Genomic DNA, 72,089 nt, shown 5'->3' on the forward strand with positions numbered 1-72,089 from the left:
AGTGAAAGGTTTATAACTATAACAAGCAGATAGCTAGCTAGTTAGAATAGTAGGTAGGTAGGTAGGTAGGTAGGTAGGTAGGTAGGTAGGTAGATAGGTAGGTAAGTAGGTAGGTAAATAAACAGATTGACAGTGAAATAAATGTTGACTGGAATTGAGTTTAACATAGTTGTAACATAGTTGAGTTTAACATAATGGTAGTGATAGTGGTGGTGGTAGTGGTAGTGGTAGTAGTAGAAGCAGCAGCAGCAGCAACAACAGCTGTAGTAGTAGTAGTGAAGTGGTGGTGGTAGTTGTCGTTCCTGGTCCTGGTACTGTTGTATCTTTCCTTCTACCACTGTCGCCATTGCTGTTATTGTTATTGTGGTGTAATTATTAAATTTATCTTTTATATTACTGAAATGGTGTCAGTGTTTGTCAGATGTTTACGGTCCAGTGACACGACGTTCTCAAGTCTCAGCACCTGGTACATAGAAGCAACTAAGTGGAACGGCGGTGGAAGAGAGATAAGACGGTGGAGGGTATCATAGTAATGTTGCCGGTGAGTTGGTAAGATTGGTGGCGATGGTATAGAAGGTGAGATTCTAATTAACTGTAATAGTGCTTGTGTTGGTGGGTATTACTGTTGTGGTGGTAATGAATGTTGTAATTGTGGTTGTGGAGATGGTGAGAGGTATTGTGGGGGACGTATATAATAGAGTATAGTATAACACGGTGTATGGTGTATACACATACACACACTCACTCTGTCTCTGTCTCTCTTTCTCTCTTTCTCTCTCTGCCTCACACACACACACATATGTCGGGAGTTGTGAATCGACTTTAGCACAGTATGTGGTTTGCAGAAGAGACACAGAAATAAATTAACGTTGGAATGCAATAAAGAATCAGTGGGAATAAGCGGAGTGTTGCTGTAGTGAAGGTAAAACATGTAGGTCACGTCTGGAAAGAGGTTAAAGATTTTCAGTAAATACTATCTAAGAAACTGCTATATGAATATCGCTCAAGTAGCTAAAGGTCGTAAAAGTACAATACCATCCTGGAACTGCTGTCTATAGGAAGTGCGGCGTGCAGTTTGAGTTCGTCCATGTATTTGTTATTCCATTTCATGGTAAAAATTTGTAGGAGGTTAAGAACAGACAAGTAAATTAACCCAATTCGTGGCTGGCATCGATTATATTGATTCAGAAAAGATTTGAACTCAAAACATCAAGAGATGTAAGTAAAAACATTTGTATCGTGGGCAAGATATATGCTGCTGCCTTCACCAGGTATGCGGGCATTTCACAAGGTATGCAAGTATTTTAAAAATACCTCACGGTGTGATGACCATACCCTACATAGTTACGGGCTGCCCTTTGACAAGGAATAACACCCGTTCAATTATCCCGCTAGGGATACGGCGAAGTCATGGGGCAGCAAGATGGCGGATTCTGAGGAGTTAGCGAAAGAGCTCAACTGAGCACTTATGTTGAGTGGAGGAATTCTAGAAGAACAGCTGTCAGGACCACCGACCTCTATCAAGAGAGTAACTGCAATGCGTCCGTAGGGGTGGCGTCCATGGTTGTGTAATCTGCAAATGAAAGATTGACTATGACACAAACTCCCAATTCAAATTCATAATAATGAAATTGGGTGGCGACAGAGAATCATGGGAATCTGCAGAAGCAGTGAAAAGAATATAGCTAGTGAGTTGGATTGTTGTAGTTTAGAGCGTAGTAATGAGGCAGTTTATGTGAAAAGCAATTCCAGGCGACAAATGAAACTTGCTTCTGAAGAACTAGGACATTTTATCCAACAATTTTCCTCACAGTTTCATTTAGGTTTTATTGGGATTATGGCAGAAGACATTTTTCCAAGGTGCCATACACTGGGGTAATCGAATCAGAAACCATGTAGGTCTGCTCTAGAGTCGCTTGGATATTGCTGATAGCACAGAAACGCAAAGAAACATCAGCACTGAACCTGAAGCAGGCATTTCAATACATTTGTTTGCAAGGCTGTCCCGTCTCTACACAGTAAGTAGAAATCTTTAGCGACTGAAGAGAGTTTAATGCTACTAGTTCTCATTAGTTCCCAACATAAACTCATTGAAAAAATAAATTCTGACAAATGTCAATAAATAACAAACGATGCAGAATATTCAAGAAACAGTTGAAATGACGAACTAATGATAGGGTTTATACATGGTCGCTAGACTTGTTAGAAAAAGTTGCTCAAGTTCCTTCAAACATATTGTAGTAGAAAGAAAAGAAGGTCATAAAATGTTCTAGTCTCATATGCACAATACCCGAAAACAATAAAAGATGCGATATTCACGGCTAGGAATATCTTTGATTACAGAACTGCTGAATTATGGACTGACCTGTGCTAAACAGCAGCGGCAGCAGCAGCAACAACAAGAGATAAAGTGTGCATGTATCCATAGAGTGTTTCGAGAAAAGCCAGTATTAAATATCCACACAAAGCGTATGAGAACATCTTGGTAGATGAAATTGTATAAGGGCTTCCGGATTCCTACTTTAGATAAGGCTGTAATTCAACACCTCAAGGTTAGGGAAACAAATAGTTTGCTCCTGTTTTTTTAATAATTCTTCATTAGAAGGAAGTCGGCCAGCCAAAGTCGTTAAAAACCCATTTATCATGTTTCTTACCTAAGTGGTGGAGCACCTAAGTGTACAAGATCAAGTCATACTCATTTGCTAGAATGTGAATTTCAGTCTGACGTCCCACTGATTTAACAACATACATCCTTCCAACCGATAAAATAAGATTAGCCAGCCCAATACTGTTATATCACCTTGCACAAAATCAGGAATCTCACTGTCTAGGCGATCACCTCGATGAAAATACATACATGCAGACTCTCCCTGTCTCTCGCTCACACACACACACATACACACATATGCACACACATACACACATACACACATGCGACCGTGCGCAACATTCAGCAGCATTTTGCTCATATAACTTTTGCTTCCTCCTATGCCTCGTTTCTGTATATTTGTCACCCCACTTTATCCTCTGTGATCCCTCCATGGTTTGACTGATTTAATTGCTGTCACTCTCTTCTTTCTATCCCTCTTTCTATTTACCAATTCCCCCTTCCTCTTCTACTCTGGTGCTGCAACAGTCAATCTCCTCTCCAGAAAACTACATCGATTTTTCCTTCGAATTCTGTCTTTCTTTGACTGTTCACTTCTTTGCGTATTTTCTATCTTTGTTATTCCTGGCGATGCTCGACCACACATTGTATTTTTTGCTTTAAATACTGTCTATATTCCATTTTTGTGTTATGTTTTGTAACTTTTTTCTTTAATCGTGATGCTCTTTTGTTTCCTTGCAGTCAGAATTTTCCCATTAATGAATGTTCTGTTTTGGAATTTTCATGCTTACACGTGGAATATGAAACGCTGTCGGAAGGTGTCGAAATTACACTGATAACCAGGTAAACAACCACGTCGATTTTGGTGACTGAATAACTCGCCTCACAAAATACTTCACTAGCTTCAGTATATCTCACATTCTGTTCCTTAATAATCTATTCATTTTTACTTCGAATCACACAAACATTTGTATTTTTCATTCGCTGGCTCTTAGACACATTAATTCTTTTCAATGCCACTTTTACAGCTATTATAACAGTCTTTAGACCTCCGAAAAAACAACTGTATGTACTTTATCTGCCGTATATCATTCATTAATACTAAAAATAACACAATATTTTATAACTTTTGTTTCCCCTTATAAGTATCTCTATGTAAGATTGCTGAATTAAACAGGTGTAAAATAAAATAAAAAACACACACATATATAAATTATTTTGTATGCAGAACGCCATCCTTGATGAAATTCAAATTCAGCTATTTTCTTATTTTGGGGTGTGAAAATTTCATTCTACAAAGAAGACCGTTAAGACTTACTTTGAAACCTGATTGAAGAAATTAGCATTACATAATTAGCATTTTCACTTACAATATTGTACTACAAACAATAAGCATGTATCACTTTAGTTGTAAAGAAATGTTTTAGAAATTGCATAACTATTTGTGATTGTATATATCTTGTTAGTGACCAGGTGGCTGAAGTGCGAGTAATTGTTACAGTTTCAGCACACGGTGTTAATTCAAATCACTTGTCAAACAAGTACATCTAAAACAAATAGAATAAGAACACACGCGCGCGCGCGCACACACACAGGGGAAAATAGAGAAATATAAATAGACATAGCTAAATAGATAGATAACTAGAAAGATAGACAGACGGCCAAACTGACTGATGCATAACGAGACTGACTGTTGCATAAACAGAAGATATATAGACAGACAGATAACTAAACAAACACACAGAAATATTGAAAGATATATAAACAAAAAGACTGCGAGAAATTCTTCTAGACACTGTTTATGCCTCAGCTGAGGCTTAAACGGCCACTAGACTGACGCTATTAATTTCGCTACTTTTCACTCCAGTACCACTACAGTCCAGTCATGCCACCTAGATTCGGAGAAATCTTCTTTCTTGTACCTTCAGATCCAGATATTTTCAAAACAACATTGCCACACTGCTTGATCCATGGCCGATAAAAAAATTCTGTACCTTGTTGTTCTTGGGAAAGAGCGTGTGTGCGTGCCAGAAACCAATGACCTTGCTTCTCAGTGGATTTCAGGTAACCGAATCTAAGTAATGACATATTAGGTTGACAATATGTAGACACCTTGGTAATCCGGCTTTTGAATTTCCTCAAAAGTCCCTAATGGGTTGAATAGAACGTTTTGACTTCAGAAATCACCGCGTCATGAGAAAACTTACTGAGACTGAAAGACTTTCGTAAATGTCTATTATATTCCACCGTGAGCCTTGTTCATGTTACTTTTGAGAGGAATTAGTCGGTGTCTCCCTCTGTTTTTGCTATTTTGATCTACATACCCCATCAACTGAGTGTTGTTTTTCGGAAACTGAAGTTTTCGGTGACACCTTGGGTGTGGTTGACTGCTTTTCATTTTACTGTTGTTGCTCTTATTGTTGTTTATGTTCACTTTGATGTTTCTTTGTTAGATTTGCAGGTTGGCTTGTTTTTGTTGGTGTTAATATTGTTGTTGTGGTAGTGGCGATGAGAAGTTACTTTGGGAAAGGCTGGCATCCACTTAACGAGAAATAAGTAGAGGAGAAAGATCGTAGAGGCTGACTGATTCATACGTATGTATTTATTTTGGGGTTGTTGTAAGGCGGGTGTTCATGTAAAACATCCCTTTTTGATGACGGAGTCCTCCATTTCGATATCTTGACTGTAGTTTTGATTTTGCTGTTGTCGCTGTTGCTGTTACTCTTAACGTCATGATTGCGGTATTAGCAGCAAGGAGTGTGATACTCTGGTTCATGTTAGGAAGTCTTCTTGTGGTTGCACCTGGCTCTTCTGCTCTCTATCAGATCTCTTATCCGATCCTCACTCTTCAAGTGAATTGCCTTGGGTATCTTTAGAATGTTCTCAGGCTGGAGCAGTATCTACATCTCTATTTTGAATTCTGACTTGTTCCTGTGGGGCTAATCACGAGTTGGCACCTTTTTCATACTTCAATATAAAATAATTGATATCTAATCTCAGTTGATCTATCGTTGACTGTGTGATGGCTATTCATCGTCCCATATTGGACGGCATTAATAAATACATCGGAGGCGAATGTTTACCTGGTTATTTTCCTGGCCTCTTCTCTTTCGAGGCATAAAGTCACCTGGTTCTATAGTATCCGCCTTTCTTCACATCTTGCTTATAGAGGCAATGACGAGGTGGTGCAGGGTTGCTGCTGTTGTTGCTGTTGACATTATTGCTGAACTTATTGTTCGTGTTGATATTAAGATCAAGGTGGTGGTTAAATCGAGTTGCTAATATGCATATTTTTGTTTTCAGTTTTTATATTAGAAAGAGGGATGCACTCAATCACAAAACCGATGAGTTTCTCCTCTATAGCGCCACCTCCCTATCATTTCTTCTTCATTACATGATGCAATTTTAATTTTTAAATTTAAGGATAATTTATCAGCATTGCTTTTATTTATGTGAGTTCGGTCCTCATATGGAGGTTGTGCAAGAAAACAATGACACAACTCTTTAACAAATATGTAAAATTCCTATTTGGGAACACTAATGACAATTGTAACGATAATTTTTGAGTGGCTAAAGTATTATTAACATACTTTGCAGTAGTAGCAATAATAACAACAAAAAGCAATAACAACAACAGCGGCAGCAGTAGCAACAACAACAACAGCAGCAGCAACAATGATGATGCTGATTCTTTATCTAATACAAGAATATCAAATGATGGAGTGTGATAAGGAATGAAAATACAAATGTGTGTATTTATATAGTATGAAACATAGGAGAAAAAAAAAAGATTTCTCTGAATATCAAGGGCTTTCTCTCAGCTTAGAGACATACTGCGGGCAAGCTCGCCTCAGGACCTGGTCTCCAATGTCACTTTTCTTTCAGCCAATTTACAAGGTGATGGTGGTATTTTCCTTTCCACTTACCCCTTCATCTACGAGCAAAATTGGTCGAAAAGAAAGTGTCTATTCTTTTACCTTTGAATCTTGCCCACCATATAATCCGATTCGCAGTAACTACCGGACACAGAAAAACTAAATAATATCTTCGATCGAAGGAAGGTGACCAGATGATCGTCACAATGAACTAAGTTGATAGCTGGATCTATTTTACGTGTGCCAACAGCTGTTGCACATAACTCCAAAAGATAGTAATGTACGGATACAGAACTGGTAGATGCAGAAATGTTTTGTTTCCCAAGATTAGGCATTTAGGACAAGCTTGGCTGAGGTTACCACCGGGTCTATAGAGTATATTCCTACTGGTAACGTCACCTAGTAGCGCTAGCAGCACAACAAAGATTTCTGGAAGTTGTAAATACTTCCCAGGCTGAAAATCCTCTGAGATGGAAGAGGCAGAAGAACAAGGGGAAGGAGGAACACAAGAATGAAGATTGATTTATGATTTTGTAAGATTTAATGGGGAATAAATGAGCAGAACCTGCAATAACAAAAACAAAAATGAAAGAAAACTGATAAGACACAATCACAATTTTCATGGTACTCTGATTCTTTTCATATCTGATGTAAATATATAACGCCACGAGTAGAATATTCCATCGTCAAAAATGGATTAACCGACATTTCCGTAAGATTACGTCAACTCTCGTGGGATTCTGTTAAACAGTGTCATGGCATGACTCACTTAACATGTGTGATAGTTGGTAATGTGACCTATAGTGTTATCTTATGAGGGGTTACATGTGTTATATCTCACCACTTAAAGTCATTGGGAAATGGAAATGTATAAATATATAATACATGGGTAGACATTCGAAAATGGGTATATATACATAAGCAAATGTATGTTAGTATATATATATATATGTGTGTGTGTGTGTGTGTGTGTATGTGTGTGTGTGTTAGTATATATATATATATATATATATATATATAACAATTAAGGAACGGCCATAATAGGCCATTCACCCACTAGAAATAACAGCCAAAGCTTCTACCGCAAATAAAGATTAATTCCGTAAACAGGAGAAAATTAAAAAAACATTTACCCTGTAATTACAGGGTAAATGTTTTTTTAATTTTTTTTAATTTTTTTAATTTTTTTAATTTTCTCCTGTTTACGGAATTAATCTTTATTTGCGGTAGAAGCTTTGGCTGTTATTTCTAGTGGGTGAATGGCCTATTATGGCCGTTCCTTAATTGTTAATGTTGAACTTAAAAATGGTCTTTGACTATTTAATTTTTTTCCCGCTGGGCCGCTGGTGGCAATAAAATTCTACAAAATTTTCCTTGCCACCCTATATTGATTAAATATATATATATATATATATGTTAGTATATATATATATAACGAGTGGCTTACTTCCCAACCACATAGTTCTGCATTTAGTCCCACTGCGTGGAACCTTGGGCAAGTGTCTTCTACTATAGTCTCGGGCTTACCAAACCCTTGAGAGTGAATTTGGTAGATGGAAACTGAAAGAAGCCCGTCGTATATATACACACACACATACATATATATATTTCCCACCCTTTCCCTATTCTTCTCCTCTCCCCTTTACCGTTCCCTCTCTCTCACTCTTCCTTCTTGACTCTCTCGTCCCTCACACGTGACCAACGGTTATCTATCTATCTGCCACTTCCTTCCTAAATGCTTTTGTCTGTCTCTTCTCAAAGCTTGTTTTTCCAGCGTTCACCAATTCATCTCGTGATAGCTTAACAACACTGACCATTTGTTTTTACTGTTTTGTTCTCACTGTCCTGTTTTTGTTACCACTTTAACCCTCCGAAAAAAGATCCCAAATTTAATTTAATTTGCTTTGCGCGAAGGACTGTTTTAATGAAGTCGCGTCTTCTCTCTACCTTCGAAACACGGAGTATATAAAACAGGGGTCAACTGATGAAGGGAATGTTCTTTATGTTGTCTATCTCGTTTCTCTATTTGTTTCTTTCGTTGTTCGAAAAAAAAATTCGTTTTCTATGTTTTAGTTTTTTATGTGACCCTTTCTCATTTTGTTCACGTTTTTTGACGTCCTGTACTCAAATATACATATATATGTAGGTATGTACATATATGTATGTATATATGCATATATTTATATATTAATTATATTATTTTATATATATATATGTATATACCAGGTCATCCCATAAGTAATGTCCGGTCTTCTATATCTTTAATTTCTAAACTTTTTAATAATATTTTAGAATGTCTAATAGCATCAAGTAAGATTTATATGTATTTGGACATATTCAAACTCACTAGATTTCATTTTAAAGGATAATCTAATTGAAGTTTCACGAATTATAGCTCTTCAAACATGGAAGTGTCTAAGGAGCATTTGAGGTACATAATGCTTTATGAGTTTAAAAAAGGGAACTCTGCAGCTGAAGTGACTCGAAATATTGACTCAGCTTATGGAGAAGAATGCCTGGATGAAAGAACTTGCAGAAGATGGTTTGTAAAATTCAGAAGTGATTTCAGCCTTGAAGATAAGGCCGGAACAGGACGTCCAATTGAGTTTGATGATAAGCTCTTTTTGATAGAACTTGAAAAAGATCATGGAGTTTCAGTTGGAGAATTGGCAAGCAAGCTTCGTTCAAGTCATACAACTATTCATCACCATGTTCAACAGCTTGGAAAGGTCCCAAAACTCGAAAAATAAGCTCCTCGTGATTTGTCTGAAATCAACTGCAGATCCCAGCTGGACATCTGCTCTTATCTTCGTTCTCGTGAACTCATCTCGACCTCTTAAGACAGACTGGTAACCGGTGATAAAAAACGGGTCACTTACCAAAATGTTAAGCGTTGTAGACATTTTACCACAACCGTAAAGGAAACTCCATGCGAAGAAGGTTCTTCTCTCTGTTTGGTGAGATTGCAATGGAGTCATCCATTTTGAGTTGCTACTAACTAACGCAACAATCAATGTTCAAGTCTACTATCAGCAATTATAGCATTTGAACGCTGCTTTGAAGGAAAAAAGGGCCTTCTCTAGTGATTCAAAAGGGACTGGTGCTCCATCAGAACAATGCAAGACCCCACACTGCTAAGATCACATTACAGAAAATCGAGGAACTTGGCTGGGAGAAAATTGCTCGTCTGCCTTATTCCCCAGACCTTGCTCCTTCAGATGACCCGTAGTTTACAGAATCATTTGGATGGATTAACTCTCGAAACAACTGAGGAATTTAAAACTGACCTTTCAGAGTTCTTCTCTTCGAAGTTGAAAGAGTTTTTCACTAATGGAATTAGAATGGTTATGAGTAGATGGAAAGATGTCATAGTTAATCATGGAAACTATATTGACAATTAAATTTCATTAAAATGTAAGATTTGATCACTTGTTTCCCTCACTTAAAATCCGGACATTATTTATGGGATGACCTAATATATATATATATATATATAATATATATATATATATATATATATATATATATATATGTGTGTGTGTGTTGTTTGTGTGTGTGTGTGTTGTGTGTGTGTGTGTGTGTGTGTTTGTGTGTATGTGTTTGTGTGTGTTATGCATGTACAGGGTGGGGCAGAGAGGACGGACGTTTTTGAAAAATACACAAAATCATTAATTGACATCAATGTGTTTGTTTTGTCAAAAACAAATATGGAAAAGAACATCCATCATGTGGCGTCCGTTTTCACTGATGCATTTCTGAAGGCATTCTTGGAAGTTGGCCTCAACTCTCTCCAACATTGCTCTGTCGACTTAGGTGACTTCCACGCGAATAGCTTCCTTCAAATCGTCTGAGCAGAGCGATTCGGACTCGTATCAAAGTTTGTCGCGTTCCACGTTTTCCGGGGTCCGTACCGTACGTGCCCCCCCCCCAGTCTCCTATTCATTAATGTACCTCGTGTACGAAGTGCATTCACCTGATGTAAGACTGTGTTACGGATAGAAACAGCTTGGTTTCGGTGAACGTTGAAGTGGCGCCGAAACTTGCTGAACTACTGTGACAAACTCGTTATTCTTCATGTAACTGGCGTAGGCAAACATGCGATGCTCTATTGTACACAGCTAGTAGGGAGTCATAGTAGTAAAGGGGGAAGGTGGGAGGAAGAGGAAAGGGTGGTTTAGGTAGTATGTGAATGGTAACCTTTGTGTTAGTTTGTATGAAAACTATAGAATTAAAGGCTGAGATAATGAAAATGGGAATGGCCATTCTTTGAAGGAAATAAGTTGACTGGCTCAGTAGCTGAGGGAGATTAGTATGGTATGTAGAGATGTATGGGTGAAGATAAACGGAGATAGAGTGGGGGTCAAAATAGTAGTTATTAGTGGGGTAAATGAACTGGGTTGGTATTGGAGGGGTGTTATGGTATGGAGAGGTATATGAAATTGAATACAGGGATTTGAATAGAGAGGGGGTAGAGATAGATTGGTTAGTTTTCAAAAGAGTGGGGTAGTGTTAAGTACTTTTGAAGGTAGGGAGGGTGGGGAGGCTGAGTGGGAAGTTGGAAGTAGTGGATTAGAAGAATTTGGAAATGTGTATACGAGAATGAATAAGAGGCGGGGAGTATTTTTTAAGTGATAGGTTGCTAGCCTGGCTTTGTGTTAATTTAAGGTTATTTTGGGTGCGTGAAAGATGAAAAGTACCTTCGTTTACAGGAATAAGTTACATCAGAGAATCTGTTTAGTAATTAGGAGTTGTGAAGGCGAATAATGGTTAATGATTCTTTTAGACATAACTTGGCATATCCCATGTGAGAGCTGAGAATATTTTGCTCAATGAACTTGGATGACGAAGGTTTCTGCTCGGTGGTGCCACGTCTTCTGACACGTGACCGAAAGCGCACCAGGCTGACCATGTTACAGGAAAATGTGATATTAATAACCCCTAACCCTGAAATTTATTTTCTCCTCTCACTATTCTCTATCTAAATACCTCCAAATTCCTCCTAATACACTCAGTTCTCCACAAAATCATTCCATCTTTAATCTCCTTTCTGTCAGCCCCTCAAATGTAGAACTTCTTCCCTGAAGACGGAGGTTGGTATTATCTGGTGCTAGAATCAATTTAGAATCATTATTTTGGATCACTAACTCTCAAGAAACAGCTGTTGGACTCGTAAAACTCTTATTCAACCCCTTTAATTCCTGATATCATTTCTATTCTGTGTTAGTCGGACCTCTCTATATGTAAACATATCTATATTTTTTGTATATCGATTTGCCTAACTTACTTATCCTTACGTTTACTCCTATATATATATATATATATATACAATATATGTTAGTGGTCAAGGAAGTTCTTGCAGTTTTTAACCTTTAAATTCAGATACACATATCTCGGCTGAAACATAAATTTATTAATTGAAAAAAACACCATCAGAATGAACTCACTTTTGCCAACGCGAAACAAGTTTGTTTATGCCAGTAGCGTAAAAATCCTGCGTTCTTGTGGCGATGAAGTCATTGAAAGTGTGTTTGGCATCGTCTTGATTTTTGAAGCATTTCTCACGCTGGAAGTTGTCGAGATGCTTGAAAAAGTGGTAGTCGGTAGGCGAGAGGCCTGGTGAGTATGGCAGATGTGGCAGAGTTTCGTAGCCCAATTCGCTCAACTTCTGTAGGGTCAGTTGTGCGACGTGCGGCCGAGCGTTGTCATGGAGAATTGGTTCTTTTCTATTGACCGATGCTGGCTGTTGTTGTCGGAGTTTCTTATGCATTTCATCCATTTGTTGACAGTACTTCTCCGCCGTAATGGTTTCGCCTGGATCCAAAAAACTGTGATGGATGAGACCGGCCAAAGACCACCAAACAGTCCCCATGACCTTCTTTTGGTGCAACTTTAGCTTCGGGAAGTGCCGTGGAGCTTCGTCGGCGTCCAACCACTAAGCTGAGCGTCGCCGGTTGTCGTAAAGAATCCACTTTTCATCGCAAATCACAATCCGGTCGAGAAGCAGGTCGCTCTTGTTAGGTAAAAGAAGGGAAGACGACACTTCAAAACGGCATTTTTTTTTGGTTGTCGTTCAATTCGTGCGGCACCTCAAGTATTTTTGTTTTTCCAATCTCTTTCAAGTGGTTGGAAATTGTCGTATACGTTTCGTCTAACTCGGAAGCAAGCTCTCGAACAGTTGTGCGTGACCTGGCTTCGACTAAGGCTCTTATTTGATCGTTGTCAACATCCGATAGCCGACCACTACGCTTATCATTTTCAAGACTCTCGTCACCGCTACGAAATTTCTTGAACCACCATTGTGCTGTACGTTCATTAGTGGTTCCCGGGCCAAACACATCGTTGATATTGCAAGCTGTTTCAGCAGCTTTTCGACCTAGCTTGAACTGGAATAAGAAAATTGTGCGAATCTGCTTTTTGTCCATGTTGTATTCAATGTTCCGGAAAAAATGGCCTAATTATTCAAAAAGAAAATGTAACGCGAATAGATAGAGAGGGTTTTAAAACAATATATAAAGTAACAGTAATTTAACGAAAATTTATTTGAAAATACATCACTTAAAACCAAAATTGAAAATTCCGCAAGAACTATATGTATATATATATATATATATATATATATATATATATATATGTGTGTGTGTGTGTGTGTGTGTGGTGTGTGTGTGTGTTGTGTGTGTGTGTGTGTGTGTGTGTGTGTGTGTGTGTGTTTGTGTGTGCGTGAATACATACATAGGAGTGGCTGTGTGGTAAGTAGCTTGCTTACCCGCGCATGCACATTGAACAAGGGGGACATGAGCTAGTACGCTCCGTCCTAAAACTGAAAATTAAGAAGTCGGTCAAGGTAGGTGATTTCGTTTGTTTTGAGTTGGGCGTGATTTATTGTTTTGAAATTTTTTTCAATAAATTTCGCCCAGATCTGGGACAATTTCACCTGCTCTCGGCGGCTATTGTGATTTTTGTATGTTGAAAAAATGTTGGGGGCGTATCCCCGCACAAAAATTGAAGTTGGTTCCAGTCATTAAAAATTTTTGTGGCCCATTGTGGCGAAGATTCGTCTTCTGTGGATTTAAAATTCCAGCTCGGAGTACCAGCCGAAGAAGAGCGCCAGGAGTACCTGTGGCCGGAATTGTGTAGTTGCCATTTGGAACCATATTTTTATTTCTTCGAGAGGTGAGGAAGAGACTCTGGACAAAGCAGAAGAGCCCCACTCTCCTGAAATCAGGAAGAAAAGAAAGAAGAACGGGTCATTGCAGGTGGGAGATGATGTGCCGTCTGCATGTCCCGAAGTTGTGTCACCCACGGGGGAAGAAACGACCCCACCCTTAAAGATGATGAATTAATTATCTTTTTCTACAAGGGCGGGGAGGTGGAAAAATAGTAGAACATAAAGAGACAGTAGATATGCCCTTCACACAGGATGTGGAGGTCATAAGGTTTCCCTCGTGGGAAAGGCTTAAATGATTTGGGGAGGAGTGTCGCATATGGCCGGGTGGCCCTTACACGATTTACATGTCTTACATGAGTGAGGCATGGGAAATGGTGGGATACTGGAACTCAAGCGTTATTGAAGATAATGACGGATATATTGATGGATATATCGATGAGCAGGAGGTGAAAAAGCCTCGTTAGAGGGTTTGAAACCTCATCTTAATGTATTATTTGTAGTGGTTTATAACCTAAATTGTTTGTTTTGAAAAAACCATGTTCAGTAAGAGGTTTTAGTGCCTCCTTCTTGTAAGAGGTTTGAAACCTCATATTGATCTTTAAAAAAAGAAAACTGTTTTCGAGAAAAATCCAATCGGTGGGTGTTGGGTTTCGTCTCTCATTTATTCATTTTATTTCATTTCATTTTCATTCATTAATGTGTTTGTCCAGCCCGCAAAGCTACCCAATCTTTGTACTGTCTATATGACAAATTTAATGAAATAAAGTAATTTTCTTACCAAACACATGGTTCCGGGTTCAGTCCCACTGCATGGCACTTTGGGCAAGTGTCTCCTACTATAGCCTCGGGCCAACCAAAGCCTTGTGAGTGGATTTGGTTGACGGAAACTGAAAGAAGCCCATCGTATATATATACATGCATATATATATATGTGTGTGTGTTTGTGTGTCTGTGTTTGTCCCCCCAACATCACTTGACAACTGATGCTGGTGTGTTTACGTACCCGTAAATTAGCGGTTCGGCAAAAAAGGCCGATAGAATAAGTACTAGGCTTACAAAGAATAAGTCCTGGGGTAGATTTGCTCGACTAAAGGCGGTGCTCCAGCATGGCTGCAGTCAAATGACTGAAACAAGTAAAGAGTGTATATATATATATATACACATATATATATATATATATATGTATATATGTATATATTATGATATATGTACACACACACTAACACATACATGCAAACACACACACAGACATGCACACACACACAGACATGCACACACACACATGCGGGTCGGCTGAAAAGTTCACAGGCTAACCAAGATACTCCATGGACTATGACCAAATGAGGTCCACACCCTTCTTCCATCGATGTTGCAAAGCTTGTATCCCATTGGTGAATGAGCTTTCATCCAATTGCTCAAAGAAGTCATAACAGCAGGTATCTAGTCATCATCACTGCGATACCGGTGAAGTGCTTTTTTTCGTGTTGGAGAACAGATAATAGTCAGATGGGGCCAAATCAGAGGAATAAGGAGGGTAATCAACCATTTTAAAGCCACAGTCACGCACAGAAGCCATTAAAACCAATGACTTGTGTTCCGGAGCATTGTTCTTACGTCAGTTTTCCAAAGAATTTGGTCTTGATAGCCTTTCATAACTGCCTCAGCAACTTGGCGTAGTACTCTCCAATAAACACAATGCCTTTTGCATCACCCAAAACTGAGGCCATCCCCTTCCTTGCAGATGAAACGACCTTGGCCTGAATTGGAGCAGATAAGGAGGGGTAGATCCACTGCATGGACTGTCTCTTTGTCTCTGGTCCAAAGTGATGAACCCGACATTCATCCTGGCTTAGGAAACTTTTAAGGAAACCAGCTGGATCTGTTGGAAGCAATGTCACAGTTTCCTGTAATGCGGTCAGCCTGGTGCGCCTTCGGTCACGTGTCAGAAGACGTGGAACCACCGAGCAGTAACCTTCATCATCCAAGTTCATTGAGCAAAATATTATCAGCTCTCACATGAGATATGCCAATAGCATTGGCTGTTTGATCACTATGTGGTGGGTACGATCAATGTCTTCCTCGGTGTTGGCAGTTGCAGGACGTCTAGACCTCCAAGACTATCCGTTCCCATTCAAAATACATCTGCCCACGTTTGCACTGTTGATAAAGCTGGAGCAACCAGGTCAACATGAATGCTTTGGGGGCTAAACCCTTTTTCTGCAGTTACTTGATAAAACCACGATGCCCAATTCTGCCGATGTTCAAGGAGAAGTTGTTACTAGTTACTTCTGAAGTATCCTTTGAACAGTTAGATATTAGTTTTGGAAAGAAACAAAGTAATTATTCATAAGAAGAAATGAAATTAATGCATGCAAAATTTCACAGCCCTAGCATCACTTCGAAGTTAGTCTATGAAATTTTCAGCCTACTCCCGTGTGTGTGTGTGTGTGTGTGTGTGTGTGTGTGTGTGTGTGTATTTTGATTTCAGTTATTTGTTATTTCACTGCGAATATCTTTTAATAAAAACATATTGTTTTATTTTCCATTAGAATACAAATATAGAAGCAAAATAACATTTAGTTAACTAAGACTTATATATTACTTTCTATATTGTCAAACTATGTCATTGGTAAAGCATTTCATTGTTCTGAAAACGATGTAACATTATAGCAATCCTATTCAATTTTGTAGGCATACACAGTTCAAATGCTGTCTGATCAAAGTGGTTAGCTGTATCAGCGGCAAAACACTGGGCCAGCTGTCTTAGAATTCATGGACCGCGCAATCAACGGAGGTTTTCATGTATGCGAAGAGGATGTGAGTGAAGTCTGTGGTGAGGAGGTGGGAGGAATAGAAAGATCGGTGAGGTTTCCACTGATCTCGGTTATTGTCCGATTTATATTAATGTTAAAGGGACCTCCGAATCAGATAATGCAATCTTTTATTTCTTCCGGTCATTGCACTACTGCCATACTGGGGTATCGCCTTGAAGGGCTTTGGTCGAACTAAACGACCCCAATACTTATGAATCGCTAATTTAAGGGTAAGTAAACAAACTAATATCGATTGCCAAGAGGTGGCCGTGACAGTAACAAGCACAGTCACAAAGTCACACACATATGCATACGTGGGGCTTCCACACAGTTTCCCTCCACCAAAATCACTCACAGAGCATCGTTGGCTAGGAGATCTGGGAACTGTTCCTAATGCCATTCAGTAACAACTCTAGCTGTCTGAATTGGTGCATTATCATCCTGAATAATTGCGTTTCCCTCCGGAAACAGTTCCGCAACCTTAGGATAAATTTGATCAGATGAAAGCTTTAAATAGTCTTGACTATTAATTCTGCCATTAAGAGTAACCATTGGGCCGGCGGATATCCAAGACATAGCACCCCACCCTCAAATTATCACAGATCCTCCTCTATGTTTAACAGTTGGAAGAAGGCAGTCTGGGCCAAATGCTTCTTTTGGTTGTCTCCACACGTATACTCGGCCGGTGGTCGGAAATAAGGTAAAGGATGACTAGCCCGAGAAATAACCAATTCTGTAAGTTTTTTCTCTAAACACTTTGCGACGTTTGTTTTTAAAAGTAGTGGTTTTATGATTGCAGCCCTCCCGTGAAATCCATCCGGCTTTGTGCAGCTCCCGGCGAACAGTTTTTCTGGAAACTGGGTTCTCGAGGTGGTCATTAAGCTCTGCAGTAATTTTGGGAGCTGTACTTTTGTGATCCTTTCTAACAATTCGCGTATATATACATACGCACATAATATATATGCATACATATATACATACATACATACATGCACACATACATATATGCATACATACACACATACATACATACATACATACATACATACATACATACATACATACATACATACATACATATGCCCACACATGTATGTATTTACTACCGAAACTTGAGTGAAAGCCAATATATTTATATACATAGAGGAAATCTAGCATAAATGTTCCACAGCCGTTTTCTGGACACAAATTTCATTTTTCTTTATAAAACAACATTAACACCATCATTATCACCCTCCACAACAACAGCAACAACAATTTTTGTGCTTGCATTACAATACTAGTGTTTCATATAAAAAGCAGATCCCACCATTTTCCCATTTCTTCATCGCTTTGTGTGACCCATTAGGTCGTTTCTGTTCTTGTGGTTATTGTTGATGTTTTCTTTTGATTTGTTTTGTTGATCTTGTTTGTTTCTTTTTATTCCCTTTCGGTGTTTCGTTTCTCGTTATTTGGTCGGCTATTTTTATTTTATTCATTCATTTATTTTATTGTTTTTGTACCCCTTCGAAAGGGCGTTGTCGGTTTTAGCAGTGAAGCATGATGCTGTTCTAGGAAGTTTATGAAGAGAGGGAGAGAGAGAGAGAGAGAGAGAGAGAGGGGAGGGGGTTATATGTCGTAATCAACCAACATTTATATAATATCTGTTTATGGAAACATTCAATTACACACACATTTAGAGACGTACACACAAAGCTTTTACATCCATACACGCACATAAACAGAGACCTACATACAAAACTTGTCTACGTACACAAGCACTCACATTCATTCTTTTCCGTATTAGTTTCTATGCACGGACATTCTCCTCTTCAGATGCCGACTGGAAATCTCAAGGAATTTGGTACATTCCAAAAGTATTTTACTCTTCAGCGCTACCAAGTAGCCCTGGTGCTACTGAAGCATTTTCTAGTCCTTTTAGGTCACATAGTTTCGCACGTTTCCTCTCTATTTCTCGTCCATGTAGTCTTTATCCCTCGCAAACTAGGGGCAGTTGCAACCACTCCAACTATACAATAGGTATTTCATTTTACTATTTGTTCAGGAATTGTCCTTTACTCTACCATCATTGTCGTCGTCGTCGTCGTCCGTCATCATCATCATCATCATCATCATTTGCGGATAGGTTTTAAGTGCTTCGTTACCATATTCGTTTTGAAATACATAACCTTTGTCTCAATTAATTTTTTAAATGCTGAAGAAATTAGTAAAATAACAGAATCATTATTAGAATGGTTTTTGGAATTCCAATACGAAATTTTAATGAAAGGTTCTAATTTGGATCACTTTAAATCAGGACGCTGGTATAGTAGAATCAGGGGTGATCTGAGGTGAGTGGGTATCAAAAGGGGTAAGTTACCTCATTTAACCCACATCACCCCTGTCTTTCTTTGCTTTTATATATGTATATATGTGTGTATGCATAAATATATGTGTATATGTATGCATATACATACTTACATACATATATATATGTATGTGTATACACGCATGCATTTGCACACACTCTCACGCATACACACACAGACATGAAATAGAAGTGTACAGTGTTATATATCCATCACGGTTGATCTTAGCAATCGGTTTCGCGCTAGGGGCAACAATCCGATTATATAACCATATATATATATATATATAACGTATGTTCTGGTATATTAGATGTACCCTTTTTACCCCATATTTCCCCACAAAAGTCACCATGCTCCTTATATGCTGAAGAATCAGACTTTGGGTATATTTTGTTAGTGTTATTAACGATGGACCATAGAGGTGACGGTGGAGATCAGTGTTGATATTTGTTAGTGTTAAGGTAGTTATTGTAACTTAGTTTAACATAATAGCTTACCAAAGGCGCCAGTTTAAATTTTCATGGTTCCTATACATGAAAATGTGTGAGATATTCAGTTTGAGACTTGCGGGGTTAGCTTTCTATTTTCTCGCAAATTAGGTCTGCCAAAATTGGGGTACGCCTTATTTGCCCGAAAATACGGAATATGTACATATATGTGTATATATACACGTATGTGTGTGTGTCTATGCATATATACACACACATATAGATATATATGTACATACACATACATATGTATATATATATATATATATATATATTATATATATATATATATATATATATATTATATATATATATATGTATATCTTTATATATATAAAACTGAGAATGTGTGTCTCTGTCTGTCTGTTTGTGTGTTTCCCTAAAACTTGAGAACTACACAACCAATTTCATTCAAATTTTACATATGCCTTACTTAGGGTCCATGTAGTTTCATGGGCAAAAACAAATGTTCAACTTCTTGCCTAGAGCGAGCCATATCAATATCATATCTTCTCCACTATTTCAGTAATACGTGTTAAAAGTGAAACAAAAATATTTCTCTATTTTATGTCAGATGCTTTCGCTTTAACAATAAAAATAATAATAACAATTGAATTATATGTAGTAAGTAATAATTAAAATCAAGCTAAAGTATAATATAAGTAAAAATAGCAATTGGTATAAAATTGCATCAGTGATTTGAACTTGAATAAGTGGTTTCACATGAATGGGAATTAAATTAAAAATAAAATTAGCGTGCAGAAATGGAATAGTCCAGATGGATAATAAAAATTTAAATTAAAGAAAAGACTATTTTCTATAAAGTATACAATCTAGAGAAAAAAGAAGAGCTAACAATTGCAGAGGAAAGAAATATGGTACGGTGGAGGTGAGATGCGCAACAAAAGGAGTTGCGCCCTCGTTAGCTTCCACGGTACTGAAAGCTGAAAACTTCACCATGTGGCCAACATATAAAGGACGAAGAGGGGTTCGGATAAAGATCCCAAAGGTGCCCCCAGAAATAAAAACAGAAATGCTGGTAACAGCTATTCTAGGGTCAGCAAAGGACGAAATAGAAATAGGCTCGATCAAGGAGACCAATGTTGTAAACTGGAAGGGATTCGGAGTGGAGATGTGGCTGATGGCCACAAAAGAAGACACAGAAAGGTTTCCCTTCCAAATTGAACTTGAAAATGAGAGAACAATGAGCGTAATTGTAGAGGGGAGAAAGCCGAACTGCTACTTGTGTGGGTCAAGAGGACACATAAGAAAGGAATGTCCGCTATATGAATTTACAGCAGAGAAGGAAATGGAGAAAAAAGAGACACAAAGTGGAAAGAACAAAAAAGAGAAGGAAAAAGAACACGAAGGAAAGATAAGCGAAAGCAAGGAAAAGGAAATAACGGTGAAACAACAAGAGAAAGGAAATAACAACGCACTGAAGGAAAATGAAATCAAAGGGAAGAAATTAATAGAAAAGGAACAAAATTCACAGGGTAAAGAAGTAATAGAGAAAGAACCAAAACAGAATCAAGAGAAAGAAAAGGAAAGTACACTAAAGGAAAGAGAAAAGACAGGGAAAAAACAAGAGAAGGAACAGAAGCAAGATAAAGGAAAATACGGTACACGAAAAGAAAAAGAAACAACAGGAAAGGAACATAAGGCACTGTGTAGAGAGACGACAGACAAAGAGCCAAAAAGACAAGAGAAGGAAAAAGAATGAAGAGAAAACAAAAAGAGAGAAAGAGAGAAACAAAGAGAGGAGAACACGGAAGAAATAAGCCCGAAAAGGAAGATAAAGGAAAACGCAGGACGGATACAAGATTACTATTACTATAAGTTAGTAACCTATCATTTCTGCCCTGAAATGAGTGAATTAACAAGTAAAACGGAGGGACATATATGGGTCAACAGGATGACCGACCGGTGGGAGGAGACTGCTCTAATCCCCGAGGAAGGTGCCGCTGAGTTCTTCAGAGCTGCCGGAGAGAGTGTAATATTTTACACGAAGGTTCGAGTGAGAGAGCGGCTACCTGAGGACTCAGTGATGGACTTCAGAGAAGTGGAAACAATTATAGAATATGTATAGAATTGTGAGAGGAAAAAAAAAGAGAAAAAAGAAAATTTTGTGAAATATATGTGACGAAAATGTAACCTCTTGATTCCGGGGATCGAGTGGACATTTACATCTCATTGTAAATATTCTTTCATATGTAATTATTACTTTTATTTTTTCCTTTTCTTGTCATTCGCTTTCTTATTTTAAGTTCCCCGATTGTATTGTCCCCTCTATGTTCGCCCCTTGTGGGTGGTAATAAAATCATTGCAGTCTTCATTGAGTGTGTGTTGTTAGTTGTGACCAGACGGTGAATTTTTTCTGTGTAAATTGATTTGATATCGCGCGAGGCGTTTGCCTCCACGTGTGGAAACCTTCCGAAGAAGGTGAATTGACCCTCTAATCATGGCGACTTACGCGGGTGTCACCGGAAAAAATAGCGATTCGTCGCTAATTGTAAGGGAGGTGTTCCTTGAGAAGGAGAAACTCAAAGAATATGAAAAGCTTTTCAAAAGGGAGGGTGATAGCGTGAAGCTAATCCCCCCCGCGAAATCAAAAGAGGATAAAGAAAGCAAGACGGTGACATATAGAACCCAAGACAAGGATACGAAGAAACTGGCAAGAGTGGAGATAGACGAAATTGAGAAATGTCTGGGAGACATAATGGGGAAAATAACTTACGTGAGTAGAGGCAAGAAATTTGGTACGGTGGAGGTGAGATGTGCAACGGAGGAAATTGTGACCTCACTGGCTACCACCGTACTAAGAGCCGAAAAATTCACAATGTGGCCCTCATACAAGGGAAGAAGAGGGGTCCGGGTTAAAATCCCGAATATATCCCCAGAAGTGAAAATAGAATGGCTGGCAACATCTATTCTAGGAGCAGCAGAAGAGAAAGTAGAGGTAGAATCAATTAAGGAGTCCAACGCGATAAATTGGAGAGGATATGGGGTAGAATTGTGGCTGATGGCCACAAAAGAGGATATTGAAAGGTTTCCCCACAGAATTGAAATTGAAGAGGAAAAAACCCTCAGCGTAATTGTAGAGGGGAGAAAACCAAACTGTTACTTGTGTGGGACAAGGGGGCACATTAAAAAAGAGTGCCCGTTATATGAATTCGTAGCGGAGTGCGAGCAGGAACTTGAAGAAAAGAAGAATACTGTAAATGAGAAAGAAAGCATAGAAAAGGAAACAAAACAACAAGAGAAAGGAAATAATAAGTCAATGAAGGAAAAAGAAATAAAAGAAAAGAAAGAAATAGAACCAAAACAGAGTCAGGGAAAAAAAAGGAAAAGGAAACAATAGGAAAAAAAACAAGAGAGGGATCAGAATCAAACGAAAAGAAAGGACGGCACACAAAAGGAAAAAGAAAATACAGGAAAGGAACAGAAAGCAAGAGAGAAAACAGACAAAGAGCCAAAAAGACAAGAGAAGGAAGGAGAAAGAAAAGAAGGCAAAAAGAGAGAAAGAGAGAAACAAAGAGAGGAGAACAAGGAAGAAATAAGCCCGAAAAGGAAGATGAGGGAAAACGCAGGACGGAAACAAGATTACTATTACTACAAGTTAGTAACCTACCATTTCTGCCCTGTAATGAATGACTTAACAAGTAAAACGGAGGGACATGTATGGGTCAACAGGATGACCGACCGGTGGCAGGAGACTGCCCTAATCCCCGAGGAAGTAGTCGCTGAGTTCTTCAGAGCTGCCGGGGAAAATGTAATATTTTACACGAAGGTTCGAGTGAGAGAGCGGCTGCCTGAGGATTCAGTGATGGACTTCAGAGAAGTAGAAAAAATCATCGAATATGTGTAAAATTGTGAGAGGAAAAAAAAAAAAAGAAAAAATTTTGTGAAATATTTGTGATAAAACTGACGAAAATGTAACCTCTTGATTCCGGGGATCGAGTGGACATTTACATCTCATTGTAAATATTCTTTCATATGTCATTATTACTTTTATTTTTTCCTTTTCTTGTCATTCGGTTTCTTATTTTAAGTTCCCCGATTGTATTGTCCCCTCTATGCTCGCCCCTTGTGGGTGGTAATAAAATCATTGCAGTCTGTTAATTGCGTAGTGAGTTATTATATTTTCCTCTGTTATATTCTACTGTGTTTTTGAAGTACTGTTGACTTTGTCTGTATTGTCTGTTGTTGTACAATTATTGTAATCATCCTTCGTGTGAGGGCTTCGTGTTGGTGTTCCCCCCTCCGTGGGGGAAAAACTATTATTATTGCTGCATTTGAGGCTTGCAAAACCAAAAACTTTTTGTCGCGGTTGTGCTAAAGGCTTGTTAAGTCAGTGTTAGGAGATGGACACCCCCATCTCCTATTCACATGTGACAAGTGATGCAAGATCACCGACGGTGTCGCCGAAAAAAAAAAGAAACCCCAGCACCAGCTAGAAAATTTTCTGAAGTAGCTGGAAAGAAAATTAAAAAAATTAACACTGCAAAACCTGCAGAAATACGCAGACTGTTTGATAAAAGAGGGCACAGAATTAACGGTGGTTACTAATGCCCAAAAGCAAGAAGAGATTGATAAAAAAAGAATAATATATAAGACATTCAACATCACAAGTAAGTCTATTCAAAAAATAGAGGAGAAAAAGATAGAAAACTGCCTGAAGCCGATATGGGATAAGATTACGTACATCAATCGCGGGAAAAAATACGGCACAGTGGAGGTGAGATTTGCAACAGAGGAAGTAGCCAAAAAGCTATCCATGGAACCCATGAAAGCGGAGAATATTGTTCTCCTCCCCTTGTATAGAGGCAAAAGAACCTCAAGGATAACAATGAACAATATTCCGCCAGAAGCGGACGCCACATGTCTGGTGGCAGCAGTTATGGTAGGCCTGGAGGAAAAAATAAACATCCTCCAGGCCACAGTAGAGGAGGAAGAAAATTGGAAAGGGCAGCGTATAACGATAGCCATCCAGGCAGAGATACAAACACTGGAAGAGATTCCGGAGACACTGAAAATCAGTGAGGAGGAAAGAGTCACAGTCTTTGTAGAGGGCAGAAAGCCGAGGTGCTTCGGCTGCGGTAAGAAAGGGCATGTAAGGGCAGAATGCCAACCCAAACCGCAGGAAGCAGCCCAGCCAGGTGGAAGAACAGAAGAGGTGTCACCAGAAGCAGCGCCGGGCGGCCCAGAAGGGACGGCTGAAGGTGTGGAAGTGACAGAGGCAGCAGAACCGGCGGCGAAGGTAGCGGCGGAAACAAAGAGCGAGGAAACGAAAAATGAGGAGGGGTGGTCAAAAATCACTAGGAAAAAAAGAAAAACTGAAACCACCCCTCCGAAAGTAAACCAAAAGAAAAAAAGAGAGTCTTTGAACTCATTTATGGCCATTAAGGCCTCAAATAATAGACTCGGTAATGTGTTGGCAGCTATGGCCAAGGTAGAAAAAATTGGAAGAAAAAATGATTACATATTGTACAGAATAAGCCGGAAGGATTACGGACGAATAAAGTCCGAATTTTTTCATGACGTGGGCCCCCTCAGAATGGATATATCATCACCATATATATTCGAGGGCCTGCGTAAGACTCCCACACGAGGCCCAGAAAAAGAGGAAAAAAATGAAGAAGAGAAAGGAAAAGTCGAACCACTGATATAAGGTAAGTCATGGATTACATTTATGTTGGTTGTTTAAATGTGCGCGGCCTGGGATCAAGCTGGAAGCAAGGTCGCTTCCTTAATGATATCAGGTCGCGTAATTTGGATGTTATTGTTGCTACAGAAACCCGGTTAGAGGGGCCAAGAGGTCTACTCCCGCTGTTTGACGGCTACGAGAGTTTTTTGGCTCCGGCCAGTCCTACAGGCGGGGGTGGGGTGTTGGTCCTATTAAAAAGAAACCGGGTTTTTGAGAAAAAGATAATTTTTTCAGACCCAGAAGGAAGGCTGGTCGTCATGGATTTGACGTTCAGTAACGGTAAAGTTATCAGACTGGTTGCGATTTACGCACCCAACCAAAAAGGGCAAAGTGATTATTTTCGAGAACTGGAAAACTTTCTTGGTACTTCGCATTCATTAGTTGTGCTAGGAGACTTTAACACAATTTGCAAAGCGGATGTAGATTGTGTTGGCTTGCGTCCAGATAGAAAAGGTAACATTGGCTTCCTGGAACTGCTAAGCCGCTTTGAGCTAGCAGATCCTTATAGGTTGGAATTTCCGAACGCTCCATTGTGGACATGGTTAAACAGCGACGGATCTTCCAGGTCATACATAGATAGGATACTAATTAGAAAAGTAGACAGAAAAATAGCTAAGTGTCCACAGTTTTACCTGATCAGCTACAGTGATCATAAAATGGTCACCTGTAAGCTTGACATTGGAAGCTCCGGTTATTGGAAACTTAATAATTTTGGCGATTAAGGAGTACAGAGACCGGATTAGGACTATAATTCAGAGGACGCTATCTGGTGCCATCATTAATAACAAATGGTGGTATGCCCTCAAGCGAGCCATCAAATTCGAGATATAGCTTGACATAGATAAGGTTAAAAATAGAGGCTCCGGTTATTGGAAACTTAATAATTTTGGCGATTAAGGAGTACAGAGACCGGATTAGGACTATAATTCAGAGGACGCTATCTGGTGCCATCATTAATAACAAATGGTGGTATGCCCTCAAGCGAGCCATCAAATTCGAGATATAGCATAGGATTAGTGGCTAGAGAGGCTAGGAGGGAATCTACTCTAGTTAAGGAATTAGAGGAAGCCTTGAAAACTGGCTCTGCGGCTCAGGTGACGGCCAAGAGACTGGCGTTAAACCAGCACCTCGAGGCCAAACACATGGGCTGCATTGTCAGGGCTAGGATCCGCGCAATGGGTTGTGAAGGAATCAACGCCGTGAGATGGGCCCGAGTGGTGGAAGCTCAGCGTGGTAACAACGCCACGATTCGATCTATGACGAACCAACAAGGTGAGTTGATAAACGAGCCCGAGGAGATGTGTGAGGCCTTTCAGGAGCACTTCGCTCAGCTTTTCGGTGAGGGCGGCGGACTGGATAGGAGGAGGGCCTTTACGGACCTCCTCGACGGGCTTCCGCGCTTATCGGGGCGAGATGTGGAGGGCTGTGAAGGGCCAATCACGCCTGGGGAGGTAGTTGAGGCGATGGCGGACTGCGGCGCGGGCAAGGCGCCGGGTTTAAATGGTCTACCCTATGAGTTATATAAGAGTATGCCAGACTTTGAAGATTTTTGCCAAAGTGTTATCGAAAAGATTGGCGCGTGTCGTGGATGGTCTGATCGGGGAGGCACAGACATGTGCCGTTCCCGGCAGAACCATTCAGGATAATCTCCATCTTATGCGGTACGCTATAGAGTGGTTTAATAGTGATTCTGGCAAGGGTGGGGCACTGGTCCATTTAGACTAATCTAAAGCATTCGATAGGGTCGACCATCGCTACCTGGTATCTGCCCTGGCACAGTTCGGGCTGGGCCTTGGCTTCCTCAGGTGGATTATCCAAATTTACGACAACATCGACTCGGTAGTTCGGGTGAACGGCTTCTTGTCGAAGCCGTTCAACATTAAGCGCTCGGTTCGTCAAGGGTGTCCGCTCTCCCCGCTTTTGTACGTGGTAGCTCTTGAGCCATTACTGCGAAAACTGAGCGGCATCCCGAGACAGCCAGGTTGTGGAAAATCGGTGTCAGCGTACGCGGATGACATCACCATCATCGTAACCGAAATGGATCACCTACAGAGGGTAGGCAAGGCCATAGAGGTTTTCGAGACGGTGACAGGAGCAAAAGTTAATCGTGAAAAGTCAGTCGGCTTGCAACTCGGCACTTGGAGAGGCAAGTCGATGCCTCCTGACAGCGCTGAGGTTAAGACATCTGTGGCTCTACCTGGATGGTGAACGGGTGTGGTCTCTGCTAGCAAACTGATGTTTCCCAAGTTCACTAGTTTCGGTGGATGGGAAACCTGGCTGAATCGTAGATCGAAACTGGGCACATGGTACACGGAGTGTCGCAAGGCTCTCCTGCTATTCCGTTGCTCGGGCAACACCTTCGGTGGGGGTTCCACCACATTCTTCTATAGAGGGTTGGTAGAGGCGGAATGTGAAGATACCTTGGGGGAAACCCTAGGTCTCGACGATAATCAGCTGGTCAGTCTGTTCCGACGTACGTTCGAGCCGAAGACACTGGACAACTTCCAGAAGTCTCTGGCATGGCAATGCTACAGAGGAGCTCTACCTGTTCGGGATAAACTCGCAAGGCACGGTGGCCAAGACAGTCCGATATGTCCAAGATGCGAGCGGGATAGGGAAACCGTCCCGCACGCTATTGTTCATTGTTCGGTCGTGTCTGAGGTGTAGGTTTATGCCGAACAGCTGTTGTCAAGCACACGAAGAGTACAGCTGTCGACTGAGTCTATTACAAAAATTGACCCACCAGATTTCCTCGCGAAAGAAGGTAAGAATTGTTTTCTCGTTGTAGTAGCAATTGCGAAAGAGGTGATATGAAAGACGAGAATGAAAGGTTTACGGTCAGGCAAGTTCATCTCCGGCCCTGGTTTGATGAATTACTTCATCTTTCACCTGAAAAGGAAGATAGGGCTGGAGAGAAAATGCCTGACTAAGAGAGTGTACGAAGAACGATGGAAAGATGTAGCACGAAAGTTGCGAGTGGATGATACCACATAAATGTAAAACTAGACGAAACCAAAGTATCAGTGGGGAGGCGGGGCTCGTGGGGTCCGAGCTAAACCCGCTCCCACTCCATCCGTAATGTCTTCCGGTTTGTTCTTCATTCGATTTTTTTGCTATTTTGTCATTTTTGTAAATTTTAAAATTCACCTTTTTTGTAATCCCATCCGTTAATCTGACCCCACATCAGGTTGTATTGTCCCCTCTATGTTCGCCCCTTGTGGGTAATAATAAAACAATTCCAGTCTGTTATATATTTTGAGTATTGTTATCATTAGCGATATCAAGATATAACTTTGTATTTTGCATTTTATGTGTAGATGTATATATATATAGATGTACATGTAATATGTACACATATATATACACATATATACATGCACTAGCACTATGACCCAGCAACGGCGGGTCTTTAATGCTAGTGTGTATATATATATATATATATATATATATATATATATATGCATACACATATATATGTATGTATATATACGCAATTGTTAAGTATGAGTTTGCGTGTGCGTGTGTGTTCCCTTTCTTCCCTCTACATCCCTTACACACGTCACACAACCTATATCCGTAAGTAGATGTGAAATACATATAAAAGAAATCAAAGCAAGTTTCACTACAACGTCTGGTGGAAGTTCTCTATTGTCGCCATTGGGTAGACATCTACTCATCCCTGCAACACCTATAGAATCATTAAAGCGAGCAAAGTGGCATCTTCGTTTTATTTAGTTTCTTTAAAAACAGTTCAACCGTCGACATGCACTCCTCAGTGACACAGTAGTGTTTCTCGTCATATAGCGGTGATGAAAGCAATGTTGTGGTCGTTGGCATCAGCAAAGTGGCCAACCACATGTAAATCTCCCAACAAAGTTACCTATTTAGGGTGGGTTCTATTCGTCTTTCATCTTTTGATTGAAGATACTCTATTAGATAGCTGACAGAGATCTTCCTGATCTATATTCTAAGCACCATATTTTATCTTCTACATTCTTTCTTTTGAACATTGATAAAACAATATGTGTTATTTCTAAACCTCAATTGACTTCACAAAGGCAAAAGAACGACGGAGAGTTTATAGTATTCACCCCATCTATCAAATCTCTCGCTAAATTTTTTGCTAATAAATTACGTTATACAAGAGTTTAGTGGCAAGTGTCCCATTCTTCCACTCTTCACGGCGATTGGCACCTACAATCTCCCATATGTACAACAAAGGTTAAGAGGTAAATTTCGAGGTGTTAAGTGCTGGGTCGTGCAAAAAAAAAAAAAAAAAGATAAAAATTGGGAAATGTTTAAAAATTCTTGACTTCCGACCTCTAAATATCAGAATATCTGATATTTCCATCGTAATAAAGATTGGTCAGCGGAGAAAACAACTCAGAAGACCTGTTACTTTTCAGGGCCTCTACGACAAAAGACAGGAAGTTAACCTCAGATGAGAAACATGACGCAAATGCTTGCAACAGATTCGGCCCACAAGCACCATGTTGAAATCAGGTAAAGTCTCCACCCAACAGCAAGACTGGTCCCTCTGACAAGGCTTCCACATAGTTTCTGTCCACAAAATTTCACTTACAATGCTTTGGTGTTACCGAGGCTTATTCAATGAGATGGAGTATGAAATCACGTTATTGTAAAATGAACTACTTCGTAAACATGCAGTCAAGATTCAGTTGCATTCTGTATTACACGACTGTTTTTTCTTAGTTGAACTGGACGAAATTAACAGCAACAACAACGACAATAATATAAACAACTGAAACCATAACATCTAGAACAATAGCAGCTACAGGAATAACTATGATAAAATTACTAGCAATTATAACAGCAACAAGAGCAACATCAGTTACTACAACGACAACAGTACAAAATATCAACAATAACAGCAACAACCACAACAAAACCAATAACACGAATAATAGTTACAACAACAATCACAGAAACTACGACAATAATAAGTTGGAACTGTTAACTGAAAAGCTACTAGTGTTATGCAAAAGGAGTTTTTCAGATTCTAAATTCCCGAGAGATAGAGATAGAGAGAGAGAGAGGGAGGGAGGGAGAGGGGGAGAGGAGAGAGGGAGTGAAAGAGACGGGTAGGGCTGACATAGATTGATAGAGAAAGATGGTAAGATAGGTAGATAGGTAGAGAAAGGGAAAGTGAGATACATACATTGATTCATACACATGGAGGGAGAGAAAAAAACAGAGGGAAAGAAATATATTTTAAATATATATATATTTTTCTCTTTTTCTTTCTTCCTCTCACTCTCTCTCTGTCTGCCCCTCCCTCCCTATATATAAATAAATATATATATATATATATATATATAGCGAGAGAGAGAGAGAGAGAGAGAGAGTGAGGAGGAGGAGGAACAGAACTAAAAAGAAATACAGAGAATCAAATTTCCATTCACTCGATTTTTCCTCCTTCTTTCTCGTATTCTATTTCTGTCACACTCTTACATACACACAAACATACACACGCGTACACACACACACGCACGTATGTGTGTGTGTATATATATATATAATGTATATACATTCTCTCTCTTTGCTTCACTCTCTCCCTCCCTCCCTCTAAATATGTGTGTGTGTGCGCGCGCGCTTGTCTGTGAGTTTGTGTGCGTATACACAAATGATAATGAAATATATATATACGGACGTACATACATTCATACATATGCATACATACATATATGCTTGTGTGTGTGTATGTTGCATGTATGTATACGTAAATATGTATGCATGAATGGCTTTATGAATGGATGTACCTAGGTATATATAATATATTTCATTACCATTTAGTAAATGATAAATATACCACATCTGTTACCAAGTAGCAAGAGTTTAGTGTCAGAGAATCACTGATTCTACATATGATGCTATGGAAATGTTAATGGTAATTCTGTCTCTCGCCGAACATTCCAGATTTTTTATTCCTTTTTTATTGATTTCAATGGGAAATATTTGGTCTTTTCTTGGAGATGGAGATATCTGTTGCAGATGATAGGGAGAGGCTGGCAGAAGATCAATAGAACTAGCTTTCAACTCTTTCTTTATTTCCTGTGAGGAATATGCGGACACACGTCGTTATCTATGTATGAATATACGCACATATGCACCTACATATACATATTACATATACACGTACATTAATACACACACACGCGCAAACATATATACACACATACATAGATACGTACATACGTACATACATAGATACGTACATACAAACATACATACGTGCATACATACATGCATACGTACATACATGCTCGTACATATTGTTTGAGTATATTTATACATTATAAACAATTGCCTCACGATGGATATCAATTTTATGCAGTTACACATCTGAGTATATATCAATACATGTGCATGATTTTTAACAGTTCGTATATATGCTCATATATACAGTAATACGCCAACGCTCATGCGTATATAATAGCTTGTGTATTCGCATATATGTATATATATATATGTCTGTATACACATTTAAATGTATTTATACTTATATGTGAATTCATTCATATATCTGTCTCTGTCTGTCTGTCTCTCCCCTCTCTCTATATCTATCTATCTTTTGATCAGTATGTCACTCTGCTTGAATTCATGTTTGCCTGCCTATCAGCTTGCACATAGCTCTATACTTATTCACACACACAAATATACAAGCACACACTCTCTCACACATGCACACACACACACTCATAAGATTGTATATAAAGTATTATAATAATGTATATGTATGTATGTATGTGTGTGTGTGTGTGTGTGTGCGCGTGTGTGTGTGTGTGTGTTAATGTTAATACTGTATTTGCCTAGTTAAAAACGTTTTACAAAATATTAGTTACTCATACATAGAGAAGGGGAGAGAGATTAACAATAGAATTAGACAATGTAGATATAATGGATAAGATACAAGCTACTAATAAATAAAAGTACATTCTAAGGTGACAAGATAATTCTAATTATAAGGCAATGATGCCATTAAATATATGAAGAAATAATCGAAAAAATAACAATGCTTCGCATGATCAAAGCTTTCTTCGTATTTATAACAGATTCACCTCTTTTGATTATCTCTTTAAACGTGTTTCTTAAATATTTGTGCACGTGCTTACATACATACATACATACATACATTCAGATATATATATATATATGCACATATGCGCATGTGGGTTTATGTATTGTGCATGTGAACTGCGAATTCAAACGGCTTCTGGAGGAATGTTGCATGTCCGGAAATATAATATATAAAATAAGATAATATAATACGTACACGCATGCATACATATACATATATATATGTATGCATATGATTATTTTGATACATATGTCATGATTTTTTTCTTGTTGTGAATGACTGACTTTTATTACAGCGTTGAAATATATAGAAATAGGAAAGAAGAGAGATAAGAAAAGAGAATAAAGAAAAGGTAGAAAGAAGGTGGGTGGGTGGGATAAAGCAGCGGAAGAGGGGCGAGGGGATGATGAGCCACATATCCCAGATCAAATGGTGTGCTCCTACATACACCATCTCGTGATGAATGCAGTCTATAGGGCACTCCAATAGATTTCAACTTCAAGATGAATTCCTAATATAATTTGAGACATGTAATAAAACTATATTTGTTGAAACACTTTCTTAAAAATTATTCTTTTGATAGTCATGGAATATTTGAACTCAGATGTTTCAACTGAATTTTGAAACCACCTGGCTTACTGCTATTGTATATTAATCTGTGTCACTCAAAATTTTTATTTATTTCTCACTGTTGTCTTGTTATAGTTATATCTCTACATGTGTAACTAGTTTCCAGGATCACAAGGGTGTCCCGATATATTTTATTTTAATATGCCTTTCATTATTTCATTGCATTCATATGTATCTTTCTGCAACCTCAAGTTGCATAAGGCTCTTATGAAATCTCGTTAGAAATTCATAGTTAGTCATTTAGTCTTTTTTTTTTTCTACATTCAGCTCGATGCCAGTGCTTCGATACCCGCCCGGGAGCTTCTTGAAAGTTTTGGAATTTGAATTCAGAATGCAAAGAGCCGGAACAGATACTACAACATTCTTATAAGACGCTCAAAAATCCGCAGCCCTAAATTAGCGACACCGAGAGGTTGAATAGTAAAGTTGACCTCAATGGGACAAAGGTGCAGAGAAATGAAAGAGATACTGCTGAATTCAGTCAGCTGCGGTATATTTCGACAAAGAAGTACTCAATCAATTAGAATGCGTGTGAGTGGGATTGTGTGTGTGTTTGTGTGTGTGTATATTTTGTGTGTATGTGTGTATGTGTGTTTACAAAAGTCTGTAATTTCGTTTGGCTACTTAGAGTTTCATAATTGCTTCTAGATTGTAAATCAATCTTTAGACAAGTGGAAAACACCAACTGACTCTAATTAGTGAATTCTGTGTCTTATGAAGATTGTTTTTTTTAATTCAACGCCGGATATTATGAAACTCTAAGTAACCCAATCGATAAATAGCTTTAAATAGTTTTTATACGCACACGCGCGCACACACACACACACACACACACACACACACACACACACACACACACACACACACACACACACACACACACACACACACACACACACACACACACAACACACACACATACACAACACACACACACACACGCACACACTCACGCACGCATGCACACACACACACACACACACACACACACACACACACACACACACACACAATATGAATGAGTCAGCTCTAAAATTTCTTGTCCTACTTCTCAGAATTTTACCGTATTTAGTGTTTGTCACACTTCATTGCACACGCTCACGTTAAATACTATTTATTGAATATATAAGCATAATGAAAGATTATAGAAAATTACTATTTGTAAATTTCTGAACAAGAGATATTCAGCAACAATACTCTAGAGTAAAGATTATTTGCCAACATAACATGGCAGTCCTGATTTAGGACGAATGTTGCTGTAATTTAGCCCCAGGAGACATCGGGGTCATTTCTCTTCCGCGGCAATCGCGATATACAGATATTGTTTTGAGCGGAGTGGGGGTGTTAAATGCCCTTGTTCGAAAATATAAGGGCGCAAATCGTGTCGTATAGCCAGCTGGAGACGATGTCTCCTGGGGCTAAATTACAACAACATTCGTCCTAAACCAGGACTGCCATGTTATGTTGGCAAATAGTCTTTTCTCTAGATGAAAGATTATTTCAATATGTTTTTCAGAGAATTGTAATGAAGTGGGGTAAGAAATTTTAGTAACGATTCACTATTATATTGTATGCGTGTATATACATGTGTATGTGTGCGCGCGCGCGCGAGTGAGTGCGTGTGTATTCGTGCTTGTGTCTGTCCTTCCCACACCGGCTTGACAATCAGTATTGGTTTCTTTACGTCCCAGTAACAAAGCGGTTCAGCAAAAGAGGTCCATAGAATGAGTACCAGACTTCAAAAGACAAGTACTGAGATAGGTTTCAAGGCGGTGCTCCAGTACACAGACACACAGACACGCATACACACACACACACACACACACAAACACACACACACACACACACACACGCATATACACATATGTATGTAGACACATATAATAGTGAATGTAGGTTATTCAATCATTAGTTATCAACCTTTATTCAAAGATAGTTATAACACTACCCGTTGTGTTACTACTGTTTTAAAAACATAGCATGTGACATGAGGGAAATTTGTCCACTCTATCTAGCAAATCGAGTGACAACGTTGGGGTTCTTTTATTAGCATACTGTACAAGTTAACAATTCTGCTATATATTCGGCCAGTTTCGACCCCGGTCTATCATTGTCAGTGGTGAAACAATGTTTCAATTGTTTTTTCGTCCACTGAGAAACATTCGAAACATTGTCATTAGCCAAAATGATCCTCACAGAAAATGTGCAAAATGGTTTGAAAACAAATATCGAGCCTATATATATGAGAACTGTTTTGATATATATTTTACCTATATTGTACTTCTGTAAACATATCTTCTTCAAATTTCCACACATTTTCCCAGAAATTGTTGTGTATGTATGTATGTATGTATGTATGTATGTATGCATGCATGCGTAGTGGCGTGTGTCTCTCTCAACACACACATGCATAAATAGAAAGGTAGATAGGTAGATAGATTTAGATATTCATAAAAGTGGGTATATGTGTGTGTGTGCGTGTGTGTGTGTGTGGTGTGTGTGTGTGTGTGTGTGAGTGCATATATATATATATATATATATATATATATATATATATATATATATATATATATATATATGTATATGTATATATGTATATGTATATATGTAGTTTCAAATCGGCTTCATTCGCCCGTAATAGGATTGTATCTGTGTTGCATTCAAATTATACACGTTCGATATTTTTTGTATATGAAGATGTATATTGATACTCTGATTATAAAATTCTTCTCATTAATCCAGACAAAAAAGTTGTTGCATTTCTTTGTTAGTGTTTTGCTTCGTTTGTTTGTGCTATACGTGTATGTGTACGTATGTGTTTATCTTTCTTGGAATAAGCAAACTTCTCCCGTATACACGCGCGCGCGCACACATGCATGTATATGTATATCTATATAATTTCAGTGGCAAATTGACAAATTCATAAGAGCACCGGACAAAATTCTTTACGATATATATTTCACCTCGTTACGCTCACATCTCAACTTAAACTTTTCTCTTTCCGGAGGTGATAAAGTTAGATCACCGGGTGGAATGCTTTGTGGTATTTCTTCCGGCTCTTTGTGTTATGAATTCTAATCCTGCTGTACCATACATACACAGTAGACACACCACCTGGCACTTTGGGCACCGTTGGTGAAGCTCACCATGTGCAGGTATTCAGGCCATATTTACAGTTTGAGTAGGCCATCCTCCCTCCTTTCCGCCTGTTTTGAAAGCTCTGTTAAGCGTCATGGATGCAGTCTTTCTTTCTGTTTATTGCAGTTGTGTGTATCTGCATGTCTCCACGCCCGTCTGTATGCATTATGCATTATGCATTATGTATTCTATGTATTTCCACATACTTATCATTCACATGTATAAACATTTATATATCTATATGTTCATGGCGATATATATGGCTCGATTGTTGGGAGTTCTGATAGGATTCCTTGAGGCATCAGTTGCGTCTTTGTGTCCAGACGACAACCTCTGACACAAAGCTATTTTGACTATTATCCTTTTTATGGACAACATCGGTGGGCTAGAGTGATGAGGCTTACAGCCATGGGTAATTGTGGCATTCTTTTAATCCTCGCCCGGACCTGCTCCTTGTGAAGAACTTTCAAGGTGCAGACATATTTTGTCTATTACGGATGGAAAATCCACTGATATACATAAATATACATATACATACCTAAATATATGTATACATCCACAAACACAAACACACACACACACACACACACACACACACACACACACACACACACACATATATATATATATATACACACACGCACACATATATATATATATATACACACACACATTATGTATTTATGCATTTGTAAACTAGCTGGGATACTCTGTATTATTCGGAAAAGTCTGAGATGGTGACCAATTTCCTATAAAAAGCCACGCTGAATCTTTTCTCTGTATACAACGTTTATGTTCTTTGTCAGGTCTGCAAAAGTTCAACCCCTCCTCCACGGGGTGCAGACTGGGCAACGCGAGCACAGCAAGCCAGCTGTGCTAGCGGCAAACGGGGCTCTGACAGTCATCAAGTTCTCAACGGTGGAACTGGCGGATGAAGTTGCCTTAACAACTCAACGGCTGTGAAGGCGGACGAAGGCTGTAGCAGACCATCGACTCCAATCGTCTCGGTTTACCTTGCCATTGGGTCAAGTTGGTGGTCTGTCAAGTTTACGTGTGCTTTACTGGGCGTGCGACCTCAAGCACACGTTAAAAATTTCACGCACAGGCGTCTTCGCCACCACTCTTCTTCTTTCCAAGTCTTTCGGCGATCGGCGATGGATGACGGGAGCAGGCTCGTGAAAGCTGGAGGCTCCTAGTGCAGAACCGGCACGGATGCGGTGGTTACATGATTCAGTCGCTCTATCTTTCGGAAGAAGCAGGGAAGATGTTCGGCAGCAGTATCCACGACTGAGCAGCCCTGTTTAGGATCCACTCTGCTCACCCTGAATTGGGAAGGGGCTAGAAAAGGTGCCCTAAACATAGTCTGCTTCACCCCAATCCTGTCTGGAAAACCGCGTCCAGAGGGATCCCCATCATGCGGTCGAAAATCAAGATCAAGACACGCAACGCTGAAATTCGGGACCTGGAATGTCAGGACTCTCATAGATAACACCAACTCAGACAGACCCGAAAGGCGAACTGCAATCATCGCCCGGGAACTCCATCGATTCAATTTTGACATCGTAGCTCTCAGTGAAACCCGGAGAGCCGGAGAAGGCCGGCTGAGAGAAGAAGGCGGTCAATACACCTTTTTTGGAAAGGTTACGATCCCGACCATCAACGGATCCATGGTGTGGGTTTTGCAATACGAAACACCATCCTATCCAAACTGACAGAGCAGCCCATCGGAATGTCCGCAAGACTCATGACCCTCCGAATCCAGCTTGTCAAAAGTCAGCACGCAACTATCATCAGCGCGTATGCTTCCACCCTTGACGCGGAAGATTTAGTCAAGGAAGAGTTTTACAGCCAGCTTGATAGCATTCTCTCTACCGTCCCAAAGGACGACAAGATCATTCTCCTGGGAGATTTCAACGCCAGAGTTGGGAGAGATCGTGAACTCTGGACAGGAACCATCGGAAAGGAAGGAGTGGGAAAAGTCAATGTCAATGGAACTCTGCTACTCACCAAATGTGCTGAACATAACCTGGTGATAACCAACACCCTTTTTCGCCAGAAGAATCGATATAAGGTCTCATGGCAGCATCCAAGATCTAAAAAATGGCATCTCATCGACTATATCATCGTGAGATTCCGAGGCCAGCAAAATGTGTTGCTCACCAGAGCCGCCACTGGAGCAGATGAGTGCTGGACAGATCATCGCCTCATCGCCTCCTCCATGAAAATCAAACTCCGACCAAAAGTGAAATATCACAGCAAGGAAAGCAGAGTAAAGAAATTCAACATCGAAGCACTGCAAGACCCAAAAACTCGTGTCGCTTTCCAGCAGCGCCTACAGGTCAATCTTCAAAAAAAGACTCCAAATCATCTCGTCGAAGAAAATTGGAACCAGCTGAAAGAAACCAGCATCACCACTTGCGAAGAAACCATCGGTCGCAAGAAAAGGAAACACCAGGACTGGTTCGACGACAATGATGAAGCTCTCAAAGAACTGATCGACCAAAAACGGAAAGCTTTCATCAGCTCACAGAATGATCCAAAGTCTGTCACTAAACGAGAGTCTTTCAAAAAGTGCAAAGCCGCAGCTCAAAGGACAACCCGTAGCCTGAAGAACCAGTGGTGGAGACACAAATCTCGTGAAATCCAGCAGCTAGCAGATGTAAACGACACCAGAGGGTTCTTCAAAGCCACGAGAGAAATATACGGACCTTCCACACATGGACAGGCTCCTCCGAAGAGTAAAGACGGAGCGACCATCCTGAAAAGCAATACCTAAATAGGAGACAGATGGAGAGAACACTTTGATGACCTCCTCAATCACAAGGCTACCATCGACAAAAGCATACTTGACATGTTTCCTAAAGAGGCCAAATATTACTCTCTCGCTCGAATTCCATCCCTCGAAGAGGTCAAAATTGCTATCACAACGATGAAGAACAACAAAGCCGCGGGTCCTGACAGAATCCCAGCTGAGTTCTACAAACTGGGAGGTGATTTTGTCCAACACCAGCCCCACCAACTCTTGGTCAAAATCTGGACAAATGAAGTTGTACCATCCGACTTCAGGGATGCTAACATCATTACCATTTACAAACGAAAAGGAGATCGGTCTGAGTGTGGAAATTTCGGGGTATTTCTTTATTAGCAACTGCTGGGAAGATTCTTGCACGCATCCTGAACAACTGCCTCAAAACGCTGTCAGAGAGGATCCTTCCTGAGACGCAGACCGGCTTTAGGCCATCACGAAGCACAACCGACATGATCTTCACGCTGCGACAGCTACAAGAAAAATGTCGTGAGCAACACCAACCGCTCTATTTGGCCTTTATCGACCTATCCAAAGCCTTTGATCGTGTCTCGCGAGAGCTCCTCTGGGATATTCTCGCCCAGTATGGATGCCCAGATAAGTTCATCCGGATCCTCAAACTCCTCCACGACAATATGCACGCCAGAGTCCAGACCGACGGAGTGAAGCAAGGCTGCGTGATAGCGCCAACTCTCTTTACCATCTTTATCGCGACAGTGTTGCACATCATACGAGATGACCTTCCACCTGGCATCGAGATCTCGTACAGAATGGACGGCAAGCTTTTCAACCTCGCTCGCCTCAAAAGTACGTCAAAGACAATAGCGCGAAGCTTGCTAGACTTCCAATATGCCGACGACAACAGTGTAGCAGCTCACAGAGAGTATCACCTCCAACAGATCCTAAATGCTTTTCATCATGCATATACTAAACTTGGACTGAGCATCAACATCAAGAAGACTCACTTACTCTACCAATCTCCTCCCAATGCCCGTGTTTACGACCCGCCATCGATTCAACTCGAAGGAATTCCACTGGAAAATGTGAACCATTTCTGCTACCTTGGGAGCCATCTGTCAGCAATGGTAGACCTCAGCGATGAAATCCAACACCGTCTGAAGTGTGCAGGAACAGCTTTCGGCAAGCTTCGAACAAGAGTTTTTGCTGATCGGGACATCCGAACCGAAACCAAACTCATGGTGTACAGGGCAGTCATTATTCCAACCCTCCTTTACGCATCCGAAACCTGGACCCCGTATAGTCACCACCTGAAAACGCTCGAGAAATTTCACCAACGCTGTCTTCGGAAGATCCTTAACATCAGCTGGGAAGACAGAAGAACTAACGTCAGCGTGCTACATAAGCAAAAATGACCAGCATCGAAGCCTATGTCATCAAAGGCCAACTAAGATGGAGCGGCCACGTGGTTAGAATGACTGACGAACGACTTCCCAAACAGATCTTCTACTCCCAACTCAAAGACGGCAAGCGTACAAAAGGAGGCCAGAAGAAACGCTACAAGGACTCCCTGAAAACGAACCTCAAAAAGTGTGACATCGACTTCACTAACTGGGAGGAAACGGCAAAAAACAGACTACTCTGGAAAACCACCATCCATGAGGGAACGGCGACTTTCGAGTCGAAAAGGTCTGCAGAGCTGGAGGAGAAAAGACGACGACGGAAGGAGCGCCAACAACAACCACGTGCGACTCTCCCTTCTGGCACTAGATGTCCGCACTGCGACCGATCTTTTCAAGCAAGAATTGGTCTTATCGGTCACCTACGGACTCACCAGTAAATTTGCGTGAAGACTATCATCCTCGACCTTGAAGGATTGCCATCATCATCATGTTCTTTGTCACAATTACACGATTCAAGAATGTTCGTTACCTCTAACAAAGCATATACTAATTATGTTGGATCTAGGACAATTCGCCGTAAGGAACTTCGTCGTAGGACAATTGGCCATAGGGCTATTCGCCGTAAGAGAATTCGCCGTACGATATTTCGCCGCAAGGACATTTTGTAGTGAACCATAAGAAGAGAAGGATAAAAAATAAAAATAATGAAGGTTATACACTTTATTTAAAAATAACGAATGTCATACATTTTATTTAAAAATAATGAAGGCTATACACTTTATCCAAAATTTAAGCTAAAAAAAGTAAAAAGCTAAAAATAATATGAAGTTCATTGAAATTCCACGAAAATAACGCTTCTTTTATTTTGATCGTAACCTTTGACAATGCTTAGCATGCGCTTATAAACATCTTTGTATATTTTTCTTGGTTGCGGTTTCTCCTCTTGCTGCATCTTTTTAGAAAGAATTTCTTTATTTTTCAAGACATTGATAAGTTTCCATAAATTTGGATGAGTATTTGTAATAGATTATGGAAACCCTCTACTCCATTGTTGACTTAGGGCTCTTTCATGCATATTCCAAAGACTGATAGAAAAGTAGGAGGAGCTCTACGTCTACGAGCTCCCCAATGTAATGCGTTTCAAAATATGCCAAAAAACTTCCAATAGACCTTGCCTCCATATTTTCTTTCTTGCCTATAAATGAAGTTAGAGTCGACTACGAGCTTATCACGGGTTTAATAGTGTACACGACACAAAATAATAGTGTATTTAGGTATTTAGTATATGTACATACTTTATTATCTTCTCTTCTTCCTAGCTCTCCTTTCTGACCACTTCTGTCCGGCATTCGCCAAGATTGATCGCTAGACACAACCTTTTTTTATAATTATCTCTGTCTGCTTATTTCTGTGTTTCTTTCTGTTGAAGAACGTAGGCTCGAAACGAAAAAGACTTGTAAACTGTATTAAACGATTCAAATGGTACTGCATAAGGAGTGGGCCCATGCAGCCATTTCATTTTCATTATATAGTATCTTCATTTTCATTCGTTTTATGTTTTTTGTCCCCACTGTAATGTTCTGCCTGTCCTTGTCGTGTCCCCTTTGTGTTATGGCTGTAGTACCAAATAAAGGAAAGAGTTCGTGCTAGTTCCACAGTTCGTGTGTTGATAGTTCAAAGTCGGAGTTCAAAATTCACAGTTCGAGTTAGCGTGTTGGGTTCTTGGTTCTTAACAGATTGTTGTTACGTTATGTGTGGTTATTGCTGTTTGTTTCGATTATATTATTATTATACTGTTGCAGTGTATTTGCTTATCCATAAGGATATAACATCTGGCGACGAGGATCGTTCGAAACTCACATTGGTTATTTGACAATTTCTGCGTCATGGAAAATCTATTAGCCGCAGTAGTACCGCTTCAAGAGAAGCAACTACAGGAGTTGCATAAACAAATACTACAAGAACAACAATTAACTGAGTTACAGTCGACGAAGTCTGAAAATCTAGGCAGCCCGTTTACGCCAAACGGCCTGGCTAACGCAATCTGAATTTACGTATAACCCAGAGGAGAGTATTATATTTCCCGCGTAATATAGAAGATACGAGAAAATTTTTAACAACGAGTGCAAGAGTGCAGGTCATGATTGAAAGAGCAGAAAGTAAAGCTTTTACTACACAAGGTTGCTCCTGCCGAACATGAACGCTATTGTAAGTTTATTCTTCCCCCAAAATCGAGTGAGATTGTTTTCCAAGAAATCATGGAATTACTTTCAAAAGTTTTTTTGATAGAATCAACACCAGAATGAAGTGTTGTGACTTAATAAAAATTGAGGAGGAAGATTTTATTACCTACACCGGAATAGTCAACCGTATGTGCGAAAATTTCAAACACCATGATCTTACCCAGGATATCTTCAAGTCACTTACCTTCGTGCAAGAACTTACAGCACCTGAAGATAGAGAAGTTCGGGCAAGGATTCTCTCGAAAATGGAAAAGCGAACCAGGATTTATCTCTACAGACCATCGCAGAAGAATGTCAGACTATGATAAATCCTAAACAAGATGTGAAAAAAATAAAGGATTCAAATGTGTTGTCCCGGGAAGCACAATAAAAAAACGTGTCAGGCCCTAATCTGTGTTATGGTTGTAGAGGCCAACTCTGCAAAAAGGATTGTCCGTTTAAAAGAAAAAAGTTCTATAGCTATTAGAAGCTGGGGCAACGAGGCTCAAACACAAAAAGTTCTAAGGTGTTTTCAGTGGAGAGTGCTTGCGACGGAAAAGCAAGAAAATTTGTGCACGTTAAAATAAATGATGTGACTACCAAATTACAGTTACACACAGGTAGTAACATCTCGAATATAAATGCAGATACTTAGAAAAAATTGGTAAACCGAGATTACGTAAAACAGCGAAAATAGCGCGTGGTGTAACAGGTGATAAATTACATTTCATGGGCAAAACATGTATCGACGTCACATTTCGAGGAGAGACACGCTGAGCAAAATTATTCGTTCTGGATAATACAATCAATCTCTTTAGTACAGATTGTTAGAACTATTCGACTTATGGCACCTCCATTTTTACTGCGATAACATAAATGGTTGTCGCGTTAAAAACAAATGTCGGAAGCCTATTTACAGATAAAAGTAAATGAAAAATGTTCAAAGTATTTGACAATAAATACACACAGAAGATTGTACAGATACACACGATTACTTCTTGGATTAAAAGTGGCCCCAGCAGTATTCCAGCAAATTATGTATACTGGGTTATCTGATTGTGAATTTGCAGTCCCGTACTTGGACGATATTTTGATCAAGAGTAATTCTCGTGAACATCATGTGGAACACAAAAGCTGTGTTTAAGAAAATTAAAGTTTTTGGGTTTTGAGTAAAGAAAAATACCAATTCTTTCTACCCTAAATTAAGTACTTTGGGCAAATAATTGATAAAATTGGTTGACGTACTGACTCGTCGGGAGCAGGCGCAATAAGGAATATGCCTGCACCGGCAAATATTCCAACTTTACAAGCGTTTCTTGGGTTGGCAAACTATTATCAAAGCTACATTCCTAATATGCACAAGTTAAGAGCTCCATTGAACGACTCATTAAAAAAAGAAGTAAAGTGGAATTGATTCACTTTTGAAGAAATAAAAATAAATCCTAAACTCAGACTTCTCGTTAACACATTACGATCCCGAAATAAAACATCATTGTAGCGTCCGATGCTTCCGAGCACAGATTAGGTGTAGTTTTAATTCATAAATACGAAGACGGAAGTACAAAACCAGTGGTTTATGTTTCGCGCACGCTAATAGCGGCAGAGAAAATATATAGTCAAATTGAAAATAAGGCCATTGTAATTATTTTTGCAGTTAAAAAATTTCACAGGTTTCTGCATGGCAGAAGTTATTTTTATTGCAAACAGACCATAGACCTTTGCTTCGATTTATGTGTCTAAAAAAGGGTTAACGACTCATACTGCGAACCGCCTGCAGCGGTGAGGTGTAATATTACTAAATTATAATTTCAAAATGCAATACATTCCATCGAAAAAAATCGGTCATGCGAACTGCCTTTCGAGATTAATTCAAAAAAATATGGAACCATTAGAAGAGACTGTTGTGGCTGCACTGCAGGCAGAAAGTGAAATTAAAAGTGTTATGACGAATGTTATCCAAGAACTACCAGTGACGGCACAGGATATAAGAATGAAAGCTGTAAATGATGAGTATATTGCGAAAATAAAAGAAGCCTTAAAAAATAAACAAAATAAAAATTGAGATGCCAGTAGCTTTTCAATTTGCGACGATATTTTGATGTATACCCAAAGAGTGGTGGTTCCAACTATATTACAAAAAGGTGTATAGCAACAATTTCACAGCGGACATCCAGGAATGGCAAGAATGAAGTCTGATGAGGACTTAGTTATGTCTATTGGCCGTCTATGGATCAAGATATCGAAAACTTGGTGCGAATGTGCCGAGGTTGCGCGCTCCCAGTGTAAGCCCCGCCGGTAAAATATCAATTGTAGCTAGAGATGGAGAACCCATGGCCTAGATTACACATTGACTATGCCGGATCGGTAAACGGCGCTTACTACCTAATCGTAGTAGATAGCTTTAGTAAGTGGCTGGAGGTTTTCAGGTGCTATAGACCAACCTCTAAGACAACTATAAAGTTTTCAAACGAATTGGTTGCGTTATACGGTGTCCCTGACACGCCAGTTTCAGATAACAGAACGCAGTTCTCTGGGTATGAATTCAAGAACTTCTATAAAAGGTATGCGATAAAGCATATTTTCACTCCACCCTACCACCCGAGGTGTAGAAATATATGAATGTGTATGTATATGTAGGTTTATGAGTATTTGTTTATATGCATGAATGTATATGTGTGCTCGTGTGTGTGTTAGTATGTCCATATGTGTGTACATACATATGCATGTATATATGTGTGCGCAGAGATGTTGAACGTGTATACGTGTGCATATGTTTATATGTGTGTGTGTGTGTGTTCGCGCGCGTGTGTTTATATGTATGTGTGTGAAGGTTTTTATGTTCGAGTGTTTATCTATGTGTGTATGCGTCTATGCTCATATGTGTGTTCTCTTATGTTGTGTATAAATGTGTGCATGCAGCAGTGCGCCTTTGCGTCTGTGTGCGTCCATCACCATCAACTGGTGTTGGGGTGCTTAAATACCCGTAACTTAACGGTTCGACAAAAGAAACCCGATAGAATGAGTAGCAAACATATAAAAAATATGTACTGGGATCGTTTCATTCGGTTAAAAACTCTTCAAGGCAGTGCTCCACATGACCGCAGTCTAATGACTGAAACAAGTTAAACATAATATATATATATATATATATATATATATATATGTAACTACACGTGGGCCTTTGGCGATTCCTACTCCTCCTCCTTCTTAGGACTTTTCTCTTTCTCCTTTTCGATGAAGAGCTATGCACCAAACTTTACACTCTCTCCTTTCACCGAGGGTCAAACTTGTACACGTCGTCATTTCTTTTTTCATTTCTATCCTTTTATTTGAATTGACTATATATATATATATATATATATATATATATATATATATATATATATATATATATATATATATATATATATATATATATATATATATATATATAATATATATATATATATATGTATAAAGTGAATAAAAGAAAATGGAGAAGAAAAATTAAAAAAGAGGCTTGGTTCATTTTATTTGTATTACAATTGTAAAAGTAATGCAAATAAAAAGATATGCATATAAGAACAGGTATAAAAGGAACCGCATCAACAAAATAACCCCCAAATATCCCAAAATATATTCCACATATGTTTCAATATAACAATATTTTAGAATCAACGTAATAAGCGGAATATTGTTAGATCTCTTCAGGAAAAATAAGTATATTTTAGTCTTGAGTTACGAAATGACTTACTTGAAGACTATATATAGGAATTTTCAAATGTAAACAAACACGTGTTTGTTTACATTTGAAAATTCCGAAACATAGTCCTCGAAACATACAGTTTATGGGAAAGAATGCTTGAATGAAAGAACTTGCAGAAGATGGTTTGCAAAATTTAGAAGTGGCCATTTCAGTCCTGTTTTTACTGTTTTGTTCTCACTCTCCTGTTCTTGTTACCACTTTCCCCCTCCGCAGAAAATCCCAAATTTTATTTAATTTGCTTTGCAGGAAGGATTGTTTGAACGAAGTCGTGTATTGTCCTTGCCTTCGAACTCGGAGTAGATGAAACAGGGACAACTGAAGAAGGGGAATATTCTTTTTGTTGCATGTCTCGTTTATCTGTCTGTTTTTTTCGTTGTTCCAAAAAAAGTTCGTTTCTATGTTTTTGTTTTTATGTTTTCGTTTCTCATTGTGCTCAACATTTTTTTTAATGTCCTGTACCCACATATGCATGTATATATGTAGGTATGTACATATACGTATGTATATATGCATATATTTATATATTATTTATATTATTATATGATCGAACGCCACGCATCCTTTTCCAAGTAAGTTTTATCTATCTATCTATCTATCTATCTATCTATCTATCTATATATCTATCTATCTATCTATCTATCTATCTATCTATCTATCTATCTATCTATCTATCTATCTATCTCTCTCTCTCTCTCTCTCTCTCTATATATATATATATATATATATGTATATGTTAAGTATACTAGCCATCTCAATATGGCTAACCACTAAGAGTGGGTGTTACTGAAGCTTTTAGCCCCATGAGATCATCGTCTCCAGCTGGCTTTAGACACACTTTCTGTGCCCTCATGATATTCGCAAAGGGAGGTCATCCCCTCTCGTAAACCTAAGTGATACGCGAGGACTATAGTTTCGAGTCCGTGACGAGAGGTAAAAACCTCGAAACTATAGTCCGCGCGTATCATTTAGGTTTACGAGAGGGGATGACCTCCCTTTGCGAATATCATAAGGGCACAGAAAGTGTGTCTAAAGCCAGCTGGAGACGATGATCTCCTGGGGCTAAAAGCTTCCCTTAGTGGTTAGCCATATTGAGATGGCTAGTATACTTTACGTTGTCGAGCGGTTACTGTTTACATCTCGTTCAGAGATTTATTATTGCTTATATGTATATGTATATATATATCCACTCATATATATGCATACACCTGTTATATATCGATGGTTCCATTTGATCCGATCAACGGAACAGACTGCTCTTGAAATTAACGTGCAAGTGACTGAGCACTCCTCAGACACACGTAACTCTCCATGTAGTTCTCAGGGAGATTCAGCGTGTCACAGAATGTGATAAAGCGGACTCTTTAAATTACAGGTACTACTCATTTTTGCTAGCTGAATAAATTAGAGCAACGTGAAGTAAAGTGACTCCTTCAAGGATACGCACCGCAGGGAATCGAACTCACGACCTTATGATCGTCAGCCAACAGAACTATATATATATATATATATACACTTCTGTTGTGCGAGGTTATAGGCTACAATGTATATATGTATGACAGGTACTTAAGATAATTTCAGCTTATATTTCAGTATGGCAAGGATGTGATGCTTGTGTGTGTGTGTGTGCGTGTGTGTATGTGTGTGCGTGTGTGCGCGGGCACTTCCATGTACGTGTGAGTGCGCGCATATGTGATAAGCTATACGTATGTATTTTTTCATATGAATGTTTGTGTATGTGTAAGTGTCAGCCGTGTAGAATGTGTCTGTATTTGTGTATTTGTGCATGTGTATGCATACATTTATGCGCTTGAGCAAGTGTAGTTGTAATCACATATCTATATGTATACGTATGTATTTATACTTATGCGTGTTGTTCTTTTTTGTGTATGTGTCAATACGTGTTTATATACGTACATGTATACATACGTACATAGATACATACATGCATATGTATATATATATACGCACACACACATACTTATATATATATATGTGTGTGTGCATTTAGTTTTGTAAATGTATATAAGGGTTTTTGAGTATGTATTCGTAAGTATGTGGATATGTTTATGGTGAAGATAGCAGTGACGGAGAATCTCTTATTATAAAAGGCAGATTTTATCTGCCTCCCTTTGTCAGTTATAGAAATCTACAATATAGGATTTCTTCAATTACAATTTACCTAGCATTTTTAAGAGTAGAATGCATCGAGTCATGCCAGGTCCAGTTTTTAAAATTTAAACTCCAATTAAGCAAAATTTACAGAAAACTCACATTCTGGTGTGTATGTCAAATGCTTTTCTTAATGCTTTTCTTACACAACACGCACACGCACACACACAGTGTGCAACGAATAAAATGAAAGTAATTCACTGTGTGTGTGTTGACAGGTAGACAATAGAATGCGATGGCGATGGCGATGGCGATGTAATATTTGTTTCTGTCTATCACGCTGATAGATACATGAGTAAAATGTATGGCAAGCTAAGAGATAAGAGTGAGTGAAAATGTTCTTGGAAGAGAGTAAATAGCGAGAGTGATTTGAGGAAGACTTTACATTAAATAACCGTAGTGGCTTGTATATATATATATATATATATATACATACATAAGACAGTAAGGTGTGATTTGAGGGAGATTTGGCTGCTATTTCTACCATGTCTAGCTGCCATGTAGGGGTCTCCCTCATAGGCTCATACATACATATATACATAGATAAGACAGTAAGGTGTGATTTGGGGGAAATTTGGCTGCTATTTCTACCAGGTCTAGCTACCATGTAGAGGTCCCCCTCATTGGCTCATATATATATATACATACATAAGACAGTAAGGTGTGATTTGAGGGAGATTTGGCTGCTGTTTCTACCAGGTCTGTTAGGTCTTCTCATGTAAACTCAAGCTTTCTCATGCCTTGAACATAAGACCAAAGCAGAGAATGTATTCTTTTATTCTTCTGCTTTTTCCAGCCATTGGTCTGTGGCCATGCTGGGGCAATGCCTTGAAGAATTGTAGTTTAATGAATCAACTCCAGTTTTATTTTTGTAAGCATTGTACTTATTCTATATGTTTCCTTTGTCAAACCACTAGGTGACAGGGATGTAAACAAACCAACATTCGTTGTCAAGCAGTGGTGGAGGACAATCACAAGCACAGACACGCACACACACACACATACATGCATACACATATACACACATACATACATACATACATATATATATATATGTGTGTATATATATATTGCAGCGTGGAAGGTGTTTGTAAGCCATTTAAGAAACACACAAAAACCGTTAGATTCACTTCAACATCTAAATTTAATTTGCCAAAATATTTTCCTCGCTTTGAGACCGCGACCTGTTCACTGACAAAAATATCGTGCTAACAGGTCGCGGTCTCAAAGCGACGAAAATATTTTGACAAATTAAATTTAAATGTTGAAGTGAATCTAACGGTTTTTGTGTGTTTCTTAAATGGCTTATAAACACCTTCAACACTGCAACTGTTTTCGTTCCAGCACACGATCTCAGATCAAGTCACTTGCTATGCAAGTACATCTCTGTAACTATATATATATTTATATATATATATATATGTATATTGGTAAAAACAGTAAGATAACAAAAGAAAGAAAGAGACCTCAATATTATGTAAATAGAGGAAATCTTTATATATAAAAGTGAGGTTGTGTGTCTGTCTCCTACGATTTAGATTCCTAACTACTCCCACATTTTGCGGTGCAGTTTAACCAAAACCGGGTATCTTATAGTCGTGATTCATATCGAGACCGTCTGGGTATTAGCGCGCGTCTACGATGAGTCTACGATTTAAAAAAAAATTATCATCAATTTTCCCATTTTTAATCCATTTTTGACATATATAAGGGAAGTAACTCTCTAAAATTTATTATTAAATCTCAGAACGTAAAAAGCTACAGTAACACCCCTCCCCCTTTGTGGTTAGCCATATTGAGATGGCTATTATACTTTACATCTCTAAAAATGCTTATATAATTATTTCCCTTACAAACCCGAGCAACGCCGGGCGATACTGCTAGTATTAAATATTTAATGAGATTACAAACTAAGAATTAGCATGAATCTTTTTAATAATAATGAAATGTTTATACGAACCCTAACCACAATGCTAATATCCTTGTTTTCTCCTCTCTCAGTCGACTAAGGAGAAAGCCTCTTTAGGTTTGCTAGAAATGGAAGGAATGGCAAAAGACATCAACTTTCATAGCAAGTATCTAAACTGGTGTACGACTAGATAGCTCCCCAGTTCATTGGTAATCCATAACCCTAAAACTAATTATAAGGATTCACAACGATCCAAAATCGGTTCTTTTATGCGGTCGATATATTTGCTAGAAATATATATATGCGCTTCAGTAACTGTTGACAAATGATATGTATGTAAATAAGTATATGTCTATTTATTCGTTCATACAAATATGTGTTCGTACCTTTTACATTTTCAAAACATTTTCTTTCTGTTTCTCTCCCTTATTTTTCTCTCTTCACATTTCCTCTCATCTCCCTCTTTCCATCTCCCATCCAAGGTAACCCATTTATGTCAAGGCTGATGATGCTTTTCCGCAGCTCGTGTTTTCTTTGATTGGGTACCTGTTGACCTGGTATATTTTTGCTATGGAAACATTCAGTAAAGAGTTAGAGGAAGGAATGAGTAACTATACGCCGGAGGAGAATCTGGTCGTCGACGGAGACCAACTGCATGGGTTTGTTTTAGTCAACTTTCAGGTGAACCCTATGAATAACTTTTCCAAAACCCTGGCCTTGAAGTGCTTCCGGAGGGCACTACCTGTTCGGTATAAGCTTGATAGATACTGGAATACCGCAAGTCAACCCTATTTTAGACAACAACTGTTGTCGACATGCTCCTTCATGCTCCCAACATGGCTGATACCATGAACGCCTGTGTAGGATGAATGTGGCTGGCCTCAAGTAGGTCAGCTCCCACGCCCCTCTATTGTATGAAGTTGCATACATCTGCCTTAAGGATATAGTCAAAAGGTGCACAGAATACACGGGTAAAAGGCTTCGGAACAGACTTCTTTCTGTCCCATTAGCCCCTCATTAACTTTTTAAGTAATATTTGCAGCAAAATGTGAGCGTGGAGAAAAAGGTGCTGCCCTAAATCAAATTTAATGGCGGCACGTAGCAAAAGTAGTACAAGAGAGAGAGAGTCGAGTCATAATTTCTACCTGTTCGTCTTTTGGAGCAGAAGAGAATGGAGTCAATGGTGGTTTTCCCCCATTGGACTTAGGAACCTCTCTTTAAGTTTTATCATCATCATTGTCTATATTTTCGCTTACAGTTCCCAATGCACTAATTATTATGGGCACAACGTTTACAATTTTCATACTTCAAATTCTTGCATTATTATTATTTATGGATTTTTCTTCTTCTTTCAAATTTGCTTCCATTTCTTGCCGAGTGTCTTCCCGACTCCTAGGGCAAAGAAACTCATAGTATACATTGGTAGGCCATTAAACTAAACTCACTAGTTCGTTCATTTTTTTTTGATAGTAATAAAGTTAAATTAAAATATTATTATTATTATTATTATTATTATTATTATTATTATTATTATTATTATTATTATTATTGTTATTGTTGTTGTTGTTGTTATTCCTTCGTAACACAGTGTAGATAAAAATACACCGGAGTCTTTAGTCATCTGTCAAGTCACAACAAGGATATCAGGCAGAAAATACTTTCCTTAGATGTGCGCTGTGCCCAATAAGGCTGCTTTCTGCAAGACATCAATCTTCCATGGGATTCCTATTTGCCTTAAGAGGTCTTGAAGTTTCAATGGGATTGAGCCCAACGCTCCGATCACCACTGGTATCATGTTTACATTACACTCTCGCATTCCATAGTCTTGCCATTTCCACTTTCAATTCGGAGTAATTGGTGAGTTTTCCAACCTCTTTTCTCACAACATTCAAGTCATTTGGTATGGCTACATCAATGATCTGACAGTATTCAATATGACAATAAAATACCGACGGTGTTCGATTACACTATCCGTCTGAAACTCATAGTCCCATAGTATCGTTACTTTCCCATCCTCCTGCATAACTTTACTTGGTACATGCTCTTACCAGTTCTATGTTACTTCATATTGGAATTTACGGTATAAGAGCTAATGATGATACACACACACTTTATCATGGTGGCGCTTGTATTCTTTTTGCGCCAGGATCTCACATCCACTTACCAAGTAGGTCTCTTTTTCCTCACCCTTTCCACAGAGTCTGCATTTCTGGGTGTCAGAAGTTTTATACATGTTATTCTTCACTAAATTGGTAGAGAGAATCTGGTCTTGCGCAGCAATCATCAGGCTTTCGGTTCAAATCACGTTGCTCAAGCCATGCCCGTGATGCTGTATTATCCTTAACATCCTGTCTCATTTGCATTCTCAGTTCAAGAAGGTCTTCTTTTCTCTTCTCTTCCGCTCTTTGGTTAAACTCTACCTTGCCCATCATTTCATCTGCACTTACACTATTTATCAAATAGTCGGCAAGCGTTCTCTTTCACTCTTTATACAATGGTCTATACTAATTAGTCATCTGCCACCATTCTTTCTTTTCATATGCAGTCTGTTTACGTTTGCTTTAGGGCGTAGCGCTCTATGCAGCGTCATCAATTTTCTCGTCCTATCTAGTATTGATATTTCCTCCGTAGTCCACTTGAAGATGGACGCACTATACCTGACCACCGCTACTGCTCAGATATTCATTGCAGTAATCAAATTTTTGGCATTCAGTTTGGATTTCATCACCATTTCAACCTTTTTTGGTACGCCTCGCTGACTTTGACTTTCATTTCTCTGTGTAGAATGTCATCCAGCTCCAAAATCCCTAAATATCTATATTCACTACCGTCGGGTTCACCCATGGCCTCTCTTGATGGTAACTGCGATACTCTGTTTCCTTTCCTCTTTTCATATTAAGTACTGAGAATTTGGTACTCCCAAATTCCATACCGATGTCCCTACTACACATCTGGACTGTTTTGGTTAAGGAATCTATCTGTTTTTCGGATTTCCCAAGCAATTTTAGTTCATCCATAACCTGAAGATGGTTCAATGATAGGCTTTTCTTCTTACATCAGTAACCCATCTTGACTTCCCTATGTGTCATTGTTATGGGTATTAGTGCAATTACAAATAGTAGAGGAGAAAAGAGGTCATCTTGGAAGATGCCCCTTTTAATATTAACTTCTCCAAGGAATACATTACTTGAGTACAATTTGGTTTTCCACTCTTTCATTGTGATATTGTCGTCAGCAACACCAAACATCTGCAGGCAGGCTTTCAACGATCCAAAAATGAGGCATCATATTTTATGCCTTTTTAAAGTCAAAGCAAGTGATAGACATATTTGTATGATGTTTTTTTTTTTACAATGCCTCAAAACTGTTTTATCGATGACCAGATGATCCATGGTACCCTGAGAACCCTTCCTACATCCTTTTTGTTCCATTGGCAGTATTTCCTCTTGTGCCAGGAAAGTATGTCTTTGCCGCACATATTCCAGTGAGTATCTTCTAGATTATGTTTAGGCATGCTATGGGATGGTAATTTTCCACAATATTCCTCTTTCTTCAATCTTTCATTATAAGTGTTGTCCTCCCAGTCACCATCCACGCGGGGACTGTACCTTTCTGGACACACTCATTCAATTGGGCTGTTAGTCTTTCATGCACCGCGTGGCATCTCTTCAGCCAAAAACCATAATTCCCATCTGGTCCGGAGACTTTCCAGTTAGGCACTTTACCCACATTTGTTCTTTCACGTCAATCGTACTTATGACAATATTCCTTTGTTTCTTTCCTCCTTGTAATTCTATAGTCCCTATCTATATTGCATCCCTTTTATACACCACATTGTTTCTCCATAATCCGCTCCAGAACTTCTTGGCTTGATTTGCATTAGGAGCAACATTTTCCCCATTGTCTCCTTCTAACGTTCGGAAGAATTGCTTCGGGTTATTTTTGAACAATCTGTTCTCGAACTGCTTATTTCTGTTCACAAAATGTTCCTAGATCTTGCCTTGCTCGCATTATGTCCCTTTCAATGCGTCGTTTCCACCATGGTTGTTTTGCTCCACCAATTTTTTGTTCTCTTAAGTTGTAATTTCAACAAGCAGTGCAATAGCTCAGAGACGATTCCTTGTTTGTGTTACGTCCTCCATCTATATGTATGGCATGACAGTGTTTATCTTTTGTGCTACTTTATTTATCATATTCATGGGAATTTTTTTCTTCTGGTGCATTCATCAAGTCGGTGAGTCGTCTTTGAATTTCAAGTAAATCATTATCTAGTTGGTTCATTTCCCCTGCATATCCGCCCACCACAATACCAGTGTTCACTGTATAACATTTCTGTTCCTCATCCTTAACAGCCCCATCACCATTTCCCTGATGTTCCTGTGTACTCTTCTCCCTGCTTTCAACTCCTACCTCTCTATTTTCAACTTTGATTATTCTTTGTACCCCTTCCGCAGGGTCTCTCAGACCCTCACTAATCCGAGATATTTCTACTCCAATTAAGTAACCCTTCCTCCTAATCACTCTCACTTGGTTCATTAGCATATTTTTTGACATTGGACACATGTCCTTTTCTATCCAAAATTTCAAGGTACGTCGGTCTACTCCACAACTTCTTTCCAGCTTTGCTCTTTCAAGACATTTAATAAGTGTATCGTACTTTTCCTTCGTCCGCTTATGACTGTTTCTGCGCACACCGTGTACGTGATCTGTTGTGACATAACGACCGTCTGAGGCCAGATCACTGTTCCTGATGCGGGCAATTTTGGACTTGCCGGGCGGGAAACCTTCACCATGATCGCCTATAGTTCCATTCTCGCCGTTAATTCTTTCATTGTTATTGTTGCTGTTACTACTACTACTACTACTACTACTACTACTACTACTACTACTACTACTACTACTACCACCACCACCACCACCACCACCACCACCACCACCACTACTACTACTACTACTACTACTACTACTACTATGGAGGGGGTTTATGTTCCCACCAGTTTTTATCATGGGGCAAGCCCAGGTTTTTGCAAATTACCCCATGAATATATTGTGCAGCTCTATCATGCCTGTTGAGATACTCTGTAGGGGCAAGAAGACTGTACTTGGAGACAACATGATCAATGGTTTCATTTTGTTGTTGACATACACGACATATTGGAGAGCTGCGGTTCTTTAGTATGTTGGCCTGGTAGTTCCTTGTAGATAGGTATTGATCTTGGGCTACTATGACAAACCCTTCTGTTTCTTATTTTAAGCCCAAAGCCATTAGCCATTGATGGGTAAGTGTTTTGTGAACATCGGCATTATTCGCTCTCTTTGGGTATTTGCCATTGAGAGGTTTTTCTTGCCATTTATCAGTCAGAATATCTAAGAAAGCAGTTTTAGTACGGGTTTTCATGCTTAGCTTTTTCTGCGCTTGTTTCTAGTATGTCTAATTCCGGAATTTATTGTATTTGGAATTCATTTAGATATTCCTTTGCCTGTTTTGTTACTGAGTATGATGCTTTCTTGTTTTCATTTTTTGAGACAAGTTTTACCATCCAGGCCTCAGCGTTTTTCAGGTAGGTTTCTAGGCCAATCGTGGCAATCTTCATTGTTAATGCTAGTTGTAAAAGTCCACGGCCTCCCTCTTTTCTTGGCAGATAAAGAGTGGTGTATTCTATGAATTGTCAACAGTTTTCGTATTTTTCTGTCAAGATTACATATTTCAGTAATTGACCAGTTAATTATATTGAAACTGTAAGTCACGACTTGTATGGCTAAAGCATTGATCGCTTCGATTCTGTCTCTTGCATTTAGTTCGGTCATAAGTATTGCGCTTACCCTGCAATAACATTCTCTTCTGATCCTTTCCTTCATTACTGAATGCCTGATTCCATAGGCTTCAAGTACCCCTAGGTATTTGTAGCTTTCCGCTGGTTCTAACTCTTTTATGACATTCTACTGGACAGGGTTAATGTTAGATGTTTCTGTCATTTTTCCTTTGATAAAGGTAGCTTTTGGACATTTATCGAGGCTAAATTGCATCCTAATGTCATCACTGTGTTTAACAATTGTAGTAAGCCCTTGAGTTGTTGGTCATTTTTTGCAAGGAGCTTTAAATCATCCATGTAAATGGGATGATTTATATTTTTTATCAAACATTTTATAACTGTACTGTGCATCATTGAGCAATTTTGAGAGAGGTATTAAATATAGAAAAAAGAGGAGTGGTGACAGTGAGTCACCCTGGAAAATATCACATGAAATTCTTACATCTCCAGCATTTAGAGATTCATTGTCACTGTTCAAAGTCAGTGAAGTTCTCCATGATCTCATACTTACTAACAAAAAGTTTCGCAGAGTAGGAGCTATTTTATACATTTCCAGACATTTCTTAATCCAGCTATGTGGTAAGCTATCAAAAGCTTTTTTATAGTTTATCCAGGCTATCAACAAGTTTTTGTGTCGTTTGTGACAATCTTCTAAAATAATATTATTGATGAGTAGCTGATCTTTACATCCTTTTAGTTTATTAGGGAATATGCTACTTTCTATTTAAAAAACTATAGGTATATTCAGTCGTCATTTTTACTTCTAATCTGCATGTTTGTGACAGTCACTTGCCGAGACACACCCAGGATCTTGGAACGAGTGAAGGATAAGAGATGTTACAGTATGACTGAAAGCATAGGGAGGGGAGGGAGTGAAATACCTTCATGTAACACAATACAGACATTTAAATGGATAGGCTTTTTCTAAGGATGTGGGCAGTACTTGTCAGTACAAACTTTTGGATTTCTCCGGGACATGGTTCTCCTGGGATCTTATCAAGGTGTTTCTGACATCCATTTTTTATCATACCTAGCGCACCCGCAATAACAAGAACAGTTCTCATTTTAAGATGCCACATCTTTCGTATTTCAATTTCCAGGTCCTTATATTTACTTAGTAAGTCATCTTCCTTGACAGATATATTAGTGTAAACGTTTTTTCTTCCCTGTCTTTAATAATTATATTTGGTCGATTATCCTGGATCGGTCTGTCAGTGTTTACTGGAACAACCCAGAAGATAGTGAAATTTTTGCCTTCAACGATTGGCTCAGGATGATATTCATGCCAGTAAACAGTGCTGATTTCGTAGTGTTTACATATTTTGCAATGTAAATACTGTCCTACCCTATCGTGGGTCAGAACCTGGTAGTTTTTTGTGAACAAGCTTTGGTCTTATGCTGTCAATATAAAACCTCCAGTCTCTGCTTTCAGTCCTGAAATTCTCAGCCACTGATGGGTTGTTGCTTGATCTACATTAGCATTTCGACTTCGAAGTATATACTGTCCATGCAGACGCTTCGGGCTCCATCGCACCTCAATTTGTTTCTGCCCGTTCTTTTTTTTACAGTCTGCTTGATCCATTTTGCTATTTTTGTGGAAGTGGTTTCAGGTTCTTCAACTATTTCAGGATTGTCAAGTTCCCTTGCGAATTTGCAAGCTTCCTTGACAATCGAATGTGACTTCTTGCTTCTTTCGTGTTTGCATACAAGCCGCAGCGTCAAGCCCTCTGTCTAGATAAGTACCTGTTCATTGCTACTGTTGAGGCCTTATAGGACAGTTCTACTTGCATCATTCCTGTTCCCCCATTACTTCTAGTATGGGTGGCGAATGTTCCTTAGAAGTTGGTATTTTTCTTGACTTATTATTATTATTATTATTATTATTACTTTTTTTTCTTCTTTCAAATTTGCTATCATTTCTTGCCGAGTGTCTTCCCGACTCCTAGGGCAAAGAAACTCATAGTATACATTGGTAGGCCATTAAACCAAACTCAGTAGTTCGTTCATTTAAAAAAAAATTTTTTTTTTAAAGTTAAATTAAAATACATGAGCAGCAACAGTTCTCACATCGACAATGCTCTTCTCAATACGTGTGATGTACCAGTTAAGACAATCTTTTGCACTTCTTGCAGGGATGGTAAGCCAGGGATCATTCTCATATAATTTTCGGTTCCCTTCTTGATCATTCCTAGTGCTCCTACGATCACTGGTATTGTAACCGCCTTGAGATGTCACATTTTCTCAATTTCAATGAGTAGGTCTTTATATTTTCTGAACTTGTCAAACTCTTTCGCTGAGATATTATGATCACAGGGGATGCTCATGTCGATCAATAAGCAAACTTTATTGTTTTGGTCTTTCACAACAATATCTGGTTTATTGGCCTTGATGGTTCGGTCTGTATGTACTGGAAAGTCCCACAGAATGGTTACATTTTCTCCTTCAGTTACAGCCTCAGGGTGGTGATTATACCACTTGTCGGCAGTTTTGATATTGTAATGCCGACTTATTAGCCAGTGGAGATATTGGCCAACTCTGTCATGTCTTAATTTATACTCCACTGGTGCTAAGACTTTACATCCAGAGATTAGGTGGTCCACTGTTTCAATCATGTCGTTGCAGAATCGGCATTTTGGGTCTGCTCCATTTTTCATCACACTGGCCTGGTAGTTCCGAGTTAATAGGCTTTGATCTTGAGCAGCCAGGATGAAACCTTCGCTCTCTGCTTTTAGCCCTGAGCTCCGTAGCCACTGATGGGTTTGCTCTGGTCAACATCAGCTTGTTTGCTGCGGGTCACATATTTGCCCGGCAGAGGTTTCTCCTCCCACCTATCAGCCAATTGCTCATGCGCATTTTTCATTGCCATCATTTTCACCTTCTTTGCAACAATAGTTGCCGTACTTCCCTCGGATTGTTCAGTTTGGGTATCCTGCACGAGATCAATAGCAAATTTTTTGCTTTCCTTTATGATAGAATGAAGCTTCTTTCGTCTCTCGTGATTTTCCACGAGCTTTAGCATCCAGTCATTCGATATTTCGAGATATTTGGCCAGTCCAATTGTGGTTGTTTTGTAAGCTAGTTCAAATTGGATCAGGCCTCGACCTCCTTGGGCTCTGGGAAGGTAAAGGCGATCTACGTCTGCCTTTGGGTGGTGCATCCTATTACAACTCAGCAGCTTGCGTATTTTCCTATCTATATTCTTTACTTCAATCATATTCCAGTTCAACACATTGTAGCTATAAGTAACAACTGGAACTGCTAAGGAATTTATAGCTAACACCTTGTTACGTGCATTTAGTTCAGATTTCAGGACTGCACGAACTCTCCTATAACATTCCTTCCTGATTTTCTCTTTCATGCTTGCATGCTGAATACCAGAGCCTTCATTTATCCCTAAATATTTGTATGTTTGTTCTTGCTCAAGCTCTCTTATGACTGTGTCAACATCTAACACGACTGAATTTGTGGTCTTCACTTTCCCTTTCTGGAAAGTGGCCTTGGCACACTTCTCAAGTCCAAACTTCATCCCGATGTCATCGCTGAATGCTTTCACGGTGCGCAATAGACCTTCAAGTTCATTATTGTCTTTACCATAAAGTTTTAAGTCATCCATATAAAATAGATGGCTTATTTTTTTATTGGCAATTTTATACCCATACCCTGTTCTGTTTAATTCACTTGTAAGGGGTATTAGGGCTATGCAGAATTTATTATTATTATTATTATTATTATTATTATTATTGAGTGAGAGAGCAGTTCATGCCATCAAAGTGACACTGGGGTAAAATATACGAAGCCCAATATACCCATCATGACTACCCGTCTGATAAAGGTACACCAGGCACATGCATCACAACCATATGTGCGCGACATGGTGATCTCATATCAAGATAAACAGCACATGACCTTGCAGGTGGGGCCCAGTTAGAATTTTCTTCAGGTTGAGTAGCCCATCCCGCTCAAACGGTCCCTGAATAAGGGTTGTTTAAGGATGTTGAAAGAACCACCCATGTTTCCAGAGGTGAACTATTCAAACCCCAAAGAATCCCTCTCAACACATGGCTATGGTGCTCCCCCACTACTTATTATTATTATTATTATTATTATTATTATTATTATTATTATTATTATTATTATTATTATTATTATTATTATTATTATTATCATCATTATTATTATTATTATTATTATTATTATTATTATTATTATTATTATTATTATTATTATTATTGTTATCATTATTACTTTCTCTTTATCACAGGTTTTGTTAGAGCTTCTGCAGTCGTGCATGTGTAGCGGGGTTACTACCTGCACCCTACGGTACCATGCTATTCATTCTATTCAGCTATCTAATACTTTCTTGATTATTCAGGCCATGCCAAGGAGGCAAACCTTTTGTAACAGTTCTACTGGGCACTCTATTCCAATTACCTTTATATTCCCCTTGAAGCCTTCTGATACTGTTCCCAATGACCCAACAATAATTGGCACTATCTTAACCTTGATTATTTTCCATAGCCAGGCTATTTCGTGGTTTGTGCTCATACCACGTCTTGCCTCTCTCTATCCCCCACTTTTCGCACAGTTTCCAATCTAGCACTTTCGCTACCTGGTCGTGTCGCCACAACTTGCCAGTCAGGCAATTCCTATTCCTTTTTCTGGTTTTAAGTTCGTTTGGGTTTTTGATTTCCCTGTGTCTTGTAGTGACTCTATCAGCTTTTAATAAACTTTCTTCAATATTACCTACATAGGAGTCTATATGTACTGTAGCTAACTCCGTTCAGTCTTCTTCTTCTTCTTCTTCTTCTTCTTCTTCTTCTTCTTCTTCTTCTTCTTCTTCTTCTTCTTCTTCTTCTTCTTCTTCTTCTTCTTCTTCTTCTTCTTCTTCTTCTTCTTCTTCATTGATGACAAAGTATACATGTTTTATAAGCTTCTCTTCAACACAGGGAATTTACTAAATGACACTCAGTTTTTAATAAAAATACTCAGATAGAGATAACTTCAAACAATCTCTCTTATAGTAACTGACAGAAGAAACATTACGGTTTGTGGTATTATTTTTGGGATAAAGTTCGTTAATTTTATCTCGCCCACCATGAAGAAGAAAATTGATCATGAGTATTTAACGCAACGCGTCCCCTTCTTGAAAACTGAAAATTTAGAAAACAATGCATTCCGCACATAGAAAACAAGTAAAAACACATTACTATTTCAATTGCAGCACCAAAACTTTATAAGAAATACGAACTAAAAGAAAACACACTGAGTAGAAATCTTATGAATGACAACAGTAACATCCTCATCATCAAAGGCAACAACAACAACAACAACAACAGTATGTATATACGTATTACATCGGATGTAAACACGAGCGGCGAAGGGATTTCTTTTGCTAGTGTCCATTCAAAAACAAAGTTCAACGCAACGGGCTATCTCATCCCATATAATGGCTAGCCGTAGTATGTATTCCAAGTGAAATGCTTTAGATGGAAAGAGGAAGAGCATATGACACACTATGTGTCATCTTAAAAGCACAAGAAGAATCCAGAGCACAAGCCCAAAGAGTTCAGGATATTACTCATAAGCTGATTCAGCAGTAATTGTGAAAGAGGAACACAAAGATCGCCATCAGATATATTGCTGATGATGTCAACCCTCGACCAATAATCTTCTTGGCACAATAAGGGCAGGTGATTAGTGCTGACGTAACATTTAGTGATATGTGGGACCACCCCATGATCCATCAAATCTACAAAACGATACCAGAACTGTTTCCAAGGTAGACAACTCAATTGTTACACATCTAAAAACTTTCTGCGCAGAAAACCCAAAATGATAAAAAGTAATAAGAAAGCATGAACATTGTCGGTCTTACGGTCCTCATTGCTGGAAGTGAGCCATGAGACTAAAGGTCCCTCTCCACAGCCACAACTAACGGAAACAAGGAGTGTCAATTACACCAAGAAAAATAATAACAACAGCTTACACGAAACGACTAGGAAGTTTTTCCTCATAGCGGCACCAGTTTAATATGAAGAACCAAATAGAAGCCGATAGGGAAAAGTAGACTTCTTAAAAAGGAAAAAAAGAAAAGCATTTAATGAAAAAGAAACACACCCAAATACTAATGCAGGTGTTATCAAGGAAATGGAGTATATTCGTTAACGAAAGTAGAGGTTTAAATTTTATAAAACACTTGTCCTATTCATTGAGTGTTTTATCTTTATCTTTTATATGTTCCAGTCATATGAATGAGGCCATGCTTGGGTACCCCCTTGAAGAGTTTAAATCGAACAAACAAACCTCCGTATTTATTTTTTAAAACTTTGAACTTATACAATTGGTCACTTTTGTTGAACCGCTAGATTACGGGGACGTAAACACAGCAACGAACTATTATCATACTTTTTAATTTATCTCCACGTAAATGTTTGTTACATATTCTATATCTTTCACTTCTTTTATCGTGTTTGTATAACTTTCATGTTTTTGTAAGCCTAGTGTTTAACAATAACATTGTATTTTCTGTATCTCTCCGAGGCCTTATTGTTGTTGTCTTGTTATTATAGTCGTTGTTGTTGGTGTTGTTGTTCGTTTTGCACTTCCTTTTTGTATTCTGAAGGTCCTGAGGCGCTACAAGGAAGATGACACTTAATTGACAACACTTGTAAGTTTGTGAGCTGTTGCCCAGTACAGTTGTTAAACTTGTTCATTCTCTTCTCCATGAGTTCTGATGCATATTCCACATATTCCACATTCCGTTGATTTGGAGCCACAAGACTTTGTATTCGGTCAGCATATCCAAACTTTCATCGAGGTGTTTCTTTAGGAAGATATTGCAGCATTGATTACTAAACACCTATTTTCTTTCCTTTCCTCGATGTATGTCAGGTTTTTAATTTTAGCCTATGGATACTGTAGGTCCTTTGCTAGTTCCAGGCAGCCAGAGACAATGTGGTTCATAGTTTCTTCATATTCTCTCCAGATCCTACATTGCAGATCACGTGGATGTGATGGTAACGTGCTCTAGTTGCAAGACTCCCAACGTGTGCCGCGGTTATGAGATCTGCCGTCTTTAAACCACCGGTGTGTCTTTACTTAGTCCACATCTATATGATGCATCCGTTTATGGTATTTCCCATCCTTTACCACGCCGTCCTATTTTTTTATACAATTGAAGCAAGCCATGGCGTTTTGCATTCTATTTGATTTGTGTGTGGCATAAATGGTTGTCACTTCATTTTCTATTGGTGGAGTTTCTGGAGTCATTAAACGCTTTTTTGAAATACCTTGCGTCGTCCTCCACTAAGTATTTAGGATGCTTTACGGTTCGGAGAAGCGTGGCTTCTGTTTTTGTCAGTTGTGCGACCATCTTAGTAGTGGTATTCCTGAAGGTCACAAAAATAGATAGTAGAAGGCAAAATTGGTAGTGCGATTTCATCTACTCTTGAAATGTTCATGTTTGTCATCTATAGTAAAATTAATATTTTTCTTTCAATATTTTCAGTGTCTTAAGAGTCCCTCAAAATCTTAACAATTCTTGTGTAATGCGTGTCATGTTCAAAAGAAAAGGTTGAGCTGAGAAAAAAAATTATATTAAGCTTATTTATATGCAAAAACTAAGTGTCAAAAGTTAAGTATAAGTAATGTAAACTGTTTGATTGATTAATATATGATGTTCCTAAGGCAACTAAATATATACGCCAGTACATAAGAGTTTTATAAAGAAGATACAAGCATAACATTTGCCAGGATTGGCTGTCAGCAAGCATGTTTTCCGTACGTTTTATTATTATGCATTACACAATGCGTTAGTGGCCGCAAGATATTTTGAGATCAAGATTTAGACTTAATCTTCACTGACCTAAAACCACTGGAGATAATCAAAAGAGTTCATTATAATAATCTATTATTTTTTCAATCTATCCAATTGTTATTTGGTTCATTTTTTGCTTTCATCTTCTTGTATTGTTTATCCGATCATTTTATTCATTCGTGATTCTTCTGAATTCCTTCGGCTCCTCAGAAGTTTATAAGCCCTTACGCAATGGAATATCTCTTGAGTATAGATGTCAAAGTATTGTAACATAAGAAAGACATGTAATTGCCCTTTGATTTGTTGTGGGAGTCGTCCATGTTTCTATATCACTTACATTGAAGTTATATCCAGAAATCGATTCTTGTTGACTTTCTGGTATTCTATTCTCTCATGACTTTCCTTATATGTTCTACATGCTGTACCTTCTTTATCTCCCTGTTTTACAATATGGTTTCTATTATATTTTTACTTACAATAATATACTGAATTAGTGTTTTTTAGTATATCATTAATATACACCATATTACTCTGTTAGAACATATTTATCTCTCCATAAATATGTTAATGCATGGCTTTCATTATAACGTTCACTGTAATATCACCCCCTAAATGCGTTAATAGATAGCCTTTACTATATTTTCTACTGTAATATATCTCCATATATTTCTGCAAGTACGCCTTCCAACTGCAATATATTGCAATATATGTGTTAGTAAATGGCTTCTATTATATACTATTCTTCACTGTCGTCCTAACAAAATATCCAAATACGATTGCAGAGGACGTCTCACAGTGGTTTTCTCAAGTCTACATTTTCGTATCCGAGTAGTTCAATCAATACTTAATTTATTCTCTTCATACAACAAATATCACCACTATGTTTCTTATTTCTTTATTGCCCACAAGGGGCTAAACATAGAGGGAACAAACAAGGACAAACAAAGGGATTAAGCTGATTACATCAATCCCAGTGCGTAACTAGTACTTAATTTATCGACCCCGAAAGGATGAAAGGTAAATTCGACCTCGGCGGAATTTGAACTCAGAACGTAAAGATAGACGAAATACCTATTTCTTTACTACCCACAAGAGGCTAAACACAAAGAGGACAAACAAGGACAGGCAAACGGATTAAGTCGAGTATATCGACCCCAGTGCGTAACTGGTACTTATTTAATCGATCCCGAAAGGATGAAAGGCAAAGTCGACCTCGGCGGAATTTGAACTCAGAACGTAGCGGCAGACGAAATACCTATTTCTTTACTACCCACAAGGGGCTAAATACAGAGGATACAAACAAGGACAGACAAACGGATTAAGTCGATTACATCAACTCCAGTGCGTAACTGGTACTTAATTTATCGACCCCGAAAGGATGAAAGGCAAAGTCGACCTCGGCGGAATTTGAACTCAGAACGCAGCGGAGGACGAAATACCGCAAAGCATTTCGCCCGGCGTGCTAACGTTTCTGCCAGCTCGCCGCCTTCATCACTATGTTTCTGTCGGCCACTGATCGTGTGATGTATATAATGTGGTGTAGATAACGCTGTACTGTATATATGTATTGTTTATTTTGAAAACCTTTGCTATGTCACGTTTCCTCATCTCGAGGGATCACTTCCAACTTACATTTTCGTTACTCTATGGCTCAGTAACGGGTAAAGAAGGTTGTTTCAATGATTTCTAAAGGACACACAAATGGAGCCAAATGTGCCGCTGATTAAAAGGAAGACGCATGGAATAAAGTATTTCTTAATAAATTATTGTTGAAAAACAACATTGCATCTTTATGATAGGAAAACAAATAGTAATACAACTCTGAGTTATTGGAGAAATCTGACTATAATTGTTTGATAAATTAGTTGTTGAAATACATCAGGGTAATTGTTTATTATTTAGGTCATTATCAGTACTATCATTACCACCACCGCCGCCACCACCACCGCCGCCACCACCACCACCGCCGCCTATTCTTTACTGGAAAGCAATACTCTCGTATTGCATTACTATTTTCATTGAAACTTCTTCACTGTTCTCGCTCTGTTAACGTTTTGGTGTTCAGACGAGTGTACTGGTATAGATGTGGCAACATTTGAAATATTGTTGAGGTTTATGCAGCTGATGAGGATAAATACGATTGGCATTCGTATTTTGAAAAATCCGAAACCGGTACTGCATTATCCGTTATCTAGGTTTTTCATTTTTCAGATGTTTTTCCTAGAGGTAAGACAATTTTTTTCATGTTTGTTGCACACGCGCATCTTTACTAGTACATACGCAGTGAAGCTATACATTAGCGTCGTATTTATTACGTTCGCTATTTCCAGTAAATATCGGTACTTCGTTGTACCATTTATTTACTTTTATGTATATATATATATATATATATATATATATATATATATATATATATATATATATATATATATATATATATCAGAAATACTAAATTTCTAAATCTCTCGTAGAGACATGTACGGTGGTGGGGTGATAGAATGGTTGTATACTGTCAATCTAACACGAACGTGACAGTAGGGGACTTCACTGAAATTTAGATATATACATTGCGAGTCGAAACAGATATCGTCAGCTGACCGGTGTTTGCTACTCTAGGCCGACGAAGGACAATCATCCTGAAACACGTTACCCTAGATGCAGCCCCGGGTGGCTGGGGGTGTTTGTCTCCCCTTCGTAAATGTATATAAGGACACAGGAAAAATGTGTCAAAGCCATCAGGAGGCGTCGATGCTTCCTAGGGCTAAACAGCGGTGGTGTACCCCCTACTGTCACGTTCGTGTTAGATTGACAGTATACAACCATTCTATATATATATATATGTTTTATGTTTATGTTTTCCAGTTTCAGCTCTTGAGCTGTGGCCATGCTGGGGCACCGCCATTAAAATTCACGTATATATGAATATATATATATATATATGTGTGTGTGTGTGCGTGCGTATATGTGAGTGTGTGTGTGCGCGTATTTGTGCGTGTGTATGTATGTATATATGTATGTATGTATGTATGTATGTATGTATGTATGTATGCAAGTAAAAACAAACACATGTACACGCGCACAAATGTGGAACGAGATTCAGTACAGTTCTACCAAATTCAATTTATAAAAGCTTGCTACTTGCAAATAGTGAAATCGAACCTGGAATCATGTGACTGCGAAGCGAAATTCTTCAATATACTTCCGCTCCGATGTAACAAATATTGCTTTTTCCTTTCCTGACTCTCTCAGAATATCTTTTCAAGATTGATGAATTGAAAGCTAATGTTCTTGTTCAGATATACATATGTTCCAAACTGATATACATATAAAATTTATCCTTCATCAGATGAAGTGCCCTTGTAGGATGTGTGTGTGTGCGTGCGTGTGTGTGTGTGTGTGTGTGTGTGTGTGTGTGTGTGTGTGTGTGTGTGTGTGTGTGTGTGTGTGTGTGTGTGTGTGTGTAACCACGTCTCATTCACACACAACAGAGACATCACATGATAAACCTGAATTGATTCCTAAACGAAAAGCTTCCTCCAGTACGACCATGCGATCTTGTATCTTTTCAGAGTGAAATAACTCAAGCACAGTGTATATCAAGAAAGCACCTCTCTGAACATACGGGGCACTCAGCACTTCCACAGTCGTTCCAGATGCTAGGCCTCGCACAAACTCAAACACACCCATCCACGCACGTATACATTGGGGAATAGGCAAAGCGTATGACCCTTACCGGTCCTTGGGACTGGTGAGACTGATGTCGTTAATGATTAAACTGTTGCAGTAGGGAGAAAATTCTAGGTCTATGTTCTGGGGAAGGAAGAGGAAAAAAACAACACGCTTGTGTGCCAGAAGCTGGAAAGTGTTTGGAGTGCTAATCAGCCGTGTGCTAATCAGTAGTATGGCTGATTAGCACGTAATCTGATATATGCGTGCACAGGCACAAGATTGTTCTCCTAAAGCAAAGAACTGAAGCAGTTTTCCCCAAAACTATTCAACCACACCAGCATAATCAACTTTCTAAGTCTTCATAAGATTTGTCAGAAATGAGAATCAAATCTCCTTTATATCTCACCATACACTCTTTTGAACAAAATACTCTTTGGATAGTGTCGTCAGCTTTACATTGTGTCCGAATAAAATAAAGGGTTCATAGCTGGATTGCCTTTCTATATAGGTTTGTTAATACATAGAGGAACTGTGCCAAGCCAACTACGAAAACAACAATTCAATTTCATGGGTGAACATTCTGCTTGATGTTATAACAAAAATATGTAAAATCCCATCATTTATAGAGGATACATCGCAAGGATCCACGTTCGACATGATAGAAATAATATCCAAGTTTCATTATCTCATATCTTATCCTCTAGAATAATGACCCTCTTAACTATACCTCAAAATTAATGTGAAATAGGATTCTTAGTGCCGAATTGCTTTTGGCTATAGTCAGCTGATTAGGGTTGACCAAGGATAAAGATCAGTAGCAACAGCAGTCCGCCTGTAAGAGAGAGAGAGAGAGATTCTTCGTTTCACACCTTATTGTCTTAAAAAGGTAACAACACACTGGATGTACGATTCCTGACGTATATAAAGAAGGCTGCATTACCTTTAATCAAAATATGACCATTTGATAGACGAAGGCATGACGGAATGGTTAAATTCTTTGAACAATTTTAAGTTCCATACCGATGACACTCGGCAGCGTCATTTTAACAACTCTCTAATTAGAATCATGTACGGCTTTCAGTTGCAATCGAGAACTATTTTGATATATATATACAAATACACCGAGAGAGAGAGAGAGAGAGAGAGAGAGAGAGAGAGAGAGAGAGAGAGAGAGAGAGAGAGGTGTTAAGAGAGGGGGAGAGAGTAAGAAAAGTAGGAAGAACGAAAGACAAACGAATACAGTTAAATGCAAATAAAATAAATCCGAGTAACGGACACATGCATAAACACACACACACATATATATACAACACATATTTGATACACATATATTATATACACACATGTGATTTTGTATATGTGTGTATGCACATGTATGTATACAGAAATATATATACTTGCATACCTGCATTCGTGCCAAATCTCTTGATATAATGTATTCTCTGATAAAAATTATATACTCGTGTGTGTGCGTGTGTGCGCGCGAATGCATGTATATGTATATGCTCATGTATATGATATTCGTGTGTATATGTATTCATATAAATCTATACACACACACACACACGTATGTACACATACCTAAATCCTACATTCATACATTTTTACATGCACACTTACACACATCAATACATACACACATCCAAACATACATACATCCATACACGCATCCCTACATACTTACACACATCCATACATATATACATACGCACATACACGTATCCAGCCATTTATCCATTTATCCGTGTATACATCCAAACTTACATACATTCATACATATATTCATACAAACGCAGATGCATATATATGTACATACCTACAAATAATCATACTCACATCCGTCCGTACATACAAACACATACATGCGCACGCATGCACACATACTTACATTAATACACTCAAAACATTCAGATACGCACATATACACTTATATATAACAGAATAATGCACGTGTAAGCATGATAGAAACGGTCATACATAAAGACAAACTGACGGGCATACAAAGATACATACATACATACATACATACATACATACATACATACATACATACATACACACACACACACATACATACATACATACATACATACATACATACATACATGCATACATACTGGCGAACAATCAGGCAAACTGACAGATAGACAGACAGACAGACAGACAGAGTTTGAGAGGGGAAAGTAGAAAGAGGGTTTTTGTGTTTAGAGTTGGTCCTGGAAATATAATCAGCTGGGAAATAGGTTCAAATACACAGTCGGCTATATCTGATTGTTTATTTAGCGAACCCAGAACTTTTTTCTGTTTTAGCAAAGAGTGAGTGGTGGGGGTAAGGAAGAGGGTTGTGTGTACGGGAAAGGAAAGGGGGATTGGCAGGGGGTTCAAGGAAGAGGAATTTTCGAAAGTTTTTTTTTGTTTTTTGCTGTGCTACTTTTTCAATTATTTTTTGGCAGCAATATCAAGATACAACTTACTGATGTTTGTCTGAACATATCTGACTAATGGATGAAGGGAAAGAAATGTGCTTCCCATCTCACGCCATCATCTCGCTACCACTACTACCACCACCACTATCATCACTTCTACGATGACCACCATCACCACCATCACTACCAACTACCACATAACCTACTTCACCACTTATATCACTACCATCCCTAAACATTACCATGAACGCCATAACACAACCACCACACTCTCTTGGGTGCTTCTGTTTCGTTGCTAGATCATACTGAAAATAGCAGTCAAATCTTCCTCAAAACACAACTTAAAATGAAAGGATACATTGGATGATATGGTCCTAGACACATTTTGTCTGAAAACTGGCTGAGAAAGTCATGGCTGGATTCGTTGATAAAAGGACTGCGGGATCAAGTATCACGTGCGGTTACAACATGGCAACAATCAGAGCCATCAATTATATCACCATCACCACCCACTTCCACCACCACCACAACAACAACAATCACCATACTACTACCATAGTCACCACAAGCATCATTACTATCAACAAAACTATCGCGACATTAGTAGCGTTATTTTCATCGTTTCTGTTAGCATAACAACTACAACTACACCTTATATAAACAATGATACAAACATCGACACTTATTCCCTCTCTAGAGTTTCCTTCCACTTTACTTTTTCTTTTCTTTATCCATTCTCTTTCTTTCTCGTTCTATTTTTCTGTCTTTCACCATACACATACACAGACATGCATAAATACTTATACAGAAAAACATACGTAAATATATGACGCATTTACGCAAATACATTATCGCTAAAGTTTTTTGCAACATGAGTTTGTTAGTGTAATACTAGTTAAGAATGGTGTACGATGTAATTCTTGCAGCTTGCAAACACATCCAAGAATGAATATTCCTGGCGACCAACCCGAATCTTCAATCATCATTCTTGTACTTTAAAAACTCCAAACAATGTCATCAATGAAACGAGAAGCAGAAACAAGCATCAACCTTGTTATATTTCACAGCGAAGGTACGAGAGAACAATTGTATATCTGTCAACAAAAGACAGTCACGAGTCAGGCTTATGAAAGACCACATGACTAGAAGAATTTGGATATGAATGATGCGCGCATATTGCAATATTCAAGCAATATCTCGGCCATATGGAATGGTCAGACTTAAAGCTCCTGATACTGAGCTGACAGTAATAAGTAGGCAATATGGATAGGTTTCTTGAAGAGAAGTTATTAAGTTAAGGTATTGTCTAAGACAGTAGAATGGTAAGGTACAGTAGTTCCGCAGGAGATGAGAAGCCATGGCTTTGAAACTAGATCCGTAATGTCGTATTTGATTGATATTGAACTTGGAGAAATAGCACGACAGAGAGTGACAAATTAGAGAGAGAAGCAAACGTTCTCAAACGTTCAAATCCCACGCCATGAGAAAAATACTATTAACTATTGTTTATAACCATAATGATATCTATCTATCTGTCTATCTATCTATCTATCTATCTATCTATCTATCTATCTATCTATCTATCTATCTATCTATCTATCTATCTATCTATCTATCTGTCTATCTATTTACACACATATGTATATACATGTATATATATATATATATAGAGAGAGAGAGAGAGAGATGGATATAGACATATATGTATGCACATACATATGTATATATACATATATATATATATATGATATACATGTGTGCATGTGTGCGTGCATGCGAGTATATGCGTGTATACATACATAGTACATGCATATATATGTGTATATATGTATATATACTGACAGATAGACATATCTTGAGGCAGAGCTTCGATTGAAACGTTAAATCCTCCTTCTTTCTTTCCTTTCTTGAGCGTCCAATAACACTGTACTTGTTCCACGCCCTCGCGTTGTTTTGTCTTTTCTTTGTTCATGTTTGAATTGACTATATATATATATATATATATATAACGGGAAGCTTTATGAAAATAAACAAAAGACGAAGGCAGGTGGAAAACAAACGAACAATTGTATTAGTATGGCGCTCAGGAAATATAAATAAAACAAGTCTTTAACGTTTCGAGCCTACGCTCTTCAACAGAAAGATACACAGAGAGAGAAAAACACAGAAAGAAGGAGAGAAAAAAAATGCGTGCAGTAGCTAACGAATCAACATGGCGATATATATATATAATTTTATATATATATAATTTTATACATATACATATATTATATATATACATG

General features: G+C 38.7%; 1 protein-coding gene and 1 pseudogene across 1 annotated transcript; one reads left to right on the forward strand and one right to left on the reverse strand.

The window, feature by feature from the left end:
- Positions 1-11,893: 11,893 nt before the first annotated feature.
- On the reverse strand, positions 11,894-12,948 carry LOC115210336 (annotated as a pseudogene).
- A 26,181-nt stretch (positions 12,949-39,129) lies between these two features.
- LOC115210504 lies at positions 39,130-40,706 on the forward strand. The gene is made up of 2 exons (XM_029779108.1): positions 39,130-39,878; positions 40,604-40,706. Exons 1-2 carry the CDS (start codon positions 39,130-39,132, stop codon positions 40,704-40,706), a joined length of 852 nt encoding a protein of 283 aa, XP_029634968.1.
- Positions 40,707-72,089: the final 31,383 nt, after the last annotated feature.

Source organism: Octopus sinensis, linkage group LG4 (assembly GCF_006345805.1).
Source record: "Octopus sinensis linkage group LG4, ASM634580v1, whole genome shotgun sequence".
NCBI lineage: Eukaryota > Metazoa > Mollusca > Cephalopoda > Octopoda > Octopodidae > Octopus > Octopus sinensis.

Coding starts and splice junctions, on each gene's coding strand:
- LOC115210504 (XM_029779108.1), top strand. CDS start 39,130: ATGATCTTCACGCTGCGACAGCTACAAGAAAAATGTCGTGAGCAACAC. Junction 39,879..40,603: donor ACCGAAACCAAACTCATGGT/GTACAGGGCAGT, acceptor TGTTGGATCTAG/GACAATTCGCCGTAAGGAAC.